Source organism: Ischnura elegans, chromosome X (assembly GCF_921293095.1).
Source record: "Ischnura elegans chromosome X, ioIscEleg1.1, whole genome shotgun sequence".
Classification (NCBI taxonomy): Eukaryota; Metazoa; Arthropoda; class Insecta; order Odonata; family Coenagrionidae; genus Ischnura; species Ischnura elegans.
Window position 1 is genome coordinate 121,437,524 of NC_060259.1, and position 72,089 is coordinate 121,509,612.

Genomic DNA, 72,089 nt, shown 5'->3' on the forward strand with positions numbered 1-72,089 from the left:
CACAAATACTTTTCATCCACGTTTCTCTAGCCTTCCGCGCTTTACGACATATTTCGTTTCTTATTTTCTTGTAACGATTCTGTCCTTCCTCTGTTTTCGCAGCCTTGTAATTTCTTCTTTTTTCAATGAGGTCTAATACTTCCTACGTGTTCCATGGTTTTTTCATAACGACTCTTTTTTTACCAAGAACTTCCTCAGCTGCTGCCTGCCGACCACTTGTAATGATTTTCCAACTCTCTTCCATTGGTTTGTTGGTCGTATCATCCCCTATTTTATTTTATACAACCACTTATAAAGCCAGTTGATGCTGAACCTCCCTCAATTTTTCAATCTGCCATATGTTTCTCACGGCTTTCTTCAACTTTTAAATTTAAGGTAGCATTTCATCAAAACTAAGTTATGATCACTATCGATATCTACCCCTGGATAACTTTTGCAGTCCTCTACCTGGTTCCTGAATCTTTGTTTCACTAGAATGCAGTCGATTTGGAATCTTCCAAGGTCTCCTGGCATCTTCCACGTGTATTTTCTTCGCAGGGGATTTTTGAATGAAGTGTTGGCAACCACTAGCATGTGCTCCGTGCAGAATTCAAGTAGCCTTTCTCCTCTTTAATTTCGGTTACCTAACCCATATTTCCCAGTTATTATTCCGTCTTGACCTTCGCCGACGACGGCGTTTCAGTCGCCTAAAATAATAAGATATGCTTCCCCTCTTACCTTCTTGATAACTTCCGCTATTATTTGGTGGACATCTTCTACTTCTCCATCTTCAGTATTTGTCGTAGGAATTTAAATCTGTACCACTACAGTAGCTACGGGTTTTCACCATTATTATCCTTTCATTAAACTGTAGGTAGCTTTTATCACGCATCCCGACGCTCCATGTAAGCATTATACATACTCCAGCATTATCATTTAGCGATCCTGTGTGTATCGTTCTTTAGCTTCCACTCCTAAGGTCTCCTTCCTGGGGCCACTTCATTCCGCTAATGCCTAATACATCGAGGTTCATTCTTCGCATCTCCACCTTCAAGTTCTGTAGCTTACCGCAGGTGCGAGGCTATGAACGCTGCTACAATGCAGGCTGCTTGTGCCGAGCATGGCGGTAGCGTAGAGTACCCTGCCAGCAGGTAGCACTTGGCTTAAATAAGGATTATTAACACCCTATCAAACAAAAAAAAATTTCCGACCATATTCAATTTTAATAGGTGTTTATTAAGAGATTTTTCCCTGATCTCTGAGCATCATGCATGCATTGGTAACCCCAGACTGTAAAAATCCTGACTACTCGTATAAAAACTAGGTCCCTGTGACGTCTCGTGGAGTGGCATCACATGGGCGCCAATCTGGACTTTTTCAAATGAGTCATTCGTCTAAACTGGGAATTCTGAAACCAAACAATTTGTATAATATGTATGCAGGAATGGTGGGTAAAGAATCGCAATCAATGCCTTTCGTTTTCTTTTATGAAGAAAACTACATTATTCAGTGCCCCGTGTAAAACGGCCGTAAGAATCGATGTCTCCTTCGAGAATTCGTCGTATAGTATGTGGTTATGGTTCCCGCAGCCGCAGGTGAGGTGACCTTGGGGCAAGGCTTTGAGCGCTGATGCGACACAGGATGCTAGCAGGTAGCAGAGTGCCCTGCTAGCTGGTAGCGCTTATCTTAAATAAGGATAATTAATACCTTATTAAAAGAAAAAAAAACATTCAGACCTTAATCATTTATAATGGATGATTATTAAGAGATGTTTCCCTGAGCTCTGTGCCTCATGCATGCATTGGTAATCTTTTACGATGTGAAACTCCTACCTACTCGTATTGAATCAAAACTGGGTCCCTGTGACGTCACGTGGAGTGGCATCGCATTGGTGCCAATCTGGCCTTTTTCAAATGACGATAAAAATTGACCATTGCCATTCGTCTAAACCGGTATTCCTAGAACACATCTAATTTGTATAATATGAATACATGGTGGGTAACGAATTGCAATCAATTTTATCCTCATTTGAAAAAGGCCAGATTGGCCCCCATGCGATGCCACTCCACGTGACGTCACAAGGACCCAGTTTTTATTCAATACGAGTAGGTAGGAGTTTAGCACAAACGTAAAGTATGCGGTAAAGGTAACCGTTAACTTGGATTTGTTAAAAGAATTCTCGGTAAATGCCCAAAAAAGGTGAAAGAAATAAGCTACCTGACTCCGGTGAGGCCTCACTTGGAATATGCTGCTAGCGTGTGGGACCCTTACGAGGTAGGAATAATAGGTGAAATCAATCGAGTACAGCGCAGGGCGGCCAGATTTGTGATGAGTAAGCATAGGCTTAACCTACTTAGGAAACTCGAAGAAGATATTTTCTCATACGACGTGAATCATATCCTTCGTTTACCATCGTACTATAGTAGACGCGATCATGAGAAAAAAATAAAATAAATAGACTGCAAAACAAAGAGATTTAAAATGTCATTCTTCCCTCGTACTATTAAGGATAGCAACGTTGTCTCAATTGAAAGGATTAATGGCAACGCTCGCTAGGATCACTCATTGCATGTTTTTTTTCGTAGTTTTAACTTTGCATGTATTTGCTCTGGGAATTACTAACCATTAGATTTTTTGGTATGAATAAGCATGTATATTTTTCTAGTGTGCGTAATATTTCTATGACCGTGTGGTGTGCATGTGGCGGTCCTCTTGCATGCTGCATGTTGGTGATTGGTCACCCCCTGCCAAACACCCTATAGGTGGTTCGCAGGGTATCATGAAGATGTATTGCGAGGTATTTTTCGCAATCCATGGCTTTATTTTTGACACCCACGACAGCTTATAAATGGAGTTTGTTCAACGTCCTGCGGAGGACATGTACCTCTGATTATTCGCTCATAGTAAGTTCCAGTCCCCAGTTATAGCTAATCATATGAACGTTGTTTTAATCCGATTGTAAAATTTCGAAATAGGTGACAGCGTCGTCAGCGATTGAACGTATTTCACTGCAAATTCGGGAGTAGGTCACTTATGAATACATTGGAGAAAAGGGGGCCATTATCTGTAAATAATTTTCCCGAAGGAAAGCCCTCAATTTCCTCCATTGTTAGGGACTTTTTTGAAAACTAGTAAAATGTTTTCAGACGTTAAAAAAAACTTCTAATAGAGGAAAAACATTTTGTAAGAGTGTGTGTGATCGTTTGTTTTAGAATTTGTCCGAAAATACCCTATTTTCAGCGTATATAAAAAACATCTGTTCGCAGGAGAATGTTTGAGTTAATCAAACGGATTGAGATGGAGAACTGTTTTGTGTCATTCTTTTCGCATGTTGTTGTGCGCCAACGTTTACGTTTTATATGCTCCTCATTCCTGAAATAAGAAACTCCGAACGAAAGATTCCTACTTTCATAAATGTGTCTCCACTTTTGCGTCAACTTATCAGCGGGTAATATTTAATTGCCTCAATTAACCCTTAGGTGCATGCACCTGCAAGTATAGCGCCAGTGCACGCTAGCGGCTTTTTTGCCGCACTTTTACATTTTTGATTTTTCTAAATATACATTCAAATTTGAGGGTGTTTTAACGTATTTGGGTAACTTTTAATAAATCAAAGCACTTCAAATATTTTTTCCATTCATTTATAAACAAAAGTATGGCATAATTATATGAAAATTTCTTGATAAATACTCACAATAATTTTTTAAAGGAATTGCACACGATAATCTAGACACTATCAAGTCAAAAAACACACAAAAAAAGGAAATTGATATGCCAAATCGTTAATGCAATTATTAAAATTATAAAAATAACAAACTTTATAAAAAAATTAATTTTTTCAACCTTATTGACCATCACTGTCTCTGTAATGACATTCATGGCATTTTTTGACGCAGGTTAAATGATTATTGCATATAAATCGAAAACATTCGCATATTTGCTGTTTTATAAACTTTATATTTTCCACGTTTAAAACAATCACCCGCCCTACATTGAGTTTCACCTGTAGAAGCAGATACTTCAGGAATTTTCCCAAGTCTCATTGCTAGAAAAGCCTTTATGTCTGCTGGAAGATTACCTTTTTACCCTGGACTTCAAACGGTCATCTACAGAGCTTAACGCGAGAGATTCCTTGAACTCCATTCTTGATCTTCGATGGATTTTTTCAATATTATTAGCTACAAAAATCACGTGTTTGCTAAGAGTAGCCATATAAAATAACCGGAGAAATTGTGATAGAGTCCACCTTCGTGTTCGTCTTGAAGGGGAGTAATTTACACACTTCTGGTCCACGGAATCGACACCTCCCTTGGTTGAGTTGTAGCTCAGGATCATTTCAGGTTTCGCAGTTTCTAGATCGATGTCCACATTGCAGTGCAACATAGAAAGCAGAATTTCACATTTGTTTGGTTTAGTGAAGTACGAAACAAGTGCAGGTATCCTGGAAACCAAGAAATGAAGTTCCAGCCTATAGAATTTTGCAGGGTAGAAACTCTCTGCGGATTTAAGGTTTTTTTTCCACGGTACCTAAGAAAGTTAGACCATTTTATAGCAAATATATATCTAAATCAAGGCTTGAATAGTAATGTTGTGCTGTTATTTTCCCATTCGAATTCCTGTATTCCCGTTGCTAACCCGAACGCTCTTCTGCAAATCATTGGGCCTGTTCCATCTGTTTTACAGGCTCTTCTCTAGCATCTGTCTAGCAACTTTTATTTACAGAGAGAGTGTTAATTCCAAATAAAGATATTATTTCTACACGGGCAGTATTGATGCAATATCTGATTCTCGAGTACACATGAGATACCAGTTTTCCTTCAATATACAATTTGGTATTCTCGACACTTTTTTCAATCACGTTCAGTGAAATCATTTTCGGCAACAATTCGGGTTCAGTTGCGGCATTCTTAGGAAATGATGTTGGCCCTAGTGAAACACGAAAAATGTCTTTAGCTTTTGTTTTGGTGTTAGCAAATTGTATCTAAGAGTTCAGCCAAAACGTTTAACTGTTTCCGTTGAACTAGATAGACGTTGAAATTATGTGGGTGGCTAACAATATTATTATCATAAGACTGCTAACTATCGCTGAAATGTAATGCGTCTTCAAGAAAATTCTTCCTCCCCTTTACTTTCATGTGAGAAATATTCTCCATATTGTGGTGGACCTGCCCTTCCCTCCCATCTTCATTATCAAGCTTTTGAAGCACTCGTTTGAACTCATCAGGGTAATAAATACGTTCTAACCTCAGAATATCATATACTCTACATTAGTCACCACCGAATCAATTTGTTCAGAATTCAATAAAATCATAATACAATTTACGCCCATAAGGAGGTTACGATTCCTAAATCTTTTTATAATGCCTTTGCAGCATTATGTTCTTTTCCCGCGGGTAGATACACCAAGTGCCGACTCTTTGCTTTCAAAATCCAATGCATAATACATTATAAATAACGTGCATAACTTATTTTTCGGTCACTAGTAAAGTGTAAATAACGCATTTTTACACAAATGTAATTCATATTTGAGTATGAAGATGAAATTTTTAAATTACGACATGTGGTTTGAGGTTGAGATATGTTATATAAATAATAATAACATCAAAATAATACCGCAAATGTTTACAAAAAATATAATAAATACGAAACAACATATTAACATATGTCACGCCTTCCCTCGGCCTATGATCCGATGGGACCGCCTACCATAGCTAATACCCGGCAGCTCTCGGCAGGCTCCGATCTCTTGAGTCGTGGGCTGACCTCATAGGAATTTCAATTTTATGGGCGCCAGGCAACCAGAGTTGCCTTCCTATGGACAGCACTGAAGGGAGGCTTCACACAATTGTCACACTTAACATGGCAATTAATTTATTGCAGAATTTAACAAACATAAAGATTTCCTTTTAAACAAATACCAATAAATTACAGTGCAACATACATACAAGATACCATGAGAATATTGTCTTTTCTTCTGGTACCAAACTTGAAGATTCGAGACAGGAGAATGCTGGATCTCGGCTCATATCTGCCAAAAGGCAGCCGGATCTCTGAGACAGGAGAATGCTGGATCTCGGCTCATATCTGCCAAAAGGCAGCCGAATCTCAGCTACGTATATCCAGGAAATCACCTGAGTGGTGTCCACAGCCCCAGAGTACTTGCCCTGGAGAGAACAAGAGATAGGATCGACCCATGTCTTAGCAACCGGCCAGAAACCAGTTGATTGCACCCAATGCTGTGCACTTGCAAAAATGAGGCTGATCCACTTACCGAAGAGCGTCGGGAGATACGGCTTAATATCCTTCGGGCGCTATCTCTATGCGTAGGCTGGACACTCTCTGAGTCGACCACTGTCGACCGGTCTCCTGTCTACTCTCTCTCTCTCTCTGTCTCCCGTCTCCTCACACACGCCTATTCGCTCTCCTCTCTCACCTAGACTCGCCTCCTGGCTGACGCATCGTTACCTGGGCTCTCCCGGCCAGCCCACCGACCTATCCAGGAGGGGAGGGGGGTTTTGGTGGGAGGTGGGTGTGTAGGTAGGGGAAGGATTATTTGGGAAGGGGAGGGGTGGTTGCCTGAACCATGACTCCGCACACCCAGCGAAGGGAAAACGGGGAAATGGGGGAGTGAGTCACCGTGGAACCGGCCGGTTAAGGCAAGCCCAGTGGAGTTTTCAGGGTGAACGTTACACTTCCCCCCCTTCCTAAATAAAAAATTTTTCCCTGGAAAAATTTTTGTATTACACCAGCTTTAAGTCTTTTATATGCCAGGGACCATCTGTTAGTCCCTGTTCATCCTGGAGAAGGTAAGCCTTATTTCCTACTTTAGAGTGGACTAGATAAGGACCTAAATATTTTGGTGCTAATTTGGAAGAAAAGTAATTAGCAGCATTGGATTGTACAAAGTTTCTCCTTAAAACTTTCTGTCCGGGCTCTATATTCACATCTCTCCTCCGCAGGTTATAGTAATGGGAATTCTTTTTATAAGCTTGCTGTAATCGCTCAACAACTTCCTTCCTTATTTCCTTGACCTTCTCTAGGTGTTCTAAATGTTTTCTACGATTTTGAAAATCTGGAATCTCTCTTCCATTAATTTGTAATTTCCTTAATGTCCCATTTAAGAAAATCTCTTCCCCAAATACTAGTTTATGAGGACTACATCCTGTCACCTCATGATCGGCAGAATTTATGGCATAATTAATTTTAGATAAATTTTTATCCCAATGGCGATGATTGTTGCCAACATATGCAGCTATCATGGTTTTTATTACCCTATTAACTCGTTCTGTGGGATTGCTCTGGGGATGGTAATAAAAATTATACATAATTTTTACACCATACTTCTCACATAAATCTTTAACCTTATTACTCTTATATTGCACACCATTGTCACAAAGTAAAGTATGGGGAGCCCCAAATTTCAAGAACACATCATCCTCTAAATGGTTTCTAACATTGTCGGCGGTTGCCTTTCTCATCGGTTTCATTATCACATATTTTGAAAACATACAACAGGTCACTACTAAATACATGAATCCATTAATTGACTTAGGCAAAGGCCCGATAATGTCAGATGATACTATCTGAAAAGGTTTTGTAACAAGTCTTTGATCTCCCATGAATCCCAATGGTGCATTCTGAGTAGCCTTGTATTGATTACAAATATCACAACTTTTAATATATTTGACAACATCTGCCTTCATCTTAGGCCAATAATATAATTTTCTTAGTCTACTAACTGTTTTCAGACACCCATAATGCCCTGCTGCCGGATCATCATGGCATTCTATCATTACTTCTTTCCGCAAATCCTTAGGGATGATTCTAACCCACTGATGAGATTGGTTCCAACCTGGATCAATATATTTATAGATCTGATAATCTTGGACCTTAAATTTTGGATATGACTCAGGTTTATCTATTATTCCTTTTCTCAGACTCTCATACCAAATATCTTGGCTCTCTCCCATGACTGTAATTAAGTTTAAACTTATCCCATCATTCGGTAATGGGTTTCTAGATAAAGCGTCTGGAACAGTATGTTCCTTCCCTTTTCTATGCACAATCTTAAATCTGTATTGCTGCATTCTGACAGCCCAACGACCCAATCTCCCTCTGGGGTCTTTTAAATTATTTAACCAAACTAAACTAGCATGGTCTGTTACCACAGTGAACTCATAGCCCTCAAGATATCCTCTCAGCTTTTCAATAGCCCACAATACAGCTAAGCATTCAAGTTCAGTAGTACAATATTTCTTTTCTGCCTTAGAGGTGCCCCTACTAATAAAAGTTATCATCTTATCTTCTTGGTACAAGACTGCCCCTAGACCTTGATTGCTAGCATCACAATGTAATTCAAATTCTTTTGAAAAATCAGGACATGTTAAAATAGGAGCGGATATTAATTTCTCCTTAATAACTTTAAAAGAATGCTCACATTCCTCTGTCCAATCATACTTATTCTTTTTGGAAGTTAAAGCATTCAAAGGCTGCATGATGCTAGAGAAATTCTGAATAAATTTTCGATACCAAGAAGCGAGCCCTATAAACCTCTTAAGCTCAGTGACATTGGTTGGGCGAAGAAATCCAGCTATTGCCTTAACTTTATCTGGATCTACTTGAAGTCCCTTTTCGTTTACCAAGTAACCTAAATATTTTAACTCATTTCTACAAAAACAACACTTATTTAAATTCAGTGTCAAGTTAGCTTTATCTAAACGATCGAGTATCTTATAGAGGAGTTCTAAATGGTGTTCAAATGAATTGGACACTACTATTATGTCATCTAAGTAACAAAACACAAAGGGTTTTAAATCTTCCCCTATGACCTTGTCTATGAGAAGTTGCCAAGTAGCAGGACTTGTATTCAAACCTTGAGGCATTCTTTTAAATTGAAAAAGGCCTTTCCCTGGAATTACAAATGCAGTCTTTTCTCGACTTTTCTTTTCTAAGGGAATTTGAAAAAATGCGGACTTTATATCCAATGAACTCAAGTACCTAGTGTTTCGCAACTGAACAAGAATATCCTCTACCTTTGGCAGAGGGTAAGCATCTGGTTTAGATACTTTGTTCACCTCTCTTAGGTCTACAACCCATCTATAGGAGTCATCTGGTTTCTTAATCAATAGCACAGGAGATGCCCATGCACTATTTGAAACTTCTACTATGTCTTGGTCTAATAGTTCTTCTATGCCCTTATGCAATATTTCCAATAATTTTGGAGAATATGAGTAATAACGCCGTTTAATTGGAGGCGAATCACCTGTATCAATTACATGTTCCACTAAATTGGTACAACCTATCCCCCTTCTACCTATAGTTTCTCGATAATCTCTCATCAATTTCTCTAATTGACTCTTTTGATTTTCATTTAGCTTGCGCTTAGAGATTACTGACTCCACAGAGTTAACACTGATTGGTGTTTCCAGTTTACAAGTACCCTTTAATAAATTTGGTTGTAAGCCCATAATCCACCAAAAATCAACACCAAGAATGAAATCATAAGTGATATCTGGTACCACTAAAAACTCGCATATTCTGGTAATATCCTCTACTTCCACAGGTAAGCTCACTATTCCTTTTACATGACATTTATTCCCATTTGCAACTTGAATACTAGAGTATGTGGGTTTTTCAAGAGACAGCTTAGTTTTGGACAAAGATTTCCAACCTGATTTACCAATAACTGAATGAGTGGCTCCTGAGTCTAACAATCCATAAAATTTCAGACCATAAACTGAAATTGGCAGATAAATCCTACTATCTCTTTCCATTTCCAACTTCACCAAGTCTAGATTCACATAGGGGGGAACTAAATAATTTAGAGAGTACGAGTGCCCCTTGTCGGACTCTCTCCTTAGTTTTCCTGTCTCTGTGGCTTATAAGTTCTATCAGTTCTATTACCCCTTTTACAATTTGGACAATTTCTGGTTATTTCAATTTTTGTACCCACAGCGATGACAAAATATTTTAGAGGATAATTTGCATTCTGAGAATCTATGCCCATTTTGGTCACAATTCCAACATTTAATACCCTCTCTTTTTATCCCTATAGACTGCACCAATGGTTTTTGAGATGCCCTAAATTGGAAAGTTTTATTAAAGGCCAAGTCGGGTTCTAAAGATCTAACCTTGTTCATTTTTGATGCCTCATATTGTTCAATACGGAATTTATTCAAATCTAGTTCCTTGCCAATCGATTTCAATTGCTTAATGGACAACACTGGTTGCAAAGCTAACTTTTCCAGATAATAGGGAGCTAAATTTCTTTTAATCTGACTTAACTTTTCTTCCTCTCCGACTTCTTTACTTAGTCTATCATATAGTCCTAACATACAGGCTATGAATGTCCCCACTGACTCAGTCATCCCTTGCTTCCTGTTTCTAATTTCTTGGAGTAAATTCTCCTCAAAGTCCAAAGGAAGAAACTCTGAGCGAAGCATAACCTTGAGTTCCTCCCAACTAGAGATATCATTCCTCACCGACCGAAACCAAAGTAGAGCTTGCCCCTCAAATAATTCCACTGCCCCAAGAAGCAATCCAGCTTCTGACACTCCACGGGCTATTGCAAGTTCCTCTATCCTGACAATAAATGCATTTACACTTTCTGAGGGACTACCACTAAATGTAATGTTCCACTTATGTAATTGTGGTCTACCTTCATAATTCCGGTCTGTTCTCATATTCCCACGAGTCTCTCTATGAAATGTATTAACATCCTGACAATTTTCATATTGATCTATTCCAACATTAACTTCAGGTCTCCTATGACCCTGCAAGCTTTGTCTTTCTACTTCTGGTCCTGAAGAAGAGGACATGGAACAAATATCTGGACTTTGGTACTCTACTCCTTCTCCTAAGTTACTAAACAATGTACTCAATTGTTTTAAACTGCGATAAATCTCTTTACCCTTTTTTCTGTCTCCCCCTTGACACCTGGGAAAGATATAACTAATCCTGTTATTTAAGTGATACAACAGAGTTTTAATTCTCCTGGGCGAGGTTTCCTTCCCACCCTTCTTAATATCCTGGATGGCCAATTGTACTAAAGTGAGTTTCGATTCAATTACTAAAAGTTCTGACTCTATTTCAACGCTTTCTTCCTCCTTAAAGCCACCCATAGGTTGGTCACTACGCAATAATTCTCTGAGAGCCCCTCTTAAAACATCTATTCCTTCATCTGTACCAGCCGAGCCCCCGCGCACTCCGACTTCGTAGATCAGCTCATCCTTAGTTAAACGGTTAACCTCCATTCTGGCCAATCACAGAAAACATAGGGTCTCACCAATCTCGAGTGCTCTCCTCCGGCTGGAAAAATTTCCTTTCTTTCCCCGGAAGTCCAAATCGTTCAAGGCGAAGATCGAGCACTCTCCAGTCTGGTCCATCCACTGAATACCTCTGCCTTTCTGGCTTAATTTTATACCCTGTTACTTGAAAGAAAATTTAAACAAATTTTAGAATCAATTCCACAAGATATTTCTTAACCTATACATTGACATACACTACTTAATAATCAATAAATGATTGTATCAACTCAGAAAATTTGAAATTAAATCTTAAGTGTCTACAACTTGAAATCACAACATTATTCAAGCCTCTAAGCACAAATCAAGAGCAGGCACTTCACAATTTTCACTTAAACAGTTCAACACAAATTATAAAACACGTAATAATGAGTCAATTAAACAATCCTTGATCTTGTAAGGCACTAATAAATGCTTTAAACTAAGTTTGCCTCTCCAGTAAAATGAATCAAAGTTCAAACTGCCGTCAAGCAAGTCGCCCCACGTTGGGCGCCATTTTGTCACGCCTTCCCTCGGCCTATGATCCGATGGGACCGCCTACCATAGCTAATACCCGGCAGCTCTCGGCAGGCTCCGATCTCTTGAGTCGTGGGCTGACCTCATAGGAATTTCAATTTTATGGGCGCCAGGCAACCAGAGTTGCCTTCCTATGGACAGCACTGAAGGGAGGCTTCACACAATTGTCACACTTAACATGGCAATTAATTTATTGCAGAATTTAACAAACATAAAGATTTCCTTTTAAACAAATACCAATAAATTACAGTGCAACATACATACAAGATACCATGAGAATATTGTCTTTTCTTCTGGTACCAAACTTGAAGATTCGAGACAGGAGAATGCTGGATCTCGGCTCATATCTGCCAAAAGGCAGCCGGATCTCTGAGACAGGAGAATGCTGGATCTCGGCTCATATCTGCCAAAAGGCAGCCGAATCTCAGCTACGTATATCCAGGAAATCACCTGAGTGGTGTCCACAGCCCCAGAGTACTTGCCCTGGAGAGAACAAGAGATAGGATCGACCCATGTCTTAGCAACCGGCCAGAAACCAGTTGATTGCACCCAATGCTGTGCACTTGCAAAAATGAGGCTGATCCACTTACCGAAGAGCGTCGGGAGATACGGCTTAATATCCTTCGGGCGCTATCTCTATGCGTAGGCTGGACACTCTCTGAGTCGACCACTGTCGACCGGTCTCCTGTCTACTCTCTCTCTCTCTCTGTCTCCCGTCTCCTCACACACGCCTATTCGCTCTCCTCTCTCACCTAGACTCGCCTCCTGGCTGACGCATCGTTACCTGGGCTCTCCCGGCCAGCCCACCGACCTATCCAGGAGGGGAGGGGGGTTTTGGTGGGAGGTGGGTGTGTAGGTAGGGGAAGGATTATTTGGGAAGGGGAGGGGTGGTTGCCTGAACCATGACTCCGCACACCCAGCGAAGGGAAAACGGGGAAATGGGGGAGTGAGTCACCGTGGAACCGGCCGGTTAAGGCAAGCCCAGTGGAGTTTTCAGGGTGAACGTTACACATATTATTGAAAAAAGAATTATGCTTCCAAGTTTCCACGGTAGCGACAGATAATCATAATTTCCTTAGTATCGTGTGAACGCCATCTAGCGGCAAATCACCCGAAGTTGTCATCGTTCTCACTTTGTAAGATTCTAACGCAATAGTTGGTCGTCACACTGACGCAAACATATGTTCTTGTTAGAGGGAAAAGCACAGAAATAGAATACCAAAATGTACCACCAGTGATCCATGCGCAATAAACGCGCTATTTCGAATTTTTGAAAAATGCGGCAAAACCGCGCTTAGCGTGCACCTAAGGGTTAATGGAACCCAATAAGTTTCACAAAGTGGCTTACCTCTTCCGACAAAATACTATAGACGTTATTATCTTTCAAATTTGCCTTTGTGCCAGTACCGTATTGCGGAAGGCTGCAGAACTTCGTCTAAGGACTCATTGAGTCTCACATTGCTGAATATTAAATCCTCTGTTAAATGAAATAAAATAACTATGTTTTATTTCATTTAACATGAAGCATTTCCATATAATAACGCCTGAGACCTTGTCTTATATTGAAATCCTCTGAACGTCCATTCGATATTTGTGCGTATCTCCTCCCAAAATGTCATCAAAATCCTTGGAGGTCGAGTGGATACTTCCCTGAATTTTTCTCACTGATAGCGTATTCGTTTAGTTTATCAATATAGAACAAAATTCCCTGGAGGAATATGACCCGGAATGGAGAAGCATTTAGAATTTAAGAATTTGTTCTTTCGGACTGATGGAGAATATTTTTGCGGAAGCGATGATTAATTTAAGGTTAGATTACATAATTTTGAGTTTTCAATAATGAAGGATGCTTCATTTTTCACTTGTAACCATCAAATTGGGGGTCCCGGTGCCATGAAAATTTTTTCTCTCTTGCCTTCGGACCACATTCTTTGAACTGTATGAGACTTTTTCAACAGTTATTCACAGCTGCATGTTGTAAAATTGTTTTCAGTAGTAACGGGAAGAGCCAAGCAGAGAGAAGAGGGAAGGATTCGTGGAAGACGCAGCTCGCCTGGCGATAAAAAAATCCCTCCTATCCACGCTTCTTTTGTCCCAACAGCTCTCTCCCACACACAGCCCGATCTGATTTCGTTTCCCGTCGGACAGAGGTGTCGACGGTGTCGACTGTTTTTGGATGGGAAAGAGGTTAGGGAGAGGACCCAAGGTCAGCTTATGCCCCGTTTACACAACGATCGTCGTGACGTTGATCCGTACGATCGTAACCTCAAAACGTCGTGTAAACGCGCAGAGTTACCATCGTAGGCCTTAGTACCTAACACTGCCGAACTTACGATGGTTAGCGCTAGTGTGCCAAGAAAAAAGTTAGGAAATGAAGATCGAAGCATATACGATTCTTTCGAGCCGTTGCAATCTTGATACAATAATTGATATTTCATAATTAACTCTAATATATCTAAGATATATGACAACGATTGAAGACATTATTGAGCAGGTAATGGAAGGACGTGTGGGGAAAGTTTTTTCTGCTGTTCTATTTAGCAAATGATATCGGATATTCTATACTATACCAGTTTTATGTATTTCTTTATTTACAGGTTAACCCATAACCATTTACCCTTACATTATACTTCACAGATGGTGTAAAATAACAAACATACTCAAAATATTAACCGATTGAAATCGATGTATACAGGGTTTCACGATTAAATTCGCCACATATATTTATAACATTTAGGCGAAGACATGGAGAAATCAATACATGTGCCGAATTAAGACGAAATCTTAGCCTTTTGTTGTTAAATACTAAGAGCAATGTGTACCGTCTTTAATGCGTGAATATTATTAAATTTTTTGACGTATTCTCCCGAAGAATCTAGATTCTTATAGGCTTCACGGACTGTTATGACTACTTATAGTTAGTTATATATCATCATTCTTAATAGCTGGGAGTTGAAGACATACTTTGCTCCATGGTAATTAAAAACGAGCAGGTGAGGATTTGTGTAGTTATGACGGGATCCATTCAAATTTACTAATAAAGGAGATAAGTCATGTTGAATTAAAACTTTTGGGCTATGTCGCCGCGTCAGATTTTGGGTGGCCCCAACGTTTCCCGACCGATGCTGGTCGCTTTCTCAAGGGAATCTGAAGAGGTGGGATTTAAAATTGGTATATATAGGTATACGTGTCAGGTGGTGGGGGGAGGGGAGTGAGAGGTTGGAGGAGTAGGTTGTCGATTGTTTTTGCCGATTACGGGTTGCCAAGTACGGCTGATTTTAAGGCCAGTGTCTCTGTTAAAGTTGTTTTTCTCCTCTTTAGATATTTCTATTGCTTCTCTTACGAGTCTCTGTTTAAAGCCTTTCACTCTCGCCACAATTTTTGCTTCCTTAAGGTCGATTGTGTGGCCCAGCGCTGCGTGTTCGGCTACTGCGGACTTCGTGGACTGCCCCAGTCGAATTGCTCTCTCGTGCTCCTCTAGACGTGTTTTAACCGATCTGCCAGTTTCGCCGATGTAGTTCTTCCCACAGGTCTGGCAAGGAATTCGGTATACCCCTTCGACTTGTAATGGAGTTCTATCCTTGACGGTTTTCAATAGATGCTTTATCTGTACGTGAGGCGAGAATATTGTCCTTATCTGGAATTTGCGTAGGATATTTCCTATTCTGTCAGTCGTCCCCTTAATGTATGGCAGGAAGGCTTTCTTCTGGTCGCTGAGGTCATTAACAGAGGAGTTCGCTGCTTCTGCGGTGTTGATTTTGATATCGTTGTTCTTTCTGATAACTTTATTAAATGTTCGAGAGATAACTCTGTCGTCGAATCCATTTGCCCGTAGAATGGCCTCTAGCTTCTTCCTCTCTTCGGCAAAGTTGCTCTGGTCGCTTATTTTGTAGGAGCGGTGAATTAACGTGTTGACCACTCCATTTATTTGCGCTGGATGATGGTGAGATAAGGCGTGCAGGTACCGATTTGTTGCTGTAGGTTTTCGATACACTGCATGCCCCAATGTTCCGTCCTTCTTCTTTTCCACGAGGACATCTAAGAATGGAAGTTTTCCGCCTTCCTCCACCTCCATTGTAAACTTTATGTTGCTGTTGATCCCGTTCAAATAAGTAAAAAATTCCTGAAGCTTTTCTTTGCCGTGCGTCCAAATGATAAAAGTGTCGTCGATATATCTCACCCAAATCTTCGGCTTGTAGGGGGCGTTCTGAATGGCTGTATCTTCTATGTGCTCCATGAATATATTTGCAATTGCTGGGGAGAGAGGGGAACCCATCGCTGCTCCAGACGTCTGTTGATAAAAAGGAGATAAGAACAATCTAAATTGGCATTGATAATTGTATAGAGGAATAAGGCGTTGTAGAATGATCGTATGTCGTGCAAGAGTTTTCATATTAACAACGGATTGAAGATATGAAGTGTTGTAATCAGACAGTGAGATCCCTATATCGTAATTATTTAATTTGAGAAATTTATTTTGGACACGTTTAAGCCGGATTCGAGTCGATATTGTAATAATATGACCAGTTGATATATTCCAATTTGGAACGTAGCAAAGCGATATATCTTCTGTCTTTACCGCATGAATATTGTTAAACTTTGGACAGATTCCCATAATGAATCCTAAATTCTTTAAATTTTTACCGGCAGCTCGGTCTAGCTTTAGTTTTAGCACATTAAAACATTAATATTACGCACTTCTCGTAAAATTCCGAGAAAAAAGCAATTAAAAATCGTAAAAAATGAAAGTACGCAATATGACCTGTTTTGCACACCAATGTTTACCGAGTGGGCGACAGCCCAGGGGATACGGTATCCGACTGTGGAGGAGAAGTAGCGAATTCGATGCTCACTCAAGGACCTTTTTTTGTGTTAATTGTTCAGAATTTTACCGTTTAAATTTTTAAAGTTCGTTTTCTTATCTTCGTTACTACTATGGAATATATTTTTAAAAGAGTTTTTTTTAATATTTAAATCAGGAATGGATCAGCTTGGGATTAGGAACTGAGGATGAAGGGTGGATAGAAACCCGGCGTCGGAATTAGCCTGCTCTTAACGAAAGGCGCCAAGGGGACCACGGCTTAACGTCCCACCCGACGGACGGAGTACTGCACAACTAGAATAATCCACATTACACGCAGGGATTGAATTTAGGAATGCCCCTTAATTCTTTACCAAGATTTGGATGTGGAAGGCCAGTACACTGCCTCACCACTCCAGTGAATCCTTTATTTGGAATTTTCAGGATGGTACTCAAGCCATGCAAAGCAAAGTGATTTGCGGCACCACGAACAAGCAGAAAAGGCTTTTTTTCCACAACCGCAACGACTCTCCATAATTTTTGAAGGAAAACACACGTCATTTACAATTACGAAAAATTGTCTCGTGCAAGCGAGCTTGGAGTACTAGGATAGTCTTGGCTTATACATTTGAGTTCGTGAGACAATTGTCTATTCAGTGAGACTTACTACTATGATGAACAAATTTCATGCATGTTCCCCATTATACGTGTGACACGAAGTTTCTTCTTTCATTATCCATTACTAATGGAAAGGTTTCACACAGCTAAGGCTGAAGTCATCAGTTAATACTAACACGTTTTGGGAACCACCACATCGTCACTGATTGGTGCATGGAGAATACATTATATGATGTAATGTATTAATCATGGATTGGTGTATGCAGTGGCCTGGAAAGACAGAAGTCTGTGGTTCGATCCCTTCTTGAGGGGAATTTTTTTCCACTACGTTTTAAGGTCAATTACAACGCCGCGAACGCGGTGTACTTGGCACAATATGGCATTGCATATACTTGTCATTTGCGTTGGACAACATTTGGATGCAAATTTTAGAAAACTGAGATTCATTTCAGGTGGCGATCTGGTTTTGTCGACAGAAGCCATTTAAGTGATTCAACAGGAGCTTTGTAGTAGATAAAAAGGGGAGCTCTACGGTCTCAAGGTCAACTAGGGAAAGAAATGCTCCAATGGCCGTAACAGGGGGCTCGTCTTACGTCCTTACGCCCAACCACTATTCCCCCCCTCTCCTCTTCCACCCTCAACTCCACAACCATTCACCCTCCCTCTCTAGCTATATATTTCAGCGGTGTCTATTGTTTTTTTATCACCCAACTTTGTTGAAGTGAAGCCTAAAACCTCAGTTGAGTTGAGATGGAAATCTTGAATTCCGAAACCGGTATTACCCCTGTTACGGCCATTTGAGTGTTTCATTCCCCAATTGCTTAGTAGTGTTTGAATCTTCAGCTGGCGAAGAATCGAGCGTCTCTCATTAAAAATAATGCTATGCTTATCTAAAAATTTCCAGTGTATTTGATGAAGAGAAATAATTTAGGTACTTTAATAATTTGTAAGAATAAAAAACTTTATCCGTGAATAGTGATTGGGCTTGTTCACCGAGTTCTTGTTTTTGCCGATGGTCGCAGGTTTTGAAAGTCCCGCATTTTTACAATTTTCGATTCATCGCATACTTCTCGAAACATTCACGGGGAATTATGGATTTTGCAAACCCTTTCGCAGGTAGGTTGATGTCGTCACCGACTCCCGACGAAGGAGCAACCGTATCTCTTCTACTTCTTGGTATTTTGTATGCAAGCCCAGCGTTTTTTGCTTTTTGTCTTGTGAGTGGTTCCTTCATTCGATAAAATTTCACCGTGAGCGAGTGAATGGGCTATATCTCTAATTAAGTAAGTATGTAATCGACTCGTGAGAAGTCGGTGAATACCCGGAAGAATTGAGTATAATTTATCGTTATCACGCAGCAGACACCTTTTCGTAAATTCATGTTTTGTACTTCGAATGGAAATCTCATTTTGATTGTATTAAAAGCTCTCTCAGAGGGAAAAGTATTTTGATTGCAGTACAGTCTCTATATGGTCATTAAGCAAGGGTGTTTAAAATATCTGGAGGGGGGACCACTGGTTTCGAGCGTGGAGCGAAGTATGGCCGAAATGGGGGTGCTTGGGTAGGATAAGCCACGCCTACTTTGACCAAAACATTGACAACCACATAATGCTTAATATTTGGTGAAATTTTGGGTCATAACTTGTCAACACAGGTAAAATAAACTATGTCACGCGCAATGTAAACGTTTTTTTCTTTCTTCATCGATAGACTTCGTGAAGTTATTTCTCAAACAACTTTTCCCAAGGAAAATTTATTATCAACCACCACGGTTACGTTTTACAACCGGCTCAGTTGAAAATGAAATTTTAAGAGTGTAAGATAATCATTTCCCTGCGCTTTTACTGGTAACCAATTTTTTTTATAGCCGACCGTAATGTAATAAGTACGCCACGCGCCCGGTCGTGTAAAAATATTCGGGATAGGGAAGGAAGGGATGGGACGAGGAATCCCGCACTGCAAAAACGGGCGGGTCCTACCGTCAGCGAATCAAGGAAACCATTTCTGTGCCAGCGATTTTAAAGGATAATTCTATGAGGAAGACCTTAATCGCTAGAATCGTACTATAAACAGTCAGAGTACATTATAAGAATACACGTGGTCGTTCTAAACCAGAATGATATCCTTTGAATCCTGAATGAAAAAACAGTGTTGAAATCCTTTGATTTCGAAGATTGGAGTACTTTATGGTTGATGTTTTACTATTAGCTGTCTGTCACTGTATCATCGAAACTCTTCAAAGGTGGAACTTGTGGTATGCAATCATTGGAGAAACTGTGACGTAGGAACCAGGTGACCCCTTGCTCACTTTTCTTGGGGTGAATGCGTCAAACTTCAAACGGCCTCTCCCTGCAAACAACCGCGTTCTCCTCAGACCACACCAACGGGCAGTTTCGACCACCCTCCCCCACACCCATACATCCTACCCCCCCAATTACGGCCCTCATTTCCACCCCCCCCTCAACCCCTTTCACCCCCAAATGGATGGCCCGAAAAATATTTGACCCCAGGCTCCCGCCCTGGCCCACCTCCAATCACTCTTTCCTCGTCAAAACCAAACGCGTCATCTTCCCCCCTCAATATTTTAATCATTGTCTCACTTTCGAGTCCCTCTACTGAGGTTGACGAGTGTTTTATTCCCCTCAATTTATACTTCGAAATAACCGTCTCCTGCCCAATTCTTTGACATGAATTCTCTCGCCTGCAAAGATCCGTTATCGCTTTGGAAACTACTACGTTGAATATATGATTTAACGCTTTCCCGGCGAATAACTTTTGAAAAATCTTCTCGGGACACCGCGCGGGTAAGATTATATGAGAGCGCTGACGTTTCGGGTACCGACTCGCTACCCATTCTCGCAGCTACTGCAATCCGGAAACTTCGGCGCTCTCATATAATCTTACTCGCGCGGTATCCCTAGAAGATTTTTCAAATATTATGTTGAAGTTACTCATAGTATTTTTATTTCTAAAAATTGATTTGTAAAAGATGAATTTGACTCTTGCGTCCGTAAATATTTGTTCCTAGCCGCTCGGTTGTGTGTGATGATATTCAATTCATTCAAAGCTAGTGAAAATCAAGGTTGATTTGAGGTTAAGAGCCGTCTTTTCTGTGGTGACCAGCGCGCTTACAAATGGTGAATGGATAAAAATGGGTTAAATTATTAATCAAGGCATCATAAGCTACATGAGTTAGAATGTTATGCAATCAGTGTAGGATGGGAATAATTCTGAGAAAATTTTCCTCATAACATTCTAACTTCCTCAATAATTCCGGCATAGGAATTTAACTCGGTCATAATGAACTATCAAAGTAAGAGCATTTCTACTTCATAGGATGAAAATGTATGAGCAGAACTAGTCATACGTTTTCATCCCTTTCCGTTCTTTTCCCATCCGTTAGATGGCTCGCACACATTTTGAAATATCGTGAACATCCGCGGATGCGTCATCCTACACTTTTATCATTTGACCTCTGTCCTCTTTCTACCCAAACTTTAAGACCCAGTGCGAAAGATCCACAGAGAAAAAATCATTCGCCTTGACCGGGATGATTTTTTCTCTGTGGGTCTTTCGCACGATTGTGCATTGCGGGTGACTCCCGCCGTGTTATCACCGTGGCTAGTCCCGGTATACTTTAAACTTTAAGACCCAGGTTAATACTAGTTTTGCTTCCTCTAAAAAATACTATAAAAATATCGGACAGTTAATAAATATTTTGAACAAGGATAGTAAGTGAAACGAAACGGAAATGTCTCGTTTCGAACGAATATACGAGACCTAAGTTTAGTCTCGTTCCCGCACGGAATTAAAATCACCAAGGGGTTTAGTTTCGACCCGGGACGAAACTTTACTCTCAGCACGAAACTGAATTAATCGAAGCTCCGCTGCTCATATTTAATTTTCTATCCGTTCCCATTTCCATCCGTTGGGCAAAGGATCTCTCTCAATTTATCGCTTCTGTCGGACCTGGAGACCGAAGACCAAATGGGTGTGGGGCTGAAACCTTCTTCCCCAAAATGAGAAGATACTGATAGAATCTGATCTCTCAAAAAAAAAGTATCCACCTCTCCCGAAATGCCTTAAAGAGAATCCCGAACAGTTTTTCTGACTCAGGTCCTACATAAACACATGTCTTTCACTCATTCCTTGTAGAAATATCTTAGGTTATTTCAACACTGAAATTTTTATGTCTATGAATGCAGTTTTTTATGCCTGCTTAACGCACGAGAAAATGAAGAGTAAAATTTAAACTGACCTGGGTCAACATTAGCGAGGTATCCGGAAAATTTAAAGACGAAAGCATTAGGTTTTAAACGTGTAATTTGCGAACTCTTTGCAAAAAATAACGGGTGAAGTGGGTTTGACTTCTCCTGTGAACGCGTGTCTCCTGCCTGGGAATATGCCGAGTTACTTAGGGGTGCATTTTTTAAGCGTTTGCGTCTCATTCCCCACTTATCCGCCCTTCACCCCTCTCTTCCCCTCCTCCCCCGCCCCTCACATCGCAACCCCTCACCTCCTTTCTCTCCCATCATCACCACTATTTCTCTCGCCGTTCGGCAGTTCACTCGACCGGCTCCGGCCGTGCGTTACCACTCGCTCCCCCCCCCCCCCCCCCTTCCCCAACCCTCTGAAGTTGGACTCACACGTGTCTCCCGATTCCCCGCCGAGGGAGATGCATTCGCGATGACGAGCGACCCTCCGCCGCCGTAATACCTGAAGCCACTCGCCGGCCGGCCGTTGGACGCGCCCGCATGATAACCGATTCCTCTGCCGCTGCCGCATTATTTTTGACTTATCCTCTCGAGTCAGTGACTCTGCTACGTAGAGTGTTTTCCCTCCCATCTGACTTCTCCGGGACGTGGTTTTTTTTTATGATTACCGCACTGTGAGTTTTCGCCGCTTCGCGTATTGTTGTCGGCCAACAGTGACCGTGGCATCTCTATGCAGCACTGCCAGCTCCTTTCTTCTGACCGTCACTCTTATCTATCGCCTCGTGCACTAAATATTGCGAGACAACCACTACTCTGTGTTACTGTCTCGTCAAAGTGTCTCCTTCCATACTACGTCACTTTGCACCTAAGCTTCCCATTTTCCCCTAAACTGGAATGAAGAGTGGATCTGGAAAAATAGGACTGATATCGACTTAGTGGGGAGAGTTTATGACAGCTGTCATCTCGAAGTATGTGCGTTAGAATATTTCCCGTGGTGAATGACTCATATTAATATTTGTGTCTTTGGGTGTTGTGCCAACTTCTCTATGTCTCGCAGACAATCGTGTGAGACGGAATTCGGTAGTATTGTGGTTTTCAAAGACATCCTAGTAAGGCAAGGAATGCCATTCAACATTCTTCCTCGCTAATGTTACCGGCGTGTGTTTTAACCTACTGCGGCAAGTCGCGGGCCTTGTAGTGGAGGGCGCTGGGGACTGCAGCCAGGGTCTTTTGAAGCCACGACACTCCAGCTGCGACTGCGAACCTTTATTTTATTTTTTACGAGCCGGTGAAAAAGTTAAGTAGAGCTACAGAAAACTGCGATTTTGGCCTAAAATCGTCGTGATTTAAGCTTTTGTTTAACGACATATACTCCTGTGCTGCGATTAGTGACTTAGCAGGCAAAGTTAGGAATTTATCCCTTAAAGTGACAATGGACGAAATGAACACCAATTGCAGAGATCTGTGCAAGTGATTGAAATGATGAAGCAGTTGATTCACCAAGTGCTGTCACAACCTTATATATCTCGTCTCGTCTTTGAATTTCCAGCCCTCCCTCCGGCCTGAAGCAGTCCTACATTTCGACATACATCATCTCCAAGTGGTTCGGGACATTTTGTATAGTCTGTCAAATCCGTTACTCTGGTAAGTCACATTTATTTTCATTTTGTCGTTTAAGTAATCATGTTATTCCATTTATTCGTCTGTATTTAGTTTCTTGAAGTGCTTTAAAAGTTCTTACTGAGTGTAGATATTTGTAATTTTGTAAGATATAACCTCGTTCTCTGGATCAACGTTTTTAAACGAATCAGACAGACTGTCGACAAGTTGAATGTGTAGAATTCCATGGCTAATAATAATTGAGGCGGCTGTGGTAACTTTCCTCACTTTTTTAATCTTACACGACCGGTTTCAATGCTTACGCATCATTCTCGAGAGCTGTTTTTAAATGAAACTGGTGAAAGAAAAAGAGAGGAGATTGAAAAATAGTATATCAGCAACATTTTTTGTAACAAACTGTTACTAAGGTATTACCTTGGGGGTCGGATGCCAAAAGAATTTCAATTGGTTATTTTTTATTATTTTTTATATTGGTCGTATTATTTACTCAAATATTGGACCGGATTTGGTAAAATAAGTACATCTGGAGCGGGATTTGTACAGTCCGCCTTGTTTAAGTACGTACTCTCAATAATCCATGCATATGGATTTAAATTAACCGTTATAATTTTCCCTGAAACCATGTGCTGACAGTATTTTTATATGAGGGGGTGCGAAGCCAAGGGGTACAAGTGATTTATTTCTTGTCGAAGTTTGGTAAAGTTAATTTTTAAAAGAAATGCACTAAAACTTGGATGCCAAGGGATTCGAGTGAGTGTATATTCTGGGCTGGCATCGAGTAGAAAATCAAATACACTACTAAATATATAGTTCAACTCGTTTGTTTTCTTTGCGTGATATCTGCACATAACTCTGTTTAAAAAAGAAATCATTTGTTCCCCTTGGCTTCTCACCCACTCCTATACTAAGTATTTTTGTTGAAAGTTATTCATCTCACTTGTTGAGAGATGGCCAGAACGATGGTTAGGATCACCAAGCTCTCTTCTCGAATTGTTTGAATGTCCAGTACGCAGTAATTACATAATACTTTAGAGATGAATAATGAATTTGTACAAGAAATATTAACGGATAGGTTCACTCGAATTTAATGTAAAATGATGATAGCTGTAACGTAAGTTTCATGGCAGGGGAATACTGAACGGAGAGGGGAAGTTAAAAACCGTGTTCGGGGTGAGATTGTGGGGTAAGCGAGAGACAGAATGGGAACTTGGAAAATGGAAAAAATGAATGGGTCTTACCCCGAATGGAAGAAGAAAGTCAAAGTTGGGAGGGAAGACAGGGGGAAGACAGGTTTCTGCAAAACACTCCACCTTAACTGGTAGAAAACTTAGATTAAATTCGCAAAAAAGTTATCATACCGCTAATTTATCTCATCTGCTAAAATATGAAAAGCAATCAGTGCTTTGAAATGTGAGGGTATTGCGGACCTCCGTCACGGAAATTAAAGCAGTAAGAAGGCTTGCACTTAATTACCGATTTTCTTTTCGCTCTATTGTATGCTCTATATTTGTACAAAAACAATTGTTTTCTTCGTATTATAAATGATTAAGCAAGGTCAAAACTTATCATGACTCATGAAAGTCAATCAGGAACAGTTCAGTTGGCATAGCCTACCCTGTCTAACGCTTGCTGTAGAAGACTCACCAATGTAAATGCAGTACCAAGCATCATTCGTGTGAATCATAAATATTCTAGTACAGTGGCGGAAAAAATTAACGCAAAGCTCGTTGGCGTCTGAGAGCGGCCAGTTCAGGAACTACTTGTCTACCAAAATTTTGCCCTCGTAATGCTCTCATACAACCGGGAGTTTTAAAAGCAATATATCCCTTATACCGGGGAAATAATCATACCCGTCGCATTATCACAAGGCGCAAAAGATCCAGCTACGAATTCTTCGCCATATTCTCCGAAGTATGCTTCGCCCTCGACTCACCTACAATGGAATCCACTCTCGTCGGGACATAGTGGACACAGCCGACATATTGGGCATTGAGACTGCCCTAACACCCAATCGTTCGGGTGGTGTAGTGGGTAAAGGCTTCATGCTTCGAATCAGGGGTTCCACGGATCGAGCCCCAGTGACGGATGACTTGATGCTGCTCACAAACACACTGTAAATATTTTTCTGATCTTAAAACTTCGCAATATCTATCAATAGGTCCATAGGACGTTGCATGGCTATTGAATTCTTACGCGCTTATTTATTTGTTGAAATTCAACCACCATATTGCATAACCATTTGGGCAGTTGACTGTGGAGTGAATTTTGACTACCATTTCCGCGTCGTCCAGCACCGCTTCAAGGCCCCTAACCATTTGCTGCATGTGCAATGTGTCACGGCTTGCTACTCCTCCCTCATTTCAAGGGAAAATTCCTCGGAAGTTCTGCAGAGCTGAGCGAAGGAAGAACATCAAGCTGCCCAAACTCAATAGTTCTCAATCGGGTAATTTTTGGCGTCCGCGCATGTATTTCATCAGAAACATCCAATCCAATTCAGTCGTCTTTTTAATTATACCTTCGCTTACGACTTACCCCACCATATGCTGCTTCCCACCCACACTCTGCCTTTTATTCCTATTCAATATCACGGCTTCCACATTTACCTCACTGCCAGCGAAATAAACCCCATTCCCCTTTCTTCCAGAAAAATCTAAATTTACATCGCAGATTATTTTCTTATCTTCCGTTTGTATAGGTCAATGCCTGCGATGAGAATCTATAGGGTATTTTAAGCATCCGCTGTAAGGACGGTAGAGAAAGCAATTGCGTTATGTGTGTGCTTGAGCGATTTATCGTGATGAAACGATTTAACTCTCTTTCTTTTGCTGGAACATGTAGACGTATATTCTTGGCTTATTGAACGGCACAGATAAGGTCGCCTTGTCCGAGAAATAGCCTCTTATTGAGCCAATCCTCTTACGCTTTCAATCTGTCTTAGACCTCCAAGAACTCCGCGATATGATCTAATGAAGTCGTTGCCTTTGTTCTCGGGTGAAGCTTGAGGTACAAATGGCGTAATTAAGTGGCGATGGAATTAATTGTGGGTAATTACGTTTCGTTTTCACGCACATTTGGTCGTTCGTAGCGGTTATGGGTGATTTTTTTACTCTTCGTAGGTGTATCATAGATTTTTATCGAAGACAAGAAGTGATATATTTATGGCTGCTTATCTTATTTGCCTCATTCTAAGCGTTGCTAAGGGGACCTACGTGTGGTACATTTCTTGTGGGAAATGCAGAAAACATAATGATTTTCTCCCTATTTTCCCCGGAATAATTTTTCGTTTCCGTCCAGTCCTACAAGGTTTTCACCGTTAAAATATTAATACAATAACCAGCAGGGAATGCTTGTGAATTTTAATCTTAGGAGATATTCTATCCTATTGAAATAATAATTTGTTGAGTTAAAATCCACGGGATTTTTGTTGCATTAGATGAATTGCATTTGTTGCAGGGTGAAGCTCCTGGTAGATTATTAGACCCACACATACCTGGAACATCCCTTATGTCTTCTTTTTGATGTCGTATTTTTTAGCTTGGCTTTTATGTCCTGCACCTAAAATTCTTTTTCTCTCCTATTCGCCTGCTTAATATAGACTTCTCCCGTTTCCTCGCATATGACGTTCATTTCGGTTCTAAAAACATAGGTCCGAAATCGAGCATATTTTTCAGGACGCTGACGTGGTCATGGGGACAGACAGTTGGCTTACGGAAAATATTAGCGAAAGCGAAGTTTTTCCTCCAGAGTATAAAATTTACAGATGCGATCTACGCAATAGAACAGGTAGCGGAGTTTTTATAGCAGTTAAATTACATTTACACAGCGCCACCCACGAAATAATTGACAACGAAATAGAAAGCGTATGGTGTACAATTAAACAACGAAACAAAAGGAGTTTTCATATTTGCTCTTTTTATAGACCGCCGAACTCCGAAGTCGATATTATGTACCTTCTAGAAAATCAAATATCCGCATTTACTCAGGGAGATAGTAAAAGTGTAATAGTAATCGGGGGAGATTTTAATCTTCCATCCATAAACTGGGATACTTACACTGTAAAACCGAATTCAAGGAATAGTGAAATCAGCGAGGTATTACTCAACATACTTGCAAATCAATCTCCCGCCCAAGTAGTTGACAAGCCTACGAGACGAAATAAGATATTAGACCTTATAGCAGTAAGCCATCCTAAGTTGATAAAACAACTCGATATTATTGACGGTATAAGCGATCACAGAGTGATATTTGCAACGTTAAAAATTGGTGTAGCGTCAGCCGTATAACCTGGACGCAATATTTATTTATTTGATAAATGCAACTTAACAAAATTTGGCGAGATTCTTAATGACTCCTGCAAAAAATTTGTAGTTACATCGAAGGACCAAAGCACAGACGTAACATGGAAACACTTCTTAGAAATTCTGCGCCAAGGAATCAACGAACATATTACGCAAAAATTGAAATGTGATAATAAGGAACCTCGCTGGTACAACAACGACGTGAGAAGGGAACTTAGGAAACAGAGAAAACTATACAACTTGTACAGAAAGTCCATTACGACACGTAATAAATTGAAGGAACCTGAAGCTTAAGAAAGTTACGCTGCACAACTCTCAGTAACCAAGAACGACCTGCAATCTGAACAATTTTTTTTTGTCGACCTCGGGGGCGTTGGAGTAAAATTCTCACGTGTCAAATCTAAGGACAAAGGTCCGAATCTTGGCTGCGTAAATTGCCAGTTTTCCACGTCATACGAGTATGTGATCGTCCATTGTTATAAGTTGCCAACTATCCCGATGTGAAGGACTTATTATGATGTTTTGGGGGATATGTGTATAAATGAAGCAATTAAACCAGTGAAGCTTTAATCTGGGTTTTCATCTGTAACCTACGCGATCAGACAACCAGTAGCCCGAGTACATGGTTGAAAGAGGCTATTTTTTGTTTTCTTACGAAGTGGGAAGTTTGATAAATGATGAAGTTATAGGCGTAAAGCACTGAGTGATGGGATTAAAATTATCATACACACTTCAATCTTTTAACTAAATACCTCATTTCTAGTTATTGGCTCTTCCGTAAAACAATAATTTTACGTTTACAAGAAGAGGGCTATTATATTTTATTTTCTAATTTTAAATGTAATTTTATTTCAGGTCGGCCCAATGATTGCATCGATCTGGTGAAGGAATAGGTGAGTCGCTTTTTTCTCTCATGAAACCTTTAAAATAAGTCAAGCCAAACGAAGAAGGTTCTCTGATTGATCGTTAATTTTATTTTTACCTCACCACTTCACGCCAGATATATTTATGGCATATTTTACTTTTTTAAACATTTAATTGGCTTTCCAACAGCGGCAACTGTATATTGATATCTCCTCAAGCAGTAAAAATAGTAAAAATTATATTGCAGGAATAGAAAGATCAGCAACTTTGCAATTTCCTCATAGTAATTTATTGAGACCGACCATGCTTTGGTCACAGAGTAACATTATCAACTCTGTAAAATCATCCACCTTGATATGTTCCACCTAATGGAAACAGCAAAGTTGTTGATCCTTCTATTCCTGCGATTATGGATTTCCAACAAGTTACGCCCGTGACTATTAATTATGAAAATTATATTATTGCATGGTACAAAATATAATTTTTCTACCGTAGTTCAACATGAAGGCGGATCCGTGGTTGGATTGAAAATTATGGAACGTTATTTCTTCTTTATTTATGTGTTGTGATTCGGTCTCTCAGTCTAGCTCATGAGCATCTAGTGATTATCAATTAGGAGCCTAATGGTGGCGCTATGCGGTGATACTGGTTGTACGGTAGAAAAAACGTTTGTTGAAAATGAACAGAAAATCGCCATGAAACAAGATTATTTCGCGTAGTCACGCCTAGTGTGTTTGATTATATGCTTTCATTAACTGCACCATGTCAGCAAACTATGAGGGGAAGAGGGTAGTTTCCTTCATCAAAGAAAACGAAAGGCATTGATTGCGAATCGGTATCCACCATTAGTGTATTCATAATATACAAATTATTTGGTTTTAGAAATCCCAGTTTAGACGAATGGCAACGGTAAATTTTAACCTCATTTGAAAAAGGCCAGATTGGCGATTAACCGCGATTGAGGCGATTCCAATCTACGTGACGTCACTGGGACCTAGTATCTATACGAGTAGATAGGAGTTCCGCACATCAAATATCTCTCTAATAGTCTGAAACTTATCTTTGCCTCTGTTTTTCCTCATTTCTGTCGCTTCATCAAATCGAATAACCCGCAGTGTTATTTTGAATTAATTCCTCCCCATTATACTGTTGAAAATTAGACGCCCGTCTAGTTTACTCCAAAGTTGTGAAATATTTTCATTTTGTACTTGTAAAAACGATAACTATTAGCAATCCCAGGTCCTTATCTATTTGTGAGTATCCTTCTTCATTCTAGAAAGCTTGCAAAACTATATGCTTTACAATTGTGGTCCATTTTCTAACAACATCAAAAATATTAGGACGCAAAATTATCAACAGAGCAGAAGAAAGAATAAAAATTTCGCACGGCGCACAGGATATGACGCAAAATATTACGCCTTCGAGTTCTACCCTTTTTAGTGGCATGAGGTTTTGTTTACCACTCCTCTTTCAGATTGCGTGAACAGATTGAACAGTTGTTGACTTGAAACTAGAACAGTTGTCTTAAGTAATTTGAAAATAAAACTTTTTTCTTTTCATTAAACTTTACTAACTACGAAATTACCGGATTACTGCATCTTTTTCATACTCCCCGAATTGACTCATAAAACTTAAATTTAGTTTCATAAAATTAGGTAGCATCATTTTTTAAGTCCCAGTTTATGATTTGTTAATCTTCCTCGCAGATTTTTGTAATTAACAATCTGGTAATAGGGTGGTTTCTATTATTTTTTCATTGCCTTAATCAAAAGACTATTACTCCTGGAGTACTTATTTCACGCATTTAGATTTTTAAATTGCAATATCTATTTTTCGCGATGAAATAAACCGAAAAAATATTCAAGCGCGCGAACACGTGACGGCTTAGTATGAATGCTGGGATAAAGCCCGTGTGACGTCATTCTGGTTCCCTCTGCCGCCGTGTGAGGTGACCTTGGAGCGAGGGTGTGTGCTTCGCTCCGATGCAGACTTCTAGCAGGTAGCTGAGTACCCTGCTAGCAGGTAACGCTTGGCTTAAATAAGGATCATTATTCCCCTATCAAAGGAAGGAAACTTTCCGAACTTGGGTATTTTTAATGAGTGAATATTAAGAGATGTTTCCCTGAACTCTGTGCCTCATGCATGCATTGGTTATCTCAGACCATGTAAAACTCCTATCTACTCGTATAGAAACTAAGTCCCTGTGACGTCACGTGGAAAGGCATCGCATGGGCGCCAATCTGGCCTTTTTTGAATGAGAATGAAATTGACCGATATCATTCGTCTAAACTGGGATTTCTAAAACCAAATAATGTGGATTTTATGAATACATTAATGGACATGGTGGGTAACGAATCGCAATCAATACCTTTCGTTTTCTTTGATGGAGGAAACTACCCTATTATTTAAAGCAAACTGTCCTTTAATTCTTTTAGTGATAGATGGATAAGGGCATACATGGGGAAGGTTTTAAACTGAAAAATGCAGAGGGATGTATGGCATTTGGCCTTTTTCTATTTCGGAGGCAGACCGATAAATCTTTTCTCAGAACGTATCCGATGTCATTCCTCGGAGAATTGAAATCGCCTTGAAGGGAGAACGGAGGTGACGCCTCTGATGGCGACTCGCCTATTTATAGATTAATCACTAATCATTCTGGATGGGATTGCTTGCTTGAGTTTACTCGGACCACTCCCATCCCGCCTCGATTCCCTTTGTCGCCGTATTTTGTCTTCGTATTTGATTCTTTGCGAAGAAAACAGATGTATGAATAATGTGTTGGTATGTTAGAGCGTAGGTTTCCGCGGCGATGGTCTGATCTCTGCATTTCTCCAGGGTTTTCTTCCGCGTCAGGTTGTTGGTTGATTGACAACAGTTTCGCTGGCTGTCCTGCCAGCGTCTTCAGGTCGAATGTGTCGGCTGTTGGTTTCTGCCTCGCTTATATACTGTAGGCTGGATGGGAGCTGCACTGTGATTGGCTGTCTCTTTGATGACTGTTTTCCATGCGCTGTGAAGGAAGTATCCGTCTTCTCTATTGAAATTCAAAGGTGTTTTTTGAATTTCTATCGCTTCCCTGATTTGTCTAGGGAAGTAGCGGCACTCCTTAACTAAAAGTTTCTTCTCCTCAAATTTTGTGTCGTGGCCAGGTTCCGACCATACATGTTCGGCGATGGCAGAGAGCTGAAACTGCTTGTTATTGGTCGCCCTTTGATGTTCTTTAATCCTCACATGCATGGAGCGGCAAGTTTCCCCTATGTAGGATTTTCCGCAAGAGCAGGGCACCTTGTATACCCCCTCATACAGTTCTTGGTCGTCAAGGAAGCTATCCTCACACTATCCCTTTCATTGCTGGAACGTCAGAGAGGATCGCCAGAATATTAAAAAAGCATGACGTGGTCACCAGATACAACTGTGTGACCAAGATAAGAGACTTCCTCCCCGGGCCCAAGGATATCATTCCCCAAGAACTGTATGATAAAATGGCTGATGGATGAGGAAGACTTTTTTTTCCCGTTATGACTTATCTTTCCCAGCCCTCTAATGAAATTATCTTCATGAATTGCGAAATTGGGTTTGACAATGAGTTAACCCCATTATGATAGAATAGCGGAGCTATAAATAATAGTTTTTCGGTTGTAATCTATCTTTCCATTTCGTAAACCTAATTCTTTTAATGAAGTGAGAATTCAAATCTGATGGAACGATTCCACTGTCCTAATTTGGGCGGTTTCTTTTAGGCTATGGAGATACTGTATGAATAAAAGGCATTAAATTTGTTTCGCGACGAATCAGACTGAATGATGATGAATAAAATAACTGAGATTTCGTGATTAAATTATATTTTTTAACGTAAGCGTATCGTAACTATATTTTCCTTCACCACTTTTGGAATATCGTTTCATGTTCTTACAATTTTAAAGTTGGAGAAAAATCTCTCATGGAAAAAATAGCTGGTAATTTAGAATTACTAAAACCCCCTTTCAAATTTTCTCCATAGTACTCATTCGTTTTTGTAAGTGATCTCTCAAAAGTAAGAAAGTACGCTAACATTCCTTACATCTAATTTTTTTGTTATAAATTTAATGTCAAACATTCTATGATGTCTAGGAACTCCATTTCTGGATTAGGAGAAGGATTGGGTTCAGCAAATATTTTCCTTTTTAACATATGTGTAGTTAATGGGCTCTTTACATATCCGATCGAATTCACAGTTATACCCCTCTGACTCCGCTCATATTTGTTCCATTAAAATCTTCTTATCTTCCGTTCAACGAAGTTGATGGTGTAGTTACCACAGTTTCCCGCGATCAGTAATTTTTCTGGTCTATCATTTGTTTTCTAAGGTTAGAAATTAAATACTAATTTCATTCCACTGCTGTTCCGAAATTCTTGCAATTCATTCGGTTTACCGATTTAAAAATGATTCCAACGTTTTTTTTTGTGCTGATACCAGTACTTGTACAATGTTTGTTTGTAATTGTTATTGTCGCAAATGATGGTGATGTTTAAGACAGAAACCACATTTGTTTGCTACAGTATGTTTTGTCGCAATCTGAAGAATTTCCTCTGAGCACAGTTTGACCGAAGAAATGTTATTGAAGTATCATCGGTTTCAATGTCTCGACCACGCTCCTACATTACCATGCTGGTAATAAAGAATTTGTTGATTGAAAAATGTCCGTACCACATAATGAAAGCAATTCCTTGTATAGTGCGCACTTAAGTATCTTTATATAACGTCAATATTTAGTGCTATTATTATAAATAAAAGACACTGTTACTTCCACAGTATATTTATTTTAATCTATTTTTTTACCGGTTTCGGCTGTTACACCATTACCAAGTACAGAAAATGTTTTATGTACTTTTTAATAGCGTAACAGCCAAAATCGGTCGAAATAAAAAAAAAATATATCGTGGAAGTAACAAAGTGTGTTTTATGCATAATATGGAGCCCTTCCACCACGTGCAACCTCCAAGTTTGCATTTAATTTACTGGAGTATTTAATTCTTGATGGTTCGAAATGTAGCGTGTAAGCGTCAACTAATATGAATTATGCAGGATCGTTAATGGCCTCATGAGTTCGAAAGAGCTCTTCTCCCGATGAGTCGTGTGCTGTGTAATTAGAAAAATAATGTAGTTTTCTAAACGATCAACAAGTGGTAATTTAACATGATTCAACTTGTATTTCGCTCCATATGTTCAGTCACCAGTGAATAGGAACAATGAATGCTATTTAAATGCTCCACTTGCATATCCTAGTGAACAAGAGTGTAGGAGTTGATTTCATTCTTTAAAACTGTGCAACCGTAAACAGCTGGGAGCTATCAAGCAAAAGAACTACAGGAAAAACTGTTTCTTTTTTGCCTCTATTTCCTTGAGGTATCTTACCATGCCCTTTTGGGTTGACCCACGTGTAATGAATAATGAAGAAGGCAGTCTATTTGGGGAAATAGTATTTTTTTATTCCTTTTATCCTTTTAAAAGCTCTCGGTCCTTACATTAGCAACTTGACTGGACGTTGTAAATGGAGACTTCATCCCCTTTGAAAAATGTATACCGACGTATAAAGGATACGCCAATTAAGACTTCTCCTACGCGTTTGTTTGCACTGAATAACACGGGAAAAATTCAGCTAATTGGAATTGTTTGCTTAAAAAATATTTTACTTTCATTTACCTCCCGACCAAAACCTGTTACTTAACTAAGTATTATATAAACTGTGTATATTCAGAAAGTTAAGGGGAAAATTGATGATTTCGAGTCAGATAAGTTAATTTTAAAATGTCCAAATATCTGATGCATTAACTTCATCATGAATATAGAATTCATATCAGACAGTTTCTAGCTTTCATGGCTTACCGTTAGTGCATACCATTATGCTCTTATTTTAAAATATCTAACAGTAGGAATTTTCTGAATGGAATATTTTTGCTCACCAGCCCCTGGTATCTTGTCATGCATTTCCATTTTAATAATATGTTGGGATTCAAAGGCGAATTTTTTTTGAAATACCTATTTAATGAAGAAATATATCTATACTTCACGTTATTACTTCAAACCCAGGATCACCGAGCTACGTAGGTATATTTTAGTCAATCTACATGTTTCACATTTGTCAAATTGTCCTACTCCGGCGTTCACAACTTGTAGGAATCTATGTTATCAGGAGGAAACACCTTATTTGTCAATTCTGTCTCTTGTGAATAAATTTTTATCGATTACATCGTTATTCAAAAATTTTTTTTCGAAGGGTGAATATATTGTGTGAAAAGGGCTATGGAAATCAAATTTATTTCAATGAATGTTTGAGCAGTTGCTAGTAGTCGAAGAAATCGAGTTTATTTATCTACCACCCTAATTAATGAAAAAATGATTCGTTGATACAGTCATATTACTTCAGATGAGTGGACCTAACATTGTTTAAATATGCCAATTATATTCTCATTTGACCGTATAGATATTTAGCTGTAAAATTTTGAAGTGCAGGCGGTAGCATTAAATACTTCTTTTAAGGAGGAAAGCTTTAGAGAAGCGAACCAGATATTGCTGAACGAAATGAAAACCATGTGAAGCGGAGCGTAATGGAAAATACAAGTGAACAAGACTAAATTTGCAGTCCTCCATGTCTTTTTGTTTAGATTTCGCGTTAGTGCAAGTTTATTGAAGTTTATTATCACGTATTCCGTGTGTTCGAAACGTTCCTTAAGGTGAAAAATGGTAGATAAGTGATATTTTAAGAACAATTCTTGATGGCTGTTGTAGCGTTAATATGGTGATGTATAAAACTGAACACACTCACCAAGGATGAACTTCACCATGAAAAAATATTTGGCTTAAGCCATCTTCTCGACAGCGGACTTCAGGATGAGTAATAGTACCGATCAAGGTGTTGACGTCACGACTCTACACTAGAGCACTTGTGACGGAAACAGGGCTCACCAAGCCACTGCCGACAAAATAAACCTTACTCTGTCGCAATTCTGCAACGAATAATTCCAAACCCCTGTACGGAAGAAGTGACTTTGCACGCAGTCACGCGCACGGATGCAAAGTTAAATTCACCGACGGATGAAGTTCGTCTTGAAAAAGATATAGCTTAACCAGGATTTGAATTCGGAACTGACAGGCTTCTGCTGCTTCTGAAAGACATCCAAAAGTACCAACGCTTTGAGAGGATGGCTTGGTGGTTTGATTGGCTGATACTGATCGGGAGATCGAATTCGAATCCTGGTTATCCCTCCGTCTGCCAGATGACAGGCCATTTTAGGGCCAGGAACCAAGCCAGTGGCTTTTACGCCCGATCACCCGGGCAGGGGCTGGAGAGTAAGGAAAAAGGAAAGAAGCGCCACCGCGATAGGAGCCCGACGACGCCTCTGGGAAGGGAAAGGTGCGGAAGGGACGGGACGGGGAAAACACTTCAACGCTATAGAAGCGAAGAAGGCCCACTTAATAGCGAAACCAAGCATAAGCATTAATGTTCTAACGACCTTGAAGGACCGTTCTATGAGGTATAATGATCCAGCGATCAAATCCTTAGATGTACTAGAGATACTGTGGGAACGAGACACCAAGGACGGGCTCGCGGGTTACACTCCTAAGGCAGGGATTCTAAGCGCTAGCTTTTTTCCTCTGCCCACAGGAGGGGAAGGACAGGAAGGACAAGGAAGGAAGCGCCGCACAGTGGTCGGAAATCGAAAAACGCCGGACAAAAGTCCGAAATGGCTTTTTTGAGGTAGACAATTGAAATTTGGCGCAAATACGGGGAAATAGTTGCTGATTTTGAAATAGAAAGTCATTTTTATTAAGTCTCAGCCGTTATGGAGTTACGGAGGCTTAAACATGACGAAATTTCGAAAAACTTGCCATTTATCATTTTTCTTCGAAAATGTAAAAAGTTACGCAGATGGTAGAGCAGTGGATGGATTTTCATGAAATTTTAAACATGATCATCTGTCATTATAGTTTCTTGCCAGTACTTTGCATAAGTTTCAGACATTTTTGTTGATATTTGTGTGCTGTAATGTATCAAAATGGCGGAAGCTTTTTTCAAGCAAAATTTCACTTAAAGCAGTCATTATCTTTTTTATAAGAAATATGTATGTCGAGATATTTCGCAATAATACTAACAAAACATATTTAAACGTTTGTCTGCAAAAGGTTTGGGAAAAAGTTTGCGGCCCTGAGAGAAAATTCGAATTTTCGACCGCGCGTCGCGGTCCGGCTCCACGCGGCGGACCCCGGTAATATCGATTGCGTGTGATGGTTGAAGTTGCTTGCACCTAAATTCCTCAAATTTGCCTTTTTCAAGCAAAAAACACTTTTGTGGATTCCCTAAGGTTCTATATCGAAGATATTTTGAAAGCAGTATTGGTCATTAGGTCATAAAATGGCGGACATTTTGTTAGGCAAAAGTTAACATAAAGGAGTCATTATCTCTGGTTTTAGAAAAATGTATATCATGATTTTTTGTCAGGGTATTAAGTAAAAATAATTATAAAGTATTCTGCAAAAACCTGTGGAAAAAGTTTGCGACCCTGAGAAAAAATTCCAATTTTCGATCGCGTTTCGCGGCCCGGCTCGGCTCTGCGCGACCTCGAAACTCCGACTCCCCGCACCGACGAATTTCTGAGGACCTTAATGTCCTGTATTCGTCTTACTCAAGACATCCATGCTGTCAATGATAACCAAATGTCATATATTTATTATCATAGAGGGATACTATATCCAGCGCATGTGTTTGTAGACTGTGATGCCTAACTGTGATGAATATGCCTTTCTTCGGTTACTCCACGGAATTTTCCGAGTAATTATGAACTCCTTCAATTCCTGAGTGCACATGAGGGTGTTTTGTTCCTCATACACTCTTTTGTGGAAGGGTGTGGGGTTGGCTGTTTTCCCTTTCCACTCTCTTTGCATTTTCAAACTGCAAGCCGCCAAATCCCTCCGCCTTCATAGCACCATGCGACTCGGTCCCTGAGGGAGTTTTTATGACACCGCGCACCCTTTAACAGTTATAATGGGTTTTCCCTGGGTGGACCATCCCTATCCTATAGAAAATGCATGTTGAGCAGTAGTTCTATCTTGGCATTTGTGGTGAAGTGATGTGGTGAAGTGAATTGGGAGAAATCTGTTCTGATAAAATATTTTTTTACTCGCGATATTGAGTGTGAGTGATAGGAATCCTTACCGAGTTTTTTTTCGAAGGTTTACATCAGTGTTTTTTTCCTCAGCAATCCACACCTTATTCGAGGTAAGATATCTGTCCATGTGTTTTTACCTGGTGTTAGTCATTCGTGCTTTTTCGTCCCAGTTTTCTTACGTCCCTTGAACTATTTTTTACAAACTTTCTTCAATACCGATTTTTCGCCCCTACTTTCTGGCGTTATGTAGCCTATCGTTGTTGAACAATTTGTGGAATGGGTAGATTCATTCTATTACATTAATTTTCAGACCTTAGACAAGTTTTTCAGTCCTGATTGGATATGTCTTCCAATTTTATCTCGCGGCTTGATCTCCATAATACATTGATGGGCATAAAGTTCAAATCACCTACTGAAAAAATGGAATATTTGGTGGATTTTCTTGTGCGAAGATTTGATTTAGGTCAATTTGATGACGCTATTAGAAGTCTTCGTGAATTTGTCAGAATAAGCTCTTTGTTGCCCTACTTGCAAAGGTGGAATAGAAGTTCTCGGAATAAAAATACATTTTTAAAGCGAAATAACGCATGGCTCATGGAGTCGATGAACTTTCCTGACACCGTGCGTCAGTATTTGACTAGCACTTCTGCTGAGACTAGTAAGTGCCATCCGGTGAAAACCTTCCTTTTTCATTGAACAACATAATATTTTTATTCTTGGGTTATTTACTTTTAAATAATTACTTCCTAAGTTCACTGGGAAGGCCGGAAATAGATTCTAGTGTTTCCTCGGAGAGATCAAAAAGACGTAAGGTCCAAAATATTAAAATGTCTTCCTCTGCTGCGGAGCTCGCATTGGCAACCTCTCTTAGTTTAAGGGAGGAAGGAGATATTGCGGCCGCCGAACTACATTCCGAGGTAACGACAACCACTCCTAGTAGGGCGAGAAGAGTTTTGTCTAAATGGAGAAAAAGGGATAATCCCCAGAGGGAAATGACCCCTGAAGAAGCTGTGTCTCTCGTTATTACAACTGAGCTAACGAAGAGTCAGTACAATACACTGAGACGCTCGGCTCAAAAGTATAGACACAAGCTTTATCCAAGCTACGATAGAGTCCTAAACGCGAAAAGTATGGCATACTCCGAAGGAATCAGGGTAACTGAAAACATGTGCGAAGTGAGTCTTCAAACTCTCTTAAATCACACAGCTTCGCGAATTCTGTCATACGTTTCAACTGCTGAAACCTCATATGATGAAGTAGATTGCACACTAGTGTGCAAATATGGATTTGATGGCAGTTCGGGCCATGCCCAATATAAGCAATTGTGGGAACTATCTGACTCATCAGATGAGTATTTATTTATGAGCTCCCTGGTGCCACTTAGGTTACTAGATGACAATACAGGAATGAGATTCACGTGTCTATTTTATCTGTAATTTATCTAATTGGAATCATTACAGGAATTTTTAGTACCTACTTTTAATATTCCAGGTGAGATATTATGGGCGAATCCTCGGCCATCTTCTATGAGATTTTGCCGACCTATTCGCCTTCAGTGGCTAAAAGAGACTAGAGAAGTTGCGAAAGCAGAGAGAGATTACATAAAAGAACTGATTGATGGATTGGATAAATTGAATTTTAGGGGTTAATCAGTAGCATTCAATTTGCTATTAACAATGATAAACCGAAAAGTAAGGCCAATTCCAATCTAAAATGCAGTAAATTAATACATGGCTTAAATTATTAATTTATTAATCAATGCGATGAAACGGCGACCGATTAAGGTCTTCAGAAATTCGTCGGTGCGGGGAGTCGGAGTTTCGAGGTCGCGCAGAGCCGAGCCGGGCCGCGAAACGCGATCGAAAATTGGAATTTTTTCTCAGGGTCGCAAACTTTTTCCACAGATTTTTGCAGAATACTTTATAATTATTTTTACTTAATACCCTGACAAAAAATCATGATATACATTTTTCTAAAACCAGAGATAATGACTCCTTTATGTTAACTTTTGCCTAACAAAATGTCCGCCATTTTATGACCTAATGACCAATACTGCTTTCAAAATATCTTCGATATAGAACCTTAGGGAATCCACAAAAGTGTTTTTTGCTTGAAAAAGGCAAATTTGAGGAATTTAGGTGCAAGCAACTTCAACCATCACACGCAATCGATATTACCGGGGTCCGCCGCGTGGAGCCGGACCGCGACGCGCGGTCGAAAATTCGAATTTTCTCTCAGGGCCGCAAACTTTTTCCCAAACCTTTTGCAGACAAACGTTTAAATATGTTTTGTTAGTATTATTGCGAAATATCTCGACATACATATTTCTTATAAAAAAGATAATGACTGCTTTAAGTGAAATTTTGCTTGAAAAAAGCTTCCGCCATTTTGATACATTACAGCACACAAATATCAACAAAAATGTCTGAAACTTATGCAAAGTACTGGCAAGAAACTATAATGACAGATGATCATGTTTAAAATTTCATGAAAATCCATCCACTGCTCTACCATCTGCGTAACTTTTTACATTTTCGAAGAAAAATGATAAATGGCAAGTTTTTCGAAATTTCGTCATGTTTAAGCCTCCGTAACTCCATAACGGCTGAGACTTAATAAAAATGACTTTCTATTTCAAAATCAGCAACTATTTCCCCGTATTTGCGCCAAATTTCAATTGTCTACCTCAAAAAAGCCATTTCGGACTTTTGTCCGGCGTTTTTCGATTTCCGACCACTGTGCGCCGCCGCGATAGGAGCCCGACGACGCCTCCTGGGAGGGGATAGGAAAGGAAGGGAGGGGACGAGGAATCCCGCACCGTCACAAGGCGGGCGGGTCCTACCATCAGCGAAACCAAGCATAAGCTATTAATGTTCTAACGACCTTGGGGGATTATTCTATGAGGAAGAATAATCCAACGATCAAATCGTTAGATTGTACTCGAGACACAATGGTAACTAAACCCTTGGGCCGGGTTCGCGGGATACACTCCTGAGGCGAGGACTATAAGCGATTAGCTTTTTTCCTCTGCCCCCAGAAGGGGAAGGACGAGAGGGAACAAGAAAAGGAGGCGCCGCCGCGATAGGAGCCCGACGACGCCTCCAAGGAAAGGACGGGGAGGGAAGGAAGGGACGAGGAATCCTGCACCGTCACAAAGGCGGGCAGGTCCTACCACTAACGAAACCAAGCAATACGCAATTAATATGCTACCAATTTTAGTAGATTTTCCTATAAGGAAGAAAAATCTATCGATCAAATCGGTAGATTGTACTCGAGACACAGTGGATTTGAATAAAATAAACAAAATAGCGAATCGTTTAGGGTATCAATCTCATTCGCTTGGTATTAGAACATTCTATCCCTCACGCCATTCTAACACTCTGCATCGTACCTTGGCTGTTGCTCTTGTTGCGCTGCCTTTCCAATGCTAATATTCGTTCATGTTTGATTGATCGGTTGTCGTGTAAAAAAAGTTGGCAATGTATTTTCGCATCAATCCCTGAAAACCTCAAGTGTGCGCATCTTTTATGTCATTTTTTATCATCAATATATTTTAGTGCTCGTAATTGGCGAATTAGTGATCATACCTTATAATTGTTTGTTTCTGTTAGATTGCTAAATATTTTTATTCACTGACATTTCACAAGGATTTCCAGAAATATTTATTCTTAAGACAGAGCCATGAAATTGATGAGGTACATTTTTCACAATTTCATTAAAATGCACAGCAATAAGCATATCAACCGTATAATGTTTATTTCGATGACCGTTTCCGAATGTTGAATTTATTGCCCGTGAAACACTGATATAAGATTGTCATTGCTCCAATAATGTTTTTTCGTTGCTAATTACTGTGTTAATGAATACTCAGCCACTGACGCAATCTAATGATGTTCTTCTGTCATAAAATTTGAGCGCAACTGTTGGCGTAACGACTCATGATTTTTCCCACTCTCCACAAATATGGTGTTTTCACAACTTAGTCTCCAGATGATAAAAAATAAATGCTTTTCATCGGAAGAACTCACCTCTGACCGTATTACATCGTCTGTTTGGCGTAATGTACCAACGCGTAGGGAAAAAGGTTGGATACATGAACAGTTCCATTTTTCTAACCATACATATTTATTTCATATCAATACCATCCTCGCACTGGTTGTACTGAATCAACTTAAGCCTTAACCGGTGACGTGCGGTCTTACCCCCCATTAGTGTATTCATAAAAAACAAATTATTTGGTTTTAGAAATACCGGTTTAGACAAATGGCAATGGTCAATTTAATCCTCATTTGAAAAAGGCCAGATTGGCGCCCATGCGATGCCACTCCATGTGACGTCACAGGGACCTTATTTCTACACGAGAGGATAGGAGTTTCACGTCGTCTGGAGTTACCAATGCATGCATGAGGCACAGAGCTCAGGAAAACATGTCTTAATAATCTCCTATAAAAACTGGCTGGTCGGAAAGTTTCTTCGTTTGATAAGATATTAATAATCCTTATTTAACCCTTTCACTGCTCTGGACGTACCTAGTACGTCCGCACGGCAGACTGCTGTGGACGTACTTTTCCTTCGTCCCTGCCATGCGGTCAGCACTTTCGCCGAAGCACTCCGAAGGGTTGCTAATCCGGGACCAGGAATCCTCGACCAGCTCACTCACGTAAAACCGTCTCCTCGACCCTACCAGTGGGGGGCCTCCCTCCCGAAAAGTGACCGCTCTGACTGCAATTTGAAAATCAATCGATTAATCCGATCATCAAAAAATGATTGTTTTCATCGCACTTCTGCCAATCAAGCAATCAATCACGTCTTTGAACCGTGTTTCTGCAATGAAAAATAACGATTTTGTTAACTTTGCTAAAATAGCCATTTTCCCGTTGTCCGCACCCACGCAGACGGTCCTGCGTGGGTGAGCTGGTCGAGGATTGGGTCGCGGATTAGCGACCCTTCGGAGGGTGTACACACCCATCCTGGAAGTACCTGCTCCATGGGCCCACGAAACGCATTTTAACATTTTCGCCGCATGTGAGGAGTAGGTTTTCGGAGAGTGAACAGCAGCGAAAGGGTTAAGCCAAGCGCTACCAGCTAGCATGGTACTCAGTAACCTGGTAGCATGGTACTCAGCTACCTGCTATCATCCTGCATCGTATCAGCACTCAAGAGCCTCGCCCCAAGGTCACCTCACTTGCGGCAGCGAGAAGCAGAACGACGTCGCGTGGAGCTTTTCCCAGCATTCATACTTACCCGTCGCGTTTTCGTGCGCTTGGAAATTTTCACTTTTCATTTAATAGCAAAAATAGAAAGCGTGAAATACGTACTCCAGGAGTAATAATCTTTCGATTTAGGCAATAAAAAATAATAGGAAACCACCCTATTGAACAAAGGATTGCTCGACTGAAAGGAGAAGGTGATTATTTTATGAATAACTTCACAGAGCTGATAAGGCCCTATTGATGAATCAATAAATTCACAGAGGAATGTAAGTCATACGTTAGTTTATTCAGTCTGACCAAGTAATACATTGTTCCACCTTATTGTTAAGTGCAACACAGTTGCAGCCACAATTGGAAAAGAGAGGTTTTTTGTAAAAGACAACACTCGTGTAAACTGAGATTAGTGCCGGACTTTTTTACGTCTATTTTTTGTATAAATGATCTCCTTAATCTAAATGTAAAATTAGTTTTTCCGTGATAGCTTTAGTTTTTGAGACAAAAAAATCGGCGTTTTACGTTACCAGAGTTAAGGGCGCCTATAAGATACAAAACAAATCTACAATGAGTTTATTATTTTTTATATTTTCCAGTAGAATGGAAGAAATACATTTTCCATTAAGATGTCGGGAGCGCGTATTTACAACTGCACTTGTAAAAAATAGCATCCTGTAAAAGAGTAAGTAGCCACTTCTGAAGCCTCGTTCCCGATATTTTGAAGAAGGACTTCGGCATAATTATATCTCGGAAGGTTGGAACAATAATCTGCCATCATTTGCGTACTTCATAGCCATTTGTAGCAGTCTTGCATAGTTTTTATATCGTAATTAAATTTATCACTTTATTCTTCACTCGTACTTGCAAAATTCTGTAAAATGCAGTTCATGAAGCTATGCTAATAGTGAATCTTAATACTCATATTGCCTGTCAGGCTTCCAATATTTTTTATCATCACGCGTACAAACCTTATGTAATAATTGCCTCTGTAACATAAAATTGTGTACAGTATCATCAGACGATCTTCAAGCATTTTTCTCAGCCTCATTCATTAACTTCACGAACTCTATCTAGCTGTCAAATTTGTGGGCCATCAAAAATCCCAGTATTAAGTTTCTCAGAACTAATTTGTGGCATTTTCCCATATTTATTCAGAGCCTTCAACAGCTGCTCCTAAAGGACTTCTTTCTTGAGCAGTGGAGGCAAAGTTATTTTTTGCGGTTTAACCAGATAATTGCTTAGTATGGTTTCTCTACCACAAAATGCTTTATTTCTCATGCCACTCTTTTCTCGACCAGAGGCTATCTCTGTCCTTGCTATCCCAAGCACGTCATAAATTAGGACATTTTGTACGGCTCTTAGTAGTCGAAAGAGAAAGATTTGCAATTTGAATCCACAGAAGTTATCCGTCGATGTTTTTGATAATTCTTCACTGCCACAGCAATGGTACGTATTCTCCTTTCATTTTTGTTGATGTGAAAATAAAACTGAGAAAACTTGTAGACAGTATTAATCACGACTCATTGCAAACTCGGCTTAGAACTGTAAATGAATAGATTGCCATTATCGGAAATGCACTCGGGAAATTTCATTTTCTTCGGGATTTTCTTAACATCACTCACTCACTCACTCACATCACTTTCATAACTCACAGAGTGGAAGACTCTTGAGAACAGTAGGGAAGCAAATAATTTTCTCCTGTAAGATAAAAAGCAATATCTGTTCCATGTTCTAATATATTCCTATAATTTTACCGAAAGATAAGTAATTCAGATGCTGTGTCAGGAAGGTCAAGGTCTCGGGCGAGGGCATTTATGAACCGGTGGTTTTCTGCATCGGTGTGACATCTGGATGCAATTAGTGAACGATTTATTTTTTAATTATTAATTTATAGGTTCCTTTGTTTAATAAAAGGAGTATTTTAGGTTCTATGAAACTGTAGAATTTCATTCCGAATCATATTTTAGTGTTTTTTTTCTTCCTACAAGGCAGTTAAGTTTTGATATCTGAATGTATAACGAAGTTTGAAATCTATGCTTGGCCCCCTTTCGAACTTCTTCACAAGATTATGTGCCTCCGCAAAATCATTATTAGCTGGCCGCACTCTTCCGTTGTTTCCCTTCCCATCTTTCTTTACCGACGAATATTCCTTCCCCGTAGCCACATGGTGTGGATCAGCTGGCAGTTGGAATTCCGATCCTCCCAACCCGCCTAATGCTACTATCGGCCAATCTAAACCATGACAGTCAGGTCGTATTGGACGGAAACATTTAATTTTAGCGTGCAAAGGAATGTTAAGAATTTGAGTTTAATCAGAAGCGTATTTCACAAGTTCTAAGTTATCCCGACCCTAGGTTTTCTTTAGGGAAATTGAGTTTAATCTCTTTCCAACTTGAGTGTCATACATCAGTTTCTATCATCGCATTCGATATCCTTAAAATGTAAACATTAATTAAGAAATGAGATGATATAAATCTTTTCGTGTTAATTGTGACAAAAGGACTGAAATAAGAATATTTTCGGAAGAATCTGTACACAAGGATGTGTGCCAATGATCAGTAACACATGTGTTCACATAAAGGCAGCCTTGTTTGAACATGTAGTATTTTTTTCAATTTTACATCCCAAAATAAATACAATTCCTAGAGTATGCCATAAATATTTTTAAATGGAAAATTTTAAAATTTAAAATTACTTTCGCTTATTTAATATTACATACATTATTCATAACTTTTATGAGCCCAATTTTACCTTGCGGTAAGCTACGGCTGCACTTTAGGAATATTTCTAAATCAGTTTCAAACGACTCTGACTCTATTTCAGCAAAATTATAACCCAAAGAATTCAGCCGGTAAAAAAATTTCATTCCACAATATAATTATGAAGCTCTGGAGTCTATGATTTTCGGTGATTTGTGCTCGTTTAAATATTTACAAACCAATCTGTGCTGTAAATTTGTTCCACTCAAGTGAATCAACAGTAATGAAAGTATATTTGTTTTATTTCTGCAGCAATGTATACATCTTCAGATTTCAGACTCAGTTAGTGATCGGCTTGCAATTTTGCTCATTTATGTAGATCATACGTGAGAATTAAACCAAGTATGGAAAACTATATTGTATTGTGTCTTGGTACTGGATCGGAATCATATCTCAAGGGTAGTGGAATCATATGTGGACCTTATAACAGTAGACGTATGTGTGTTACATGTTCGCCTATTACTACAACACGATGCCCCGTGCCGCTTTTGTGTTGACAACACTTCTCTTCTTGTCATTGAGTTGTGCTTCAATGGAGCAGCCAGTGGTTACTATCATTGACCCGCAGGGCGCAATTACATGTAATGAGATAAAACTGTTGGCGCCCGCGACATAACGAAGTTGGAGCACGTAGGATCGGCAAATGCTTGATTGCGTAACTTGCTCACCGCAGCCCATCCTCCTTATGCGATTACACTAGCGATTCGATTTCTTGGCCCCCCATTGCGTTCCAACGACGCTCTATCCTCTCGTATCACGTGACAGTGGAAACGAGACACCCAGGGGGGGCTCGCGGGTTGCACTTCTGCGGCAGGGACTGTAAGCGCGGGCTTTTTTCCTCTTCCCGCAGGAGGGCAAGTACTAGAAGGAACAAGGAAGGAGGAGCCGCCGCGATAGGAGCCCGACGACGCCTCCTGGGAGGGGATAGGGAAGGAAGGGAAGGGACAAGGAATCCCGCACCGTCACATAGGCGGCCGGGTCCTACCATCAGCGAAACCAAGCTTACGCAATTAATGTTCTAACGGCCTTGGAGGATTATTCTATGAGGAAGAAAAATCCAAGGATCAAATCTTTAGATACCGTGACAGTCTTCCGGCGTGCTTTTGGGCCTCGGCTGAGGGCCCCACGGCGCGGCGTCCCCACGGGAGCGCTGGGCCCTCATGCGGCCGGGAACCGCTTCCCCGCACCGCGCCGCGCATCGCCGGGAGTAGACAGTCGCAACCCCCTCACCCACTCCCCTCCCCCTCCTATCTTCACCACTATTTCCCTCGCAGTTCGGCAGTTCACTCGACCGGCTCCCGCCGCGCGTTACTACTCACTCCACTCCTCCCACCAACCCTCTGAAGTCGAACTCGGACGTGTCTCCCGATCCCCCGCCGAGGGAGACGCATTCGCCGATGACGAGCGACCCTCCGCCGCCGTAGTACCTGATGCCACTCGCCGGCCGGACGTCGGACGCGCCCGCTTGAAAACCGATTCCTCTGCCGCTGCCGCATTATTTTTGACTTATCCTCTCGAGTCAGTGACTCTGCTACGTAGAGTGTTTTCCCTCCCATCTGACTTCTCCGGGACGTGGTTTTTTTTATGATTACCGCACTGTGAGTTTTCGCCGCTTCGCGTATTGTTGTCGGCCAACAGTGACCGTGGCATCTCTATGCAGCACTGCCAGCTCCTTTCTTCTGACCGTCACTCTTATCTATCGCCTCGTGCACTAAATATTGCGAGACAACCACTACTCTGTGTTACTGTCTCGTCAAAGTGTCTCCTTCCATACTACGTCACTTTGCACCTAAGCTTCCCATTTTCCCCTAAACTGGAATGAAGAGTGGATCTGGAAAAATAGGACTGATATCGACTTAGTGGGGAGAGTTTATGACAGCTGTCATCTCGAAGTATGTGCGTTAGAATATTTCCCGTGGTGAATGACTCATATTAATATTTGTGTCTTTGGGTGTTGTGCCAACTTCTCTATGTCTCGCAGACAATCGTGTGAGACGGAATTCGGTAGTATTGTGGTTTTCAAAGACATCCTAGTAAGGCAAGGAATGCCATTCAACATTCTTCCTCGCTAATGTTACCGGCGTGTGTTTTAACCTACTGCGGCAAGTCGCGGGCCTTGTAGTGGAGGGCGCTGGGGACTGCAGCCAGGGTCTTTTGAAGCCACGACACTCCAGCTGCGACTGCGAACCTTTATTTTATTTTTTACGAGCCGGTGAAAAAGTTAAGTAGAGCTACAGAAAACTGCGATTTTGGCCTAAAATCGTCGTGATTTAAGCTTTTGTTTAACGACATATACTCCTGTGCTGCGATTAGTGACTTAGCAGGCAAAGTTAGGAATTTATCCCTTAAAGTGACAATGGACGAAATGAACACCAATTGCAGAGATCTGTGCAAGTGATTGAAATGATGAAGCAGTTGATTCACCAAGTGCTGTCACAACCTTATATATCTCGTCTCGTCTTTGAATTTCCAGCCCTCCCTCCGGCCTGAAGCAGTCCTACATTTCGACATACATCATCTCCAAGTGGTTCGGGACATTTTGTATAGTCTGTCAAATCCGTTACTCTGGTAAGTCACATTTATTTTCATTTTGTCGTTTAAGTAATCATGTTATTCCATTTATTCGTCTGTATTTAGTTTCTTGAAGTGCTTTAAAAGTTCTTACTGAGTGTAGATATTTGTAATTTTGTAAGATATAACCTCGTTCTCTGGATCAACGTTTTTAAACGAATCAGACAGACTGTCGACAAGTTGAATGTGTAGAATTCCATGGCTAATAATAATTGAGGCGGCTGTGGTAACTTTCCTCACTTTTTTAATCTTACACGACCGGTTTCAATGCTTACGCATCATTCTCGAGAGCTGTTTTTAAATGAAACTGGTGAAAGAAAAAGAGAGGAGATTGAAAAATAGTATATCAGCAACATTTTTTGTAACAAACTGTTACTAAGGTATTACCTTGGGGGTCGGATGCCAAAAGAATTTCAATTGGTTATTTTTTATTATTTTTTATATTGGTCGTATTATTTACTCAAATATTGGACCGGATTTGGTAAAATAAGTACATCTGGAGCGGGATTTGTACAGTCCGCCTTGTTTAAGTACGTACTCTCAATAATCCATGCATATGGATTTAAATTAACCGTTATAATTTTCCCTGAAACCATGTGCTGACAGTATTTTTATATGAGGGGGTGCGAAGCCAAGGGGTACAAGTGATTTATTTCTTGTCGAAGTTTGGTAAAGTTAATTTTTAAAAGAAATGCACTAAAACTTGGATGCCAAGGGATTCGAGTGAGTGTATATTCTGGGCTGGCATCGAGTAGAAAATCAAATACACTACTAAATATATAGTTCAACTCGTTTGTTTTCTTTGCGTGATATCTGCACATAACTCTGTTTAAAAAAGAAATCATTTGTTCCCCTTGGCTTCTCACCCACTCCTATACTAAGTATTTTTGTTGAAAGTTATTCATCTCACTTGTTGAGAGATGGCCAGAACGATGGTTAGGATCACCAAGCTCTCTTCTCGAATTGTTTGAATGTCCAGTACGCAGTAATTACATAATACTTTAGAGATGAATAATGAATTTGTACAAGAAATATTAACGGATAGGTTCACTCGAATTTAATGTAAAATGATGATAGCTGTAACGTAAGTTTCATGGCAGGGGAATACTGAACGGAGAGGGGAAGTTAAAAACCGTGTTCGGGGTGAGATTGTGGGGTAAGCGAGAGACAGAATGGGAACTTGGAAAATGGAAAAAATGAATGGGTCTTACCCCGAATGGAAGAAGAAAGTCAAAGTTGGGAGGGAAGACAGGGGGAAGACAGGTTTCTGCAAAACACTCCACCTTAACTGGTAGAAAACTTAGATTAAATTCGCAAAAAAGTTATCATACCGCTAATTTATCTCATCTGCTAAAATATGAAAAGCAATCAGTGCTTTGAAATGTGAGGGTATTGCGGACCTCCGTCACGGAAATTAAAGCAGTAAGAAGGCTTGCACTTAATTACCGATTTTCTTTTCGCTCTATTGTATGCTCTATATTTGTACAAAAACAATTGTTTTCTTCGTATTATAAATGATTAAGCAAGGTCAAAACTTATCATGACTCATGAAAGTCAATCAGGAACAGTTCAGTTGGCATAGCCTACCCTGTCTAACGCTTGCTGTAGAAGACTCACCAATGTAAATGCAGTACCAAGCATCATTCGTGTGAATCATAAATATTCTAGTACAGTGGCGGAAAAAATTAACGCAAAGCTCGTTGGCGTCTGAGAGCGGCCAGTTCAGGAACTACTTGTCTACCAAAATTTTGCCCTCGTAATGCTCTCATACAACCGGGAGTTTTAAAAGCAATATATCCCTTATACCGGGGAAATAATCATACCCGTCGCATTATCACAAGGCGCAAAAGATCCAGCTACGAATTCTTCGCCATATTCTCCGAAGTATGCTTCGCCCTCGACTCACCTACAATGGAATCCACTCTCGTCGGGACATAGTGGACACAGCCGACATATTGGGCATTGAGACTGCCCTAACACCCAATCGTTCGGGTGGTGTAGTGGGTAAAGGCTTCATGCTTCGAATCAGGGGTTCCACGGATCGAGCCCCAGTGACGGATGACTTGATGCTGCTCACAAACACACTGTAAATATTTTTCTGATCTTAAAACTTCGCAATATCTATCAATAGGTCCATAGGACGTTGCATGGCTATTGAATTCTTACGCGCTTATTTATTTGTTGAAATTCAACCACCATATTGCATAACCATTTGGGCAGTTGACTGTGGAGTGAATTTTGACTACCATTTCCGCGTCGTCCAGCACCGCTTCAAGGCCCCTAACCATTTGCTGCATGTGTGATGTGTCACGGCCTGCTACTCCTCCCTCATTTCAAGGGAAAATTCCTCGGAAGTTCTGCAGAGCTGAGCGAAGGAAGAACATCAAGCCGCCCAAACTCAGTAGTTCTCAATCGGGTAATTTTTGGCGTCTGCGCATGTATTTCATCAGAAACATTGAGCAAATGGTTAAGTTAACAGAGGTTAGACTTACCCTTAAAATTTTCAACAAAATGAGCATTACGCATACATTAAAAAAATATTTTATCATTATTATGGAACTAATGTTATTTCGAAATCATAGAAATATTGGACTGTCCCCGTTTTCAGCTATTTATTTATTCCCTACTTCGAACTTGTGATTACTTTTAGCTCTCAACATAGGTTAAGGAATAGAGTAAATCTCACAATGAATTATTCGAGGTAATTTCGCGTCAGAAAGGCGGTTCTAAGACATTTATGTTAATTTACAAACTAACTTTTTAAAAATAAAAATGATTTTTCATTACCTTCACCTATCAATGAAGAAATTTTATTCTTGTAATCACATGAATTACCATTCATTGTTACATCTTCATTTTATGGCCGAATTTCCAGTATTCTCTATTCATTGAAGAGGAGCCTTAGAGTTTTTTTGACCATCCCGTGAATTATAGTGTGTGGTCGAATTTTCCCATTGTCTTAGCAAAAAATATATTTCCAATAAGCCACATAATGATTACAAAAAATTTACCTCATATACAGCAGGCGTTTTCTTTTCACTTTCTTACGAAGGATTTACTCCCATGATTGTTGCATAATTGAAATGTGCATCAAAGATGGACTTCTGAAACAGTCTACGTAGCAAAAGTAAAGTAAATGAGTTTAATTGTGGACATTAAATATTTTGCGGAAAAGGATTCGGACACAAAAACGGAGTAGACCGGTAAATGACTGCAAGGTAAAGCATTTGTGTTTCAGAGAAGAGGGGAATTATGCAGGAATTGATAAAGAAAACTAGCATCAAAGATCGGATTTGAACAAAAGTAATATTCACTGGATTTAGAAGAAATAAATTCGAGAATCAATTGATTGATTATGCCTGAACGAGAAATTCACAAGGAAAAATATATCAGTCCATGAAATGTATCAACTTGTAGCAAGGAAATATTAATCATAATTCGATTACCACGGAAACAAATTCTAGATAAAATTCATTCCCTTCTATTAACTAAATACAATTAAATTCCTTTATGTTCCTTTCCAACCATTCAAATTTCAGTATTATCTCCAGTTTCGTAAATAACTTTTCAATAAGTGAAAATTATAATACTTTTCTGATTCTCATTTTATGTCAGTTAATAAAATTTAAAAACATATAACGCTTAGTTCAGATACATCTATTTTAATAAAGATCTAATTTTTAGTTGATGTTGTTAATCAAATACGCGTTCATATGGATCATCATTGAGATTAAAAATCAAGTTTTAAAGACATTATGAAGTTCAAAAAGCTCTATTTACTCCTCTCATTTCACTATGAAAGAAATCGTTTACTGACCAAATTAATCAATTTCTGTGGATAACTACATGAAAGAAATTATTGAACCTTAAAATGGCCATAACATATTGCGTTACCTAAATCAATTCGGCTTCGCATTTCTTTTCAATTGCAGTACGTTACAAGTTGTTCCAATATAATCCTCGGGAAACTTATTGGGCGTAGAATATTGAGCAAAGCATTGCAATACTGAACTGAAAACAAACAACTGATTTCTCGGAGGTGGCTCAAAAAAGTGCTTTCATTCTGTTTTGAGGAACTCTATAGGAGTTTTCCCTTGAAGGGGAGGAGTAGCAGGCCGTGACACATCACACATGCAGCAAATGGTTAGGGGCCTTGAAGCGGTGCTGGACGACGCGGAAATGGTAGTCAAAATTCACTCCACAGTCAACTGCCCAAATGGTTATGCAATATGGTGGTTGAATTTCAACAAATAAATAAGCGCGTAAGAATTCAATAGCCATGCAACGTCCTATGGACCTATTGATAGATATTGCGAAGTTTTAAGATCAGAAAAATATTTACAGTGTGTTTGTGAGCAGCATCAAGTCATCCGTCACTGGGGCTCGATCCGTGGAACCCCTGATTCGAAGCATGAAGCCTTTACCCACTACACCACCCGAACGATTGGGTGTTAGGGCAGTCTCAATGCCCAATATGTCGGCTGTGTCCACTATGTCCCGACGAGAGTGGATTCCATTGTAGGTGAGTCGAGGGCGAAGCATACTTCGGAGAATATGGCGAAGAATTCGTAGCTGGATCTTTTGCGCCTTGTGATAATGCGACGGGTATGATTATTTCCCCGGTATAAGGGATATATTGCTTTTAAAACTCCCGGTTGTATGAGAGCATTACGAGGGCAAAATTTTGGTAGACAAGTAGTTCCTGAACTGGCCGCTCTCAGACGCCAACGAGCTTTGCGTTAATTTTTTCCGCCACTGTACATGTGAAGATGTAACTAGAATTTTAATTTTCCTTGCGTCCAATTTGGACTTGTGGCCCAGAATATCTCGATTGTTTAATAGAGCGCATTTTATTCAGTTTGACTTTCTACGGCATTTTGTTGTCAATGCGCTTTCTTTTCTAATTTCATATGCTACTTTTTTTCAATGCCACTATGCATTTGTCGCTTCAAATGGAATTACTGTGTTGGTCGTCTCTTTACAGACTGCTGAAATTAAAGAGAAACGAGCGATTTTTGACTTTTTTGCATGAAACGGGGATTGAAACGGAAAAATCACCAATCGCATAGTTGATAAAGTATGACGAGAGCGTTTCTTTTCATGTATTTTTGCGATTTTAAAATTTTATTATTTCAGTGCAACGTAAATTAAAGTACAATCGTGGAAATGAATAGGTATGAAGTTTGCAGTGGTGTCCATCTGTACATATTTCGCATTCTTTCTTTTAAGTTGCTCTCTAGCAGTGCCGTGGGAGTTAGGAGAGCCTTATTTCGGTCAGGCATGGGTGCCTTATCGGGTAAATCGGTTTCCGTTTATGAGAATTCGTTTATTTCGCGATACGTATTCTTGAAAACCATCATTTTAAATTCATGTTAATCTGATGACAAATGCTGAAAAAAACCACCCGGGGACCTAAGTTGGTCCTAACACCGAGGTAATGGGAAAACCGCGAAATTCAAAAGACTTTCCTAGAGGTGTACCCTGGTTTTCGGTAGAAGTCGCCAAATCATGTTTCACCTTGAGAACTGTACAAACGATGAGAATAATTCATTTTTCGTGGCTACGAGGTGAAAATATGTCGATATGTATGTTTTTTTTAATAAAAATCGACGTAAAATATGATTTTTTTCGCAATAAAATTATCATCGGCTTAGATGTTTTTTGTATAAATACCGTTGAAAATAGCTAACTATATAGCTCTCCGTGAGAGCTAGCTGCTTGAGAAAAATCGTTTACATTTCATGGAGTCGTGGCCGTAAACACGGAAAAACAAAAAACGTGGGACAGATGTGAGTGAAAATACATTGCATATTAATGTAGTGAAACACCAAAGCACGGAAAAATTGTCCTTCGATGACATTTGGGTGGCACCGCCCTGCTCTGTGGACCTGTTCTCAATGTCATTTGGTTGTAATGCTGCAATACTGGCTATGCCCAATGAGCCAGACCTGACTACGGAGCAGGCAGCATTGGGGGGCTACTCTGGGTATTTATTATTAATTAAGTAGGAAATGCTTCATTTGGTATCCATTCCCGTTTATCACTATGGAACTGAAATTGCGCGTTTCCCAATTTTCCACTTGACACTTGAGCGCTCTTTTTGGTTTCTCTGTCCTCTAATGTCAACAGGCGTACTCGGAGTGGGGTCGGATGTCATGGGCGGACGCGTCATGCTTGTGACCGGCAGCGGTGGACGTCAAATGACTGCTCGATCGAGATTCACAGCGCGCGTAGCGTATATTCCGACGCGGCCTGCATTCTTGGAGACGTTCCGTGCGGTGAGCGATATGTGGTTTCGTTGACCGTCACGGATACGCCACGTCTCCTGCGGGCGTTTATGAACTCTCTCCCACGGAGTTATATCTTTTTAGAGTTGATGCGTAGTTTTCCGTGGCGTTGTCTACATGGTGTCTCATGCTTCTGGGTGTCACCACGGATTTTCTATTCGACGACTGTTTCTCCGGTATTCAAACCGGCGTCTCCAGGTCGACCCGTCGTCACAAAGAAACTGTCGTCGCTAAGAAAATCCATGTGGTGAAACCCAGAAGCATGGATACGAACTTTTTAGAGTTTTGTCCTCGGCGTTTATCCGAAATAATCCCTAATCCCGGATAAAAATCGTAGAGAGCCTATATAGCCAATGCATAAAGGTGGCCCTACTAACCTACGCATAACTAAATGCATGTCTTTTAATTTTCCCAGTATTCCTAACAGCATGTTTCGCATTTTTAGCTTTTTAGAAATTTTGACTTGATGTGAGGTCGGCAAATGTTGTCTTTTGCATGAATGTGGATGCATAATTAGATCGAGGCGCAACGTTTTTATGACCGTGTGGTGTGAATCTGGGAATCCTCTTGCATACTGCATGCTAGAGATTGATCACCCCCTTCCACACACCCTAGAGGTGGCTCGCAGGTTATTATGTAGACGTAGTGCGTCACTGGTAAGCTCTATCTGTGCTTACCCTCGGCTCCCTTATCAACGGGTTTTAAAAAAGACCGCTCTCTGGCGATTGTTGCATATTAATCCTCAATATCGATGGCTACGTTTTTACATTACGTATCTCAAAATTTGGCCGGTTTGAGACGAATATTAAGAAAAAAGTGTAATGACAACCTCTGCAAGAGCTTTCAAACAAAACGGTTCATGAGTAGGACGGCGCATTCGAAGATAGAATCGGAACTCTTTCCACCCTTATGCATTCAATAAAGCTATTATTTAAAATCTTTATGATCCACATCCGATGTCTTCCGCAACTTTTGATCCGATGTATCTGATGAAGGGCAATATCCGCGGATATTTGGATCCGCGGTATCCGATCTGACCATCCCTAGAATAAATACATCGCTATATGACGATCGCCGCAAAATCATTGGGATAATTTGTACCGCACCCTTAAGAAGAATGTCTGATATGTCCGGTTTTTTCCTTGCGAATAATGGCGAAGTGTAGAATTCTCTGGTAAGATTTCCCAAATCTCCCTCCGACGCTTCGTTGATCGAATAGATTTTCATTGGATTGCATTGCACCTCTGAATCCGTGAGTGCGATGGAAGGCTCATCGAAAAGTTGGAAGGATTTTTGGGAAATCTTACCCGTTTTTAAACGCGAGACTATTCTTCACTGCCAAATATCTTCTTTTTTTCATTTTGAGGTCGATTTATGGATTCATAAAAATGCAGTATTATTCCGTTTCCTCGCTCATTAACTCAGCGAATCAACGCAAAGGTTGTTTAGGATAGGGGATAGGGATCTCGCATCATTGCACATCGCGGACATTGAATGTCGCACGCACAATAAGGAACACTAGTTAACAGGTCATTCTTAATGCCGCGACGATAACTTGGCTCTTGAAAATGGCCTGAAGAAAGCGGTTTCACTATCAGTTTACTTTTTACCTCCGAAATGGTGATGTTTGATTTGTCTTGAGCCACCAGAATAGTTTAAATAAACACTTGCAATTTTTCACGATTGTAAAATATATGCCAACCAAGGTTTCAATATTACTACATCATCTTCAAGGTACAAAATGGTTGAAAGGTACAAAACATTTTTATCTTGAAGATGATGTACTTACCATGCGCGCAGCTAGGAATTAAGGATAGGGGGGGGGAACGGAGCAACTAATACTTGGGGGTATGGAATACGGGAGGTGCGGCCGCCTTCCGCAAGAAATGTTTTAGGATAATTGGTTCAAAATGGTGAGTTTTACGGCTTTATGAGGGACATTTTATCAATCCTTACACTATTCCTAAAGTAATATTTATCGAATTAATTAAAACGGATTAAATTTTAAAATTTCACTGAGTTCTGGGGGGTATTTATCCCCCAAAAACCCCCTCCCTTGCTGCGCCACTGGTAGTAACAACGAATTCTAGGTCGGAATAAATTTCATAATTGCGGAAATTGTGTTAATTTCAATATGGAACAATTCCACTCCATCAGGCTTTGATCTTGGGATTTTACACTATCCGAATGGGTAGCTTCGGATAAGCTTTGACAAACTGTGGTCCAAGTGTGGGCCCCTGAGGAGACACAGTGGGCGATAGTTCAAACGATAAACTCCGGTTGGAGTGACGTTATTGGACCGTTGTTTCTGAATGGAATCCCACTTAGACCCAAGTCCCGAGGGTCGTAAAAATTATGGCGGTCTTCACGCCACCTACCCTCGTTTGTACGTCCCCAGATATTATTTCCCACGACCCTCTTCATTGTTGCCGTCCAGAAGGATTCTTTACTCCCCTTGAATGTCTTGCTCTTATATTCACGAGTCCCTTTTATTTATTTGCCACAACACGGTGAGCCGAGGGCGTATACATGAATACCTCCACGGCACCAAAGCTCAACAATCACCCACAGAATCAAATCCGCTCATCTAGTATTACAAGGTCTACGTACTATATGAGCGGATTTGATTCGGTTGCTGTTTGTTTAGCGGTTATGCAGTGAAGGTATCGATTTACCACAAAAGAAAACTGTAAAAAATCTCTGTGTAATGTTTCAGTGAACCTTAGATGTACGCCTCAAACCCATTATGCGAGGCCTTTGTTTCTTAAGATCTCTACATCGACTCATCAAAGCTAAAGAAATACTCACACCCGATAAACGCATTTCTCCTGTAAAGACAGAAGCCTTCCTCACCTGGATCGTGCAGCCTTGTTCTGTAATTCCCATAATTATTGACTTTGTTGTCCCTACATTCAAATTCAAATGATTAGTCTGCGCCCAACTGTTAATTCTCTCGATATTCTCATTGACAAGTAAGATTAACGCTATAATGATCTATTTAAAGTACAACGCCAATGAAATTTAAATGAGAAATTATTGTATTGTTCATTTTTTCTATGGCACTGTCAAGATAAGAAATTAGCGCCATTCTTAAATCCGCGTCGCCTATCTCCTGTATCCGCCTGCAGCCATGACAATAACTATCTCATCGCTTCTTTTGTGCTGCTATTTTTATGGGCTTGTACAGAGTTATTTTTTCGGTATAAAAAAGTCCTCTTCGAAGTACTTGAAAAAACTTCAAAACTCTTGATGAATGAAAAAAATTCCTTCATTCCTCGTTCATTATTTAAGTAGTTGCATACATTTTTGAAAGATTTCCCTCTCCTTTCCGTACACTATGGGCCGGTTTTATAATGTCTTTTTAAACCTCACGTTAACTAACGTGAAGATTACGGTAACGTGGAGTTTAACGAGAGGTTGTGTTTTATAAAGCAAATCCTACCGCCGGTTGGCTGATGGGAACTTTAACGAGAGGAAAGCACAGCTACTGTAATTCTCATACCAACAATTGATCGCGAAAAGTGAAACAGACGAAAGTCAAAATTTAAAAAATCGAGTTGGAGTATGGTGAAAGAATTGTTTACGTTTGTTTTGAAGTGATGGTTAGCTTTGAAAACGAAGATGAGCCAATATTTTCGGTTTTAATCATTGACGATCTAATGGTCAATCATCGGTGTGTCGTTAAAATAAAAATACTCGCCTCGAATTGTGAATATTTGGCAAGTGCAAGCGTTAATTGTATGAGTGCTGATATACGTGTAAACCATAAATTACACGGAGATAATAAATGACTATTTGTGAATGGATTGAATCAAGGTCGAGTCCCTTTGCAAGAAATAGTGGTAAATTAACCTTGTTTGTGCTTATTACACGAGAACGAAGATTCACATTTGTATTGTGAAACCAATCGAAATGGTTTTCTATTTAGTAGGCCACCAGAGATTTTAGGAACATTTTGAGGCTACTATGTAATCATAATGACGATAAATTTTAATCATACTTTTGCAGTAAGATATATCTTCTTAGCGTTAGTATGCCCCCTAGCTAATTTATCATCATCTCTGCGTTCCCTACGGAATTAGGAACAACTTGCAAGTTGTGAATAATCAAAGCCTTTCCCGTTTTCAAAGTACTCACCATGGCCATAATTTAAATAACAGAATTTATAACCAACCACCGTCTAATAGAAAAATTCATCAGTGTTCATTAAAACGATAACAGGCTTCTATCACTATGATGTCATTGTTATGATCAATTAATTTATGGTAATTCCTTTGATGATTTTTGTGTTTTTATAGAATCATTTTTAGTTTTATTAAAATGTTCACAATAAGGAGGTAAATTCAGTCATGTGCCACTCGTGTAACAGACTCGAAAAGCATTGAGCCATATAATTGTCAGCTAGCAGCAGATATTTCATAACTTTAAATTATCTCATCTTATTTATGACGACATCTTATATATGACTATATACTGTTGAGAAGCAATACGTTTCATGAAATCCATAATCTCTGGCAAATAAATTTTCAATAAGGGACACAACTAAGTTTAAATTTCTTCATTTGAGAGATCAACACCTATTGGATGACACCAAGTAGCCCTTACCTTTGAAGTATAAAGTGAAACATATTTTGATACTGGCTGTCAATAGTGTAGTTGATACTGTAATAGGGATGACTGTGAGTCTTTATGATAATGCCATCGAAAATGTATTCATTGCCTTCATAAAATTGAATGGATGTTCAGAAATCACTGATCATGTACATAGCTTCACAGTCGAAAATTTAAATTAGAGAAGAATGAATAAAGCTTGAATAACTTGTGCATAACCCTACCACAGTTACTTCAAGGGCTCTTGCCATCCAATTATTAAATAAATGTACAGTTTGCAGCAAACCTTACGTACTTTACAAGTAGGCTGCATGTTGTTATGACAGTATGCATCTGTAACAAAATATTGCAACTCTTTTTGGCTCATAGCTTATGATGGGGGATCTATTCTTTATGTAAATACTATTTTTGCAAACCTTGTGTGAGAATAAGTTTTAAGTGCTAATGTAACTAACTTCATATCTAATCAACAGCAAGGCTTGTATTGTATTTAAGATTTAAGGAAATGAAATGGGTGTAAAGATAATAAAGTTGCTGGGTTCAATTTGTAAAGAATCTGTTGAAAAACATATCTAATCAGAATGAAAGCATGAAATTTCGACTCTCAGTGGTGTTTATGAATTCCTTACTATACATGAGATAGGTATTTTCTTTTATTCTCAGCCCATTAAATATGAAGCTTTCATTGAACATGTTTTAAATATTTAGCAGAGTACTAAATTATACAAAGACAGTAGTGGATCCAGGATAGGGACAAGGGGGTGGGCTAGGTGAGGTTCAAATTCCAGCTGTAGTGGGGGCCGGAAATATACCACCATTCTATCTAGTGTAAATTGGATATCCAAGGTTAGTAAATTGGATACCCTCCTTAGCCCCCCCCCCCATGGATACATCACTGTACAAAGATACAGTTATTTATAGAGCATTTAAAGAATTTATTTGTGTCAATTGCAAAGCATAAGGATTCCATCATGATGACTCCTTTATTGCAACTGTCTTTTTGGGATATGGGTTTTCAATGTAATTATGTTGTTACATGCTGTCACTGTAAGTAATTTTTTTACAACCTACTTCTGGGGTAATCCTTTTGAATGCTGTACCAAGTAATCTCTGAATGCACCTCACTGACATCACTCACTTATAATTAACGTATGTGCTTCCATTATCATAAACGCAATAATATGACTTCCTCACATAATTTTATCGTACCATGTTCTATTTATGAAGTGATTATTAAAGCAATTTCCCTTACATCCACTCCACTTTCATAAATCTATTAAGAAATTTGCCTTTGTGACATGAACATTCTCATAGACTGTTTCTCATTACATACGTTGCAGCTATGCATGTTAAAATATATCTCTAGTGATGCAGATCGGAGCAAGACAGATGAGACAGAGATAATCCTTGGAATAAATAAAAAGAGGAGAATTAAAGGGAAAATCACAGCACCAAAGTGCAAATAGAGTCTCTTTAAGATATATGGAGTAAGATTTGCTATGGAACTCGTATTTCTGACCCAGAAGGAGGATAAGAATAGAGGTATACAGGAATGTATAGATAATATTGACAGAGGAAAAGGAAGTAGAAAGTGAGGTGAGGGAATTATTACAGGAGATAAATTAAATATAAATGATGTAGATGAAGTGAATATCAAGCTTGAAATGCTGAAAACTGTGATTAAGGTAAGGATTTTGAGTAAAAAGAAAGGGCAGGGACAAGCCCTTGGATAGAATTGACTTTGCAGCATCGCTCAGCCGTTCGTCTGTTAGGTTCACGATAGTACGATGGTCCTTTTTAGGGCCTTGGACCTCATCTAAGGGATGCTGTCTGCTCTTGAGTTTGTAGTACTTCTTAATTTGTTTCTCTTGGATTGAAGAAAACTTCTTGCGGGATGATTCAGACGTAATTCGGTCCAGAGTATCCCAGTCAGATGCTGTCAGCGAGGAGCTCAATTCTAGGTGTAGTCTGTATAATTCTTCTGAACAGTGGTGAATGGAGCGGCGGTTGTTGTGGATTCTCTCTCTCAATATCGCTTCGCTGGTTCGGCGAAGAATTCTCATTGCTGCTGGTGTCTTTAGATGATGTTTCACTGTGACACAGGGTGGCAGAGTGTCAGAATCACGGCATCTTTGAAGAAACGCCAAGGAGGAGAGAAACTTTGCCATTGCTCCAAGCATAATTCCCAAGGAAAAGATCGTGACTGGAGTAGAGGCTGCCATTCGCGGTCTCCCCAAGAATTTTGCTGATGAGATTCGAGAGGACGTGTCGCGGATCCTGAGGAAAACACGGCCACCTAAACCAAACACCACAGCAGCGGAGAGGAAGGCATTACAGGAGCTAAAGAATAACGAGGACCTCCTCATTATCCCCGCGGACAAGGGCAACGCTACTGTGATCATGAAGAGATCAGACTATAATGACAAGATCACTACTTTGCTGAGTAGTGCCACCTACAAAGAGTTAAAATCCGATCCGACAGCCAAATTAGAACGATCTACTAGGAGTATCATCAAAACTTCCTCCATACCTGCAGAAGTACAAAGGAAACTCCTGCCATCAGCGTCCAAGCCACCTAGACTCTATGGACTCCCTAAAGTCCATAAAGAAGGCATTCCACTCAGGCCTATCGTCAGCAATATCGGCGCACCCACCTACCTCTTGGCTCAATACCTGGCTGAAGCACTTCAACCCTTCACCGGAAACTCGTCGTCCTTCGTGAAGAATTCAACGCACTTCATTGAACGACTTCAGGAAACTACTGTGAAGAATGGAGATCTGCTAGTAAGCTTTGACATCGTGTCTCTTTTTACCAACGTACCCATTAACGACTCCATCAAGATCGTGGAAAAGCTCATCGATAACGGATTACCCAAAGATTTTCCCAGGCTTGTGGAGCATTGTCTTCTAAATTCATTCTTTTTATGGAATGACCGTTACTACGAACAGAGTGATGGCGCTGCTATGGGATCTCCATTGTCCCCTGTGATCGCCAACCTGTTTATGGAGGAATTTGAGAATTAGTGCTGACTTCTTACAAAAAGAAACCTACCCTCTGGATCCGATACGTGGACGACACATTTGTCATCTGGCCACATGGAGAGCAAGAATTGGAGAATTTTCTACGACACCTCAACAACCAACATGATTCAATCAAGTTCACCATGGAAGTGGAAAAGGACGGCTGCCTACCCTTTCTTGACGTACTGGTGACGAAGAAACCCAATGGAAAACTCGGCCATGGAGTCTACCGTAAGGCGACACATACGGACCGATATCTGCACGCCTCCTCACACCACCACCCTACTCAGAAGGCAGCTCTAATCTCGACATTAGTGCACAGAGCATACTCCATCTCTGACCAACTCTCAATTCCCGCCGAAAAACAACATTTGGTGACGGCCCTGGCCAGCAATGGATATCACAGTGACATGGTCCTTAAAAGGACCGCAAAGATGGAAAGAAAACTCAAGAATAAGACACCAAGTCCAAAAACGGAGAAACCCAAGGCAGCGGGTTATGCGACAATCCCCTATGTGGCTGGCACCAGTGAAAAAATCGCGAGACTCCTCAAAAAATTCGACGTAACAACACGCTTCAACTGTGTTAAGAAGACTGGAGAACTTCTTCCGACTCCTAAGGACCGTATCTCTCCTCACGCCTACGAAGGAGTTTATGAAATTGAATGCAGTTGCGGTATGTCATACATCGGACAGACCGGGAGAGCCGTGAAGTGCCGCATTCAAGAACATAGAAGAGCGGTGAAAAACAAACAATTCCATTTGTCGGCTGTGGCCGAGCACACTCTCAGTGAACCTGGACACGACATCAACTGGGAAGAAACAAAAGTTATCGCCAGAGAATCCCGATATTTTCCGAGGATCATCCGAGAGGCGATTAAAATATCCAAACATCCTCATAATTTCAATCGAGAGGATAGCTACGCACTCCACAGCACATGGAAGAGACTCTTCGCCCCATACCCCCACGCTATTGGCCGCAAGGCGACCAATCAGGGCGAACCTACACCACTGGGGTGCCTATATAACGGCAGCCAAAACACGGCATAATCACTTCGACCTGAAGACGCCTGCTGGAATGCAGGAGAAACTGTTGTCACCAACACAACCACGACGCGGTGAAACCCGGAAGATGCAGCCTACAGTACAACATACACTGTTGGTGAAATGATAAAAAAGGTTAACAAGTACGTGTGAAATTTTTTGTGGGAAAACATAAAAATAAGGGTGTAGTATCCTTCAGCGAAAACATCCACTGCAGGAATACGCCCACACAAGAAGGGGGGCGTGAAAAACCTGTGAAAAACTACTACATATCACTTTGTCGTAGGCGCTGCTCAGTGTCATGTATATTTACCAGCTAGTTGTTTAAGTGAAAAGTGCTTTGTGTAACCTCCTCTTAAAGGATGCCAATGATGATGAGTTTCTAATTGAAACTTTAAGATTATTACATTCCCTACGTGCTGTAACGGTAAATGATTTGTTGTAAAGTGGAATGTCTATATATTGAAGTTAATAGTGATATTTAATGTAAATATTATAAGTACTAGCATTACATTAATATTGCGGCATACAACAGTGCCAATGAAAATTCAATTGGCCCATTGGCTCAGAAGTTAGTAGATGTTTGCGTTGCTTGCATGAAGTCCATCCATTTTAGTGGTGTAAACAACTTGATTTACACTTACTGTCAAAACCGTATTTGTCTTCATTATATCTAAAATAGAAGTTATTGGAACGGAAACCACGGGGAAACCCAGCGGTGAAATTCCAACAACTAGATTTTGCGCATAAAAACGAGTGCTTTTTTTTGAGAAAAAATATTGTACAGGAAAGAATATGGAGCCAAAGATTTTTTTAGTAAATGATTCGACGTAGAAATAAATTCTCTTTCGTATGCTTTTTGCTGAATTGAAATTGACTGCCCGGTTTAAGACGATAGAGATCCTAAAAACTCGGGAGTTTTGCTTTCTTTTCAATGACGGTAGTCACTGTGCGCCTACATCAGCATATTTAGCACTCTTTCCAATATCCCGGGGTTGGTTGACTCGATGGACTTTGTCAGGATACAGAGAAGGAGACTGTGGGGCAGGAGTTGGTTGGCATTCCTGGGATAAGACGTCCGTCTTTCATCCTCTTCGGCATTCATTCTTGGAAGACATGTTCGATAGAAGGGAAAGGGATGTGGAGGCTGCCTTCACGAGAGACAAGACTCCAAATCGATTTCCCATCCACGGACGACACTTCGCTTGTCGCGCAGGTATCGAGTCGAGGGATTGAGGCGATCATGATACTTCCTTACGTGTCCTTTCCCTCTCGTCCTCAAATCTTATCTTCCTGCCCCATGGTCCCTCACCTACATCTCGAAAATAGCGTCGGGCGTGCCGAATTTCCTCTCATTTTCCCGCGTCTAACCAAATCGACCACATCGCCCATCGTCAACACAATGTCAACAGGAAATAAAAAAATTCAGTTTTACTTTGGGGCAAAATTAATAAATCGTCCGCATAGTTAGTTGCCATATGATACGTTTTACGACTTATTCGTAATCTTTATTTGGCCCAGACTGCGCAAGTGAGGGTAGCGGACGGAGAATATGGGTGGGCAGGCATTGGCCGAGGTGTAAGGCAAGGCTGTCCTGTATTGCCGCTTTTTTTAACGTATACGCTGAGGAGATGGTAAGAGAAGCGTGGGACGATTTGGAAGCTGGAGTGAAGGTGGGAGGAATGATGTATATATCGGTAAGGTTCGCGGATGATTAAGCGCTGATAAGCCAGTCAGCGAGGGGACTACAGGCTCTAGTGGGTGCGTTATACGAGCGGTGCGAGGAGTATGGGATGAGGATTTATCACAAGAAGACGAAGGTAATGCGGTTATTTAAAGTATCGCGAGCGATGGTTGTGAGACTCAAGATAAAAGTAGGTGGGGAAAAACTTGAACAGGTAGAACAGTTTAACTATTTGGGCAGCACATTAGAGGAAAACGGACACAGTTACAAGGACATCAGGAAGCGAATTGCACTAGCAAAGGAGGCGTTCATGAACAGATGAACAGGAAGGAGCTTCTGACAGGATCGTTATTTAAGAGTTTGATTTTGAGTGTAGCTCTCTACAGTGCGGTAACGTGGACACTGAGGAAAGAAGACGAGAGAAGATTGGAGGCATTCGAGATGTGGGAATTGAGAAGGATGGGGAGGGTGAAATGGATGGAGAGGAAAAGGAACGACGAAGTACTGGACATGGTGGGTGAGGAGAGGCAGCTTTTAGATTACATACGGAGGAGACAGAAGGTATGAGAGAATGTTGAAAATGGTGTTAGAAGGTAGAATGTTGGGTAAACGAGGGAGGGGAAGGGAAAGAATAGGATTTTTAGATAGATTGAAAGAGAGTAGGCGTTACAGTGAATTAAAGAAGGCAGTGCTGGAAGGAAAGGGAGGCTTCCAGATCACTTCTTGAACACTCCATGGAAACCTAACTTCATCGGTAGAATACCAGAATCTTATAGTAATTTTTTATAACTTTTAATGCATTTTAATTATAATTTATTTGTGATTCATGTCAATTAATGGCTGATTGAGTACATTCTCTGTTAAAACACTGGCGGACGTTTATTTTCTTTATTACGTGTAATGTGAAATGGTTTCTGTTACATCACAGTTTGATCTTTCCCTTTTGTTGACGATATTGCTACACTGCTCTGTCTACATACTGTCGCCGGCCCGCGCAGAATTCGTTTGTTAGGATTACTATTTTCTTTCTTTTATTTTATTCATGAATCGTTTCTGAAACAGTTCATTGTGATGTACAGTTATTTTCTCAAAGACCTGCAGCTCGATTCTGTAAATTTGATATGACCGTCACAAGCGGATTTCGTCAATGTATACACGGCTTTGACGCTGGAGCGAATCGGAAACTTTTTAGTGACATCACTATCACTTTCGCGTCCGTGAAAGTATTCACGCCCGAGAGAGCCTGTGGTAGCTTCGTCGCGGCTAATTTTTCCTCATGAATTTTCGCTGTGATTGATAATTAATAGCACATTATTCATTCATTACGATGGTGGCTATTTTATATTGTCACTTCCCATGTATAATATGTATTAAAAACAAATAAAAGAAAATCGTTAAGTTAAATTTACATACGCCTACTATTTTAATTGGTTGGCCTTTATTGCAATTGAAGTTGGTGAGAAGTTAAACCCTGCGCTGAGGGTTTGACAATTATCTTATATTTGTGCATCTGCTAGAATGTACAAGTCAAATACTCACAACTTATAATGTTCATAATAATTTGGAGTAGAACCAATTGTAAAAGTATTGTACGGTATTGAATGCTAACAGATGTATTTAATATTGGTTTCGTAAGTTCAAGCCTTCGATTTGTTTTTATTAAGGAGAATGGAGGCTCTTCACATAACTCCGCTACTTTTGCATGAGCATCGATGTCGATGGAGGCAACAGATGCACATACTTCGGCGGCAGTAACGCGATATCAACAATCCCTTCGAGATGCGGGAAGAGCATTTAAGAAGTGTTTGTCCCACGTATCTCGAGGATTGGCGATGAATATGGTCACTGAGCTCACACCACGATTAATTCTTAGACGTTTAGATGGCTTGCCGGGGCATGCTTCAGTACGTTAAGGTAAAAAATAATCATCTATTCCATATCTTCCATGCATTCTTGCTGCCGTTCAGTAATAAGGCCAACGTGATACTTTTTTCTGTTGACACAATAGAAATACTAAGACACGTAAACATCTCGTCCTCTAACAGAAACTGTTAATAATCAACTCGTATTCGCGCCAGAAACATTTTCACCAGTATAAATCGTGAATAGTGGCATGTGCTTGCACTATCAGACATATAAACGCAGATATCACATTTACAGAATCGAGCTGCAGGTGCCTCAGAAAATACAGGAAATTATTAGTTTGGCAAGGTGTTTTTATGTGAGCTGGATAACATTTTTAAAAGTTTGTTACTGATTCACCCAAAGAATTTTTCCAAGATTTTGCTTCCGATCAAAAATTTGTACTGAAAGTTTCTTTCTCAAACCGTTCAAAGTATAATTTGAATAGTGCTGTGAGAGTAATGAGTTTCATTCAGCTAAGTGACGAAGTTCGTTTTTAAGATAGTTTTGGAACTCAGTTAAGAGGCTCCCAGTTAAGTCGGTGCCTCTCAGTCTCAGAGCTCTCTGGATTGTTGATAACACACTACAAAGTTGAGGGACCCTATGAGGGAGTAGTGCAGAAAACTGCCATCCAGAGGACTCTGCTCAGTCTGACGTGGTTTGTTTGTTATCCCGGCGCACAGTGGTCTGGGGAGCGCTTTTTTCCGGACAAAAGTCGACTGTCCCATTTGTAGAGGTATATGATGGTGTTACACAACTTTAATATATCTTCTAATGCATGTATAATGACTTTCTCAAAAAATAAATACGCATTCGCTTTTTTTCTGAATAATTATACTACAACGACGTGTGATGCAATGGTGGTCTGAAAAACACTTACGCATTTATAAGTCGCCAAATCCAGTTTTACACGAATGAATGGATGTTTTCTCACTTAGAGATAATTACATGACCATTATGCTTTGGGGGGAGATATCTTTAATGAAAGTATTTCGTGGAATAATTAATTAATGAATCAATAATTATAGGAAGCAAATAGATATGAGGAAGTAAAACAATTACTCCTCATCATTAGTTTCTTCACTGTCTTTGTACGCGGGTGCCGAGTCTACGTTTGGGGATGAAAGCAGTCGTAGCACCAAAAGGATAGCACAGTTTTTTTTACAGAAAGAATTTCTTCTTAAGGAGGTTAAAGACTTGCTGCCATTAGAGATCTGGCCCCTTTCCTGATGGACATAGTATACTGATGTTTAGTCAACTTTGCCTCAATCACTAAGCCTAATGCCTCGTCTGCATTGTAGGGAAGAACTATGTACCTTGGTGTCAGATCTATGGATATAACAAGCTTGCCTTATATTTCTGGCTCTACTGGGGCTTATATGAATTGCCTCATCTACCATATGAGCTGCATCGCTTTGTTTGTTTGCCCGAAGACTTCCGTTCGACGCATAAACCAGCTCTTCAGTTGTTTTTGTGTCGAGCCTTAGACCATTTAAGTAAGTAGACCTGCCATTCGGGTGGAACGCTGTGGCCAACATCGCACGGCGGAGAAGTGAGTGGGATGAGGGAGCGTGACGTCACGGTTGGGACTGCAGACGATATTCCGTATGCGCGCTTGAGATATTTTAACGCTCATACGCTGCAAAGTCGCTGAAAAGTGACGATATTGGGCACGTAAAATGATTATACACTTAATAAATATATTTTTACGATGAACTAAGGCATTTTATAGCCTTGACTCTGCGCAAAAAGCTAAATAAATCAAGATAAACCGAGAAGCGATCGTGTAAAATAAATTGATTAACCCTTTCACTGCTGTGGACGTACCTAGTACGTCCGCACGGTAGACTGCGGTGGACGTACTTTTTCTTCCTCCCTGCCATGCGGTCAGCACTTTCGCCGAAGCACTTCGAAGGGACCCACTAATCCGCGACCCTTTCCTCGACGAACTCACCCACGCAGGGCCGCCTCATCGGCCCTACCAGCGGGGGCCCTACCTCCGGGAAAGTGACCGCTCTGACTGCAATTTGAAAATCAATCAATCAATCCGATCGTTACAAAATGATTGTTTTCATCGCACTCCTGCCAATCAAGCAATCAAGTACGTCTTTGAACCGTGTTTCTGCGATGAAAAATACCGATTTTGTTAACTTTGATATAATGGCAGTTTTCCAGTGGTCCGCAGCCACGTTTTGTTGCAAAGTTAACAAAATCGTTATTTTTCATCGCAGAAACACGGTTCAAAGACGTACTTGATTGCTTGATTGGCAGGAGTGCGATGAAAACAATCATTTTGTGATGATCGGATCGATTGATTGATTTTCAAATTTTAGTCAGAGCGGTCACTTTTCCGGAGGTAGGGCCCCCGCTGGTAGGGCCGATGAGACGGTCCTGCGAGGGTGAGTTCGTCGAGGATAGGGTCGCGGATTAGCGACCCTTCGGAGGGTGTACCACACCCATCCTGGAGGTACCTGCTCCATGGGCCAGGAAACGCATTTTAACATTTTCGCCGCATGTGAGGAGAAGGTTTCCGGAGGTTGAACAGCAGTGAAAGGGTTAAGAATGTCATATGTAAACATGGGCGTACCCAGCGAGGGGCAGGGGGAGCAGCTGACCCCCTGGAAGCAAAAATCGCAAAAGTGTTTAAGCAAAATCAGTACTCAATTGAAACGAAAGTATTCAACAAATTTTCTTCAAACCATGAACGAAAAATGATATGTATTATTATAAGTTAAGTAACTGAAATAAAACTATTTTTTCAATGAAATAATCTCATAAACTAAAAAAGCGCTGTTATAATGTTCTTATAATGTTGGTTTCATTCATCTTTTCCATGCTAAAATGTCACAACTTGGCTTGCCCCCCCCTCCTAGATCATGGCTTCCCCCCTAGACCATGGCTTTCCTCCCCCTAGACCATGGCTTCCCCCCTAAAAGGAAGGGGTCTGGCAAGTATCACGTAATTTTTTCCACAAAAACCAGTTTATTGCGATCTCGGTAATCTTTAATAAAGATAATTAAAGAAATCATTTTATTTATAAATCCAACACAATTAAGCCTAGATTAACGCATTTACCCTGAAAATACGCATTTTGAATAATCTTTAGTGAGATTAGAAAGAAGGCGTGGAGCAAAATCGCACGATATCTCACAAAGGGTGAAGGGAGTGATCCATAAAAAGCAAAATTATTTCAGAAATATTACTTATTTACAAGTAGATTAACCTAACGGTGACATTCCTAGAAAATGAATATACAGACTGTCCCAAGGGTCGTGTGTCATTTTTGACTTGTAATTTTAGTAACTTTGCATCGAGCAATATTCATGAAAATTGGCACACTTATGGGGATAGGTCCTAAGTTTTGTTGAGTGTAAGCGAAATTTTACAATTTTGACCTTTTGACCTCACAATGTCCAAACCAAACATTTTAATTTGCCTTATGTGGTTTTAATGTAAAAAAAATCGAGATAGAAAAAGGTCTACATTTCATTGACCAAGATGTCAATTCTTAGGTTTTCGGAACCGAGAAACCCGAAAATAACACTTTCATCTAGGAAAATTCAACCGTTGACCCAGTAAGGTCACCGTCAAGGTCATAAGGGTGGCAAAAAGAATAGCAAATATGATGCATGAAAAATTAAGTCTAGTATAATTTTTTCTTTGGCATATTTCTTATATTTGAGTGATTTTTTTCTTCATTTCTTTTGCGGAAAAGGTCGTGAAATTTTCACACGAATTTGTTTAGTTATATTTCACACATTGAATTGCTTTTCTGATGCACGCACTTCATTTACAGTAGAAAAAACGCGTTCAGTCGCAGCAATTGCTTGTGGTAAGGGCAAAGAATATTCCTTAATTTTAGGGCAATATTGTATGGAATATGCCTTGTTTCAAATGATTAAATATTAATAACCATTTGTACTCTATCACGATTTGTGCAGAAGCCCAAGAGTTTACCCTTTTCTAACCAATATATTTTTTTAAATAATGATATGTCATTAAAAAGTTCGTTTTTGGAAATATTATTATATGGAAAATTTTATGCACAATGATCGAATGATTTTAGAACATCATTCCAATTAAGTTCATCTTTTAATGTAATCCAATGAAAATGTTCAATATAATTTTAATATAGCGTCCACTCTTCTAAATAATCTTTGCAGTTACTTTAGAAATTTTTAACGTGATTCATGATATCTGCATGATTTATTGCACCCACTTCGAGCTCGCTTAAACTCTTACAGATGGTTAATGGAAGAAAATTACTTTCTGACCGCTTTTGATTCAGATATTTTTAACTTCATTCGCTACTTCGATTACCAAAAATTTTATCACCTTCAATAACTTTAATAGCATTTTGAAAAAGAGGTGATTGATTGTTTTTAAACTCAAGCTAAATTTGAGGAATCTTTTTTAAAACTCTCTTCTACAATTTTAGGACATTAAACCTGATATAGAAAGTAGGAATACATAGAGTGGTATAATTTAAAAATTCTATCTACAGCTGACGAATAAAGAGGTAACTAGTGCGTTTTACAGTAACCAAGTATTTTCTTATACATGCGACTTCCGCAGTTTCACAAAGTTATTTCAGCATTTGAAGACGCACAGTGTAATGTAGAAATAAAAATATATTTTAATGACAATATTTTCCACATCTGCGGGCAACAAAACAGCAGCCGTTTGAACGGCGTTATGTATCATGTGCGCTGCAAAACCGATTTGATAACTTGTGATGTACAGGCGTTAGATATGAAGGAATGACTATGAAAAATAGCATGGAAAGACATCCTACTGCTAATGCTAGTTTATTTCTTCGTCTCCATAAATTGTTTTTACTAAAAATTCCGGATTTTGGAGGAAGATGCAGCAGTATTTAAATATCTATTATGCTCTTGCGTCTCCAAGTGCTTCGAAATATCATACTGCCGTGAAAAATAGAAAATTATCCATTACATTTCACACATTTCACAGAGTCGGTAATCGCTTCTGGATTTTTTATTAAAATGAAATTCACTTCTTAGATCATCTTTGAATCCGCATCCTCTTTTCTTACGTATTGTGACAAGCAGGGTTTGGGAGTTTTTATTTCCTCTCAATACATTCACCTCCTCAAGGAGGTACTCCGAGAGGAAATCTGAGATCCTCCTCCGAGAGGGGAGAATAGGAGAAGGGAGAAAGACGAAAAACTCGCACGCGTTTCTGAAGCGAGAATACTCCCTCCCGATCGAGGAAGAGGACATTTTGTCGTGGAGGAAGAGCTATTTTGAGGATTATTTCAGGTAACCAAATGTTCTCCTCTTGTTAGAGCTATGCTGTGAGGACTCTGAGAGGAAATGAAAAGTGGGTCCCAACCGCCATTAGGGTCCCTCGGCGTGAGAGGTCCGATCCTTTCCTATTGTCCGCGTGGGGATTACCTCGGCCCATTCCGGCTCTCAGTGTCCCACTCAACGAAGGTGCTCATGGTCACTTATTTGTGTATGAGTTAAAATAACTAAAAACGCTCATGTTGCATTTATTGAAAATCAATGCGAGGAATTACATTCTGTTTGTTCTGCTGATTGGTTCCAAATTTTAAACGGAATTCTAGCGTTCATATTAACGGAGTTGATCATCACCTAGAACAATTTTTGGAGACGCTAAGGTT

General features: G+C 40.0%; 1 long non-coding RNA gene across 1 annotated transcript; it reads left to right on the forward strand.

The window, feature by feature from the left end:
- Positions 1 to 23,049: 23,049 nt before the first annotated feature.
- Positions 23,050 to 47,877, forward strand: LOC124171072. The gene is made up of 3 exons (XR_006867643.1): positions 23,050 to 23,075; positions 28,205 to 28,242; positions 47,797 to 47,877. It is a non-coding gene; the product is annotated as an uncharacterized LOC124171072 (long non-coding RNA).
- The last annotated feature ends 24,212 nt before the right edge of the window (positions 47,878 to 72,089 follow it).